General features: G+C 41.9%; 1 long non-coding RNA gene across 1 annotated transcript; it reads left to right on the forward strand.

Moving 5' to 3' along the window:
* Positions 1–15,571: 15,571 nt before the first annotated feature.
* LOC130850250 (uncharacterized) lies at positions 15,572–47,147 on the forward strand. The gene is made up of 3 exons (XR_009052857.1): positions 15,572–15,701; positions 44,895–45,048; positions 46,744–47,147. It is a non-coding gene; the product is annotated as an uncharacterized LOC130850250 (long non-coding RNA).
* The last annotated feature ends 24,942 nt before the right edge of the window (positions 47,148–72,089 follow it).

Here is a 72,089-nt window from a genome sequence, read left to right on the forward strand (position 1 = left end):
ACAATTTTATTTCATCTCTAAATTCTTAGTATGTATCTTAAAGAACATATTCTCCTATAACTACAATGCTATTTTAATCTAACAAAATTAATAACTATTTCCCAATATTAGCAAATACTTAGTCTATATTCATATTTCCCAATGGTTTTCAAATGTCTTTCACATCTGGTTTATTCAAACAAGACCCAAATAGAAACTTCTCATTAGAGAACCCTATTTTTTCACTGCTGCGCACTTCAGGGGCTGGCCTGGTTCTGCTATTTGCCAGTCAGCAGATTTGAAATTCTTTCAGTAAGTGAGGATAGGAATGTATTTTAAGCTAACTCAATACAAAAACTTAAACAGATAAATTATTCACAACAGTTAATGACACATTTTTTTCTGGGATCCGCTGAAGACTATTCAGTTGTAGTCTTCCTTTCCGTGCATTCACAGATGGTAAGATGATTAGAGATAATGGGTCTCAGGTGATGCAAAGAAGATGCAAACTAGAGTATTGGAAGACCTGCCAAACGAAATGTACATAGGAGAAAAAATAGCTCTGGGAAACACAATGTTAATCAATGAGAAAAGTGGATTTAGTGCACAGAGTGCAATTTGTACCCAACCTCTCCAGGATATGCAGCTGTTCCAACAATATTCACAATAGCCTGAGAACATCTATTGCATAAGCCAGGGCAAGCAAGCATGCTGCACTGCACTGAGCCATAACACCACAGCAACCATGCGGGACAGTCTCCTGCTTTCAGCTTTTCATGGGGCTGGGTCACCAGGTTTCACTCTTAGACCAGCAAGTGAAGCAAATCAGTTAGGGATGGCCTGGAGTGTCCTGTAAGTAAAGTGGATTTGATCTAAAAACAGTAATGATCTATCAGAGATCCTTGAGCAGAAGGCTGAAATGATGATGAGGAAGAATTTGGGAAAAGATGAATTTTGCAAAGATAAGCAAGATGGGCTGGGATAGAACAGATATGCATTGAGGACTAAGATGAGTAACCAGCTAAGATGTTACTGAGTTGATTCAAGATGAAGTACATTTGGGAGTAGAGATGTTATAGAGAAACTAATGGAAATAATATTTTAAGGCTCTTTACTGGAGTATAATTGCTTTACATTATTGTGACAGTTGCTGCTGTACAACAAAGTGAATCAGCTGTATTTATACATATATCCCCATATCCCCTCCCTCCCGCGACTCCTTCCCACCCTCCCTATCCCAGCCCTCTAAGTCATCACCCATCATCAAGTTGATCTCCCTGTGTTATGCAGCAGCTTCCCACTAGCTATCTATTTTACATTTGATAGTGTATATATGTCAATGCTATTCTCTCACTTCGTCCCAGCTGGAAATATTAATTTTACTCTTCGTAATTCTTTTTACTTTCCATTTGATTTGTGCTACTTATGTCTATGTCTTACTGATACCCTCCCTGGCTTGTACACTCTTTGAGGGCAGAGCCCATGTCTTTAACATCCTTGTATAGTACTTTGCCCATGGTAAGTGCCTAATACATAATGTTTACTTTTATTTAAGAAACATCCAATGCTTGTTTAAAAAGTATGTGAAAAGAAAAGAAATAGAATTCTGGCTTGATTTGGGCAGAGCATAAAGTTAGAGAAAGATCTAAAGTGGGAGTAGGATGGTAAACTAGAATTGAGGGAGCCCGTTAGAAGAGACTTTGGATGAGTATGGAATGGAATTAGTAGTTAACTTGCATAAATTTAATTTACCACCTAAAGTCGTGACTCAGTGAAAGGGCACATATCCGGGCTCAGATCCAGCCCCACTACTCTAGCTGCATGACCTTGGGCAAATTACCAAATCTTTTAGACCTCTTTTCTGTGTGGTGCTAATAATTCCATCTGCTTCCTTCATGATGTGGATTATAGTCAGAAGGCAGGGTTCCATGTAGTAACCACACCATAAAGAGTAATATCTATTATTATTATAATAGTCCACTTCCTAGGGTGGACCATGCTCCCGCCTCTGTTGATGAGAGCATCCCAGACACAGATGTCCTCAGAAATGTGATTACCTAAAGCGAAATAAGTATAGGGGCAGGGATTGGATTTTCTGTACTGTCTTAAGCAAAGCCATTCTCCCTTGACCTCAGTCTATCTCCTAACCCTCTTAGTTTATATAGATGTCTTCTGCTGCCCAGGGTCATGAGGCCATCCATGACTGAAGCCTCTCCCTAACTCCTGGTTGCCAAAACCTTGCAAGGCTCTGTTTCCTTCAGGCCCTGCTTTCTAAGGTCAGTTCTGGATCTAGCCCACTGGCCAGAGGCTTTTACAAGGAACAGTACTCTCCACTCAGCTCCCAAGCAAGAATGACTTCCCCTAACCTCCTTGGTGCCCAAATTATCTTTATCTAAAGCAAACTGTTCCTAAAAAATTTAGAAAGCAAGACATCCTTGTTTACTCAGGAGGGACGGTTTCACTGCAGCATTTGACAGGTGCTTGTCATTACTTGGGGATTGCCAAGAGACAAGTGAAGGCTAGCTCAATGTCTTTGCAAATCATGGCCGTCTACTCTCTATAACAACAGTCCTGCTCTCAAATTTTAGCTTGCATGAGAATCAACTGGGATATTTAAAATCTGAATTCCTGGACCCCAACATTAGTAGGACTGGGATGGCCTGTGCTTTCAATTAGCATTGCAAGTGGTGATAATGCAGGTGACACAGGCATCATACTTGGAGAAGTATTAAAGCAAGCCCATTTGCCCAAATTTTGTTCTATGGAATTGGCTCTCTGGGAATTGGTTTTTAGCAAATTGACCAGGAGCTAGGAGACACTGTCCTAAAGAAAAGACCCTGTCTTTTCAGCATGATTTCAGGATTGTAAATCTCTACAGTCATTTCTTGGTTTTGGGGCTATGGTTTTTACTACTCAACCTTCTGTGGTCACCTCATAGCTTGTTTGGCATTTCACAAGAAGCTTTCAGATATATACGTACACATATATATGTATTTTTTCTCATCCCTCACTTTGATTACTTTAGCTTCTTAATTATGAAAAGATTTTGATAAATATAAATAATCTGCTGCAGATAATCAAGTTGGTCTGAGAGTGACAGCATGCTGCAGAATCACTCCAAGCGTGCTCATAATAACTTTGGAACTTCTTTTGTTTATTCATTCTTTAAATAGATATTTGTATGGCAAGTGGTTGTGTGACAGAAACTACGTAGTTGCTAATCTGACAGTGGTGCACAAAGGTAGATTACTTTCCAGGAGCTTACGATATTAGTAGAGGCATTTATTCATCTATGAACCACACCAACAAATGTAAAGTTGCAACAGTGACAAAGTCTCTGGAGGTCCAGTAGTAATAAGGGAATTTGACCTCAACAAAGATGTCAGCACAGCTTCCCTGAGGAAGTGATCGTTGACCTGAGATCCAGATAACCAGGAGAAGGAAGATCTTTCTAGGCAGTGGAATAGCACGTGAAAGGTCTTAAACAGGAAGACATTTGGAAAGTTGAGGGGTCTGAGATATTAACAGGTAAATTGATAAGATTTGGTGATGAGTTGGCTATGGGAAGTAGCAGGGGCAGATGTCAAGAATGACTTCTAAATTGATGGTTGAAGGATGGTACTATTCAGGAAGTCAGGAAACACTAGCAATAGAGAGTCTTGTCTTTTTTGTGTGGGTCCTTGTCTGGGAGATTGGGACATGGGAAAGATAATGAGTGGGATTTGTTCGTGGTTAATGGGAGGTGCCTTGACGGGTGTGGGGCTGAGGAGGGACCTGGACTCACCATAGGAAACTGTGAATCATGTGAGAATCAGTGGTAATAGAAGCAGCGGGTATGGGTGAGGTTTTCCAGAGACAGAGTAGAAGGAGAATCATGGAAGCCTTAGGACTGAGCCTTGATGAATCCTAACATTAAAAAAATTATTATTTTTTAATTGAAGTATAGTTGATGTACAATATTACATGAGTTACAAGTGTACAATGTGACTCATAATTTTTAAAGGTTATACTCCATTTATAGTTATTGTAAAATATTGGCTATATTCCCTGCGTAGTACAATATACCCTTATAGCTTATTTCATACCTAATAGTTTGTACCTCTTACTCCCTTATGCCTATGTTGCCCCTTCCCACTTCCTTCTCCCCACTGGTAACCACTAGTTTGTTCTCTATATCTGTGAGTCTGCTTCTTTTTTGTTATATTCACGAGTTTGTGGTATAAAGTGATACCACATATAAGTGATATCACACAGTATTTTTCTTTCTCTGACTTATTTCATTTAGCAGAATACCCTTCAAGTACATCCATGTTGCTGCAAATGGCAAAATTTCATTCTTTTTTATGGCCGAGTAGTATTTCATTGTTTATATGTACCACATCTTCTTTATCCACTCATCTGTTGATGGACACTTAGGTTGCTTCCATATCTAGGCAATTGTAATAATGCTGCTATGAACATAGGGGTGTATGTATCTTTTTGAGTTAGTGTTTTTGTTTTTTTCAGATGTGTACCCTGGAGTAGAGTTGCTGGGTCATGTGGTAGTTCTATTTTTAGGTTTTTGAGAAACTTCCATACAGTTTTCCAAAGTGTCTGCACCAATTTACAGGAAATCCAAACTGAAAGGGCAGGGAGATGGGGAGGAGCCAGCAAAGGGAATGTTGAGCAAAGTTGATTTTTCTCATGTGAAAAGTTTAGATGTTAAAAGTCAACTGGAAAAAACCAGTTGTTGGAAGGAGGTTGAATGTATAAGACCAAGAAGGTTCAATGATGAAAAGAGCCTAGGAAGGCAGGAAGGGATGGGATCCAGTCTTGTGTCTCAAAGAGGTCATGGTGACCTTGTCACCAATTATTTTGCTGAATTTATGGCAGGAAACAGATATTATCAGGGGTTTTACGGGGCTGGTGCATTTTGGTTTTAGCTTCCAGCTTGCCATTTCTTGCCTGGGAAGAGATGCCTAAGTGAACGTGCAGGAGCTGTGCACTTTTTGTAAACTCTTCCAGAACCCATAAGAATTTCTACCTTAGAAAGTTCACCTCCAACATTCCCATCATCCAAACTGATCATCCAGTGTCCACGATGCTCTGTGCCCTGACTTGGCCTCAAAAGGAAGGACTTGAGGAAGGCAATATTTTTTTTTTCCTTTTCTATTTTCCTCAACAGAATTACTCAGCCATACAGAAATCCTATTTTAAATTCCATGAATCAGCTCTCCCTAGTGAAAGATTTTAACATTTTGGGGCTGTTTTGTGGAAACATTTTGCAGGATGTGAAGTGACAGCTGCCTCTTTTCAGACACCCTGATACCAGCTGCATCAGTGATTTGGGTTCCAGAAAGTTAGCAGACTGGAAGGAATCATGCCATAGACAGAAAATGACGAACACATTTACTGCCACTGACATTGTACTTAGACCCTATAATAGTGTTGGAGAAAATGTATAATTCTGGAATGGTTGTTGGAAAAGACCGCTAATGCTGACCCTGGAAGGAGACCAGATTTGACAATCAAATAGGAAGGAATGTCAGGACTTGCGATGGAGATGGGAAGATCTAGAAAGAGGCACTGCGGTGAGGGCTGGTCCATGTAAGATTGTTATTATTTTTAGAAGGTATAATCATTAAAAAAACAGTCTATGAGCAAGAGGCATCCAGGGACTGGATTTGGGGACTGGGAGGCCAGGAGAAAGGATGTCAAAAGGACAAGTAAGGCCCAGACTGACCAGCTGATTGCAGTGAATGAGGTTTTTTTCTGAAGACTGTTTATGAGCCTGAGGCCTGGAAAACAAGCACAATGTTTTGTTCACTTATTTCTAATTTTTTAAATGCTTAGAAATGTTGTACAAGAGAGCTGTGATTTAAACTAGGGAATTGGAACTAGTTTCAGAAACCTCATCGATGTGTGACCAAAAGGGTGCTGAGAAATGTGCAATTATGTGCCTTTTGCTTAATCTGCATGTAATCATGTCCTAAGAGTCTTTCACACAGTAGGAGGTTTATTTATGGTGGGTTGAGTGGGTAGTTGGGGAGCAGGTTCTGATTCTAAAAACAAGGCTTTTGAAAGAGAAATGTTCACTGCCCTAGATCACAACACTGGAAAGTTATCAAAGTGCTGGCAAACCAGTAGGCATGCTTCATCTTGTTTTGCTTGATTGGGGCATATTGTCACCATCTTTATTAATTCACTTATCTTGTATATAGCATCTATGTCTTATTGATACCACTCATATACAATTATATATCCATATATATTTAAAATTTACCATTATACATCCCTAACGCCTGTAATACTGCTCGGCACAAAATAAACTCACTTCTTCTTTGTAACCATCTATGTCCCATTTTTCTTAGAAACATTCTCTCAGCAAATGCTTATTCTGGGGCTCTCAGGCCTGGCCTAGGCATCTCTCCCCAGGATATTAACCCTTCGGGGCACACTACCCAGAGGAGCTCATTTCCAACCATATCTTACCCAGCAAAGAGAGGATTATGTTCCCAGGCAGCCCTGCAATTGCAAATAAAAAAGCTCTAGTCTGGAATTATTTTTGGAAAGCAAGAGTGACAAAATACATTGCTGTACTGTATTAGGAGAATGCAGAACAGAGAGGGAAGGACACATATGGAAAAGGCAGTGAACATTAAAGTGAATTGCAAGGAACCAAATCAGCAAACAAATGGTGAGAGAGAGCCCCACAGGCATCCTTCATCCTCATCCCGACAGGTCCTGGGGCACAGCCCGCACCTTCCCGAGGAGTCATTTCTGCCTCCTGGGGAGGAGCTGGCAGCTGCAATCTGCCGAAGACAAATGCTTGTCTACAGGCAGGAGTGAGGGCACTGCAGCAAAGTGTCCCTCACCAGGGGACTTTGCTGAGGGGAGGGGAGGGCAGGAGGTGGCACTGGAGGACTCCTGCTTGGAACAGGCACTTCTGTACATCTCCCCGCGGGTCTCTGGGCATCCCCCAGGGGCTCAGTGGACAGAAGAGAACTGAATTCTCTGGTTTTTTCATCCTTGATCTACAGAAGATGCTCAGAAAATGTTAGTCTTCTTCCCCTAGGACCAAGTTTCAGGCCTGGCACCCACAGAATCTGTCTGTGTGATTTTGGGCTGCTGTCCCAAGTAAGGTGGCAAGGGCAATACGCCCAGGGGTTTTTGCTAGGTGAATGTCACTGGGACCAAGTGAGGCCTGCCCAGGGGGACTGTTCACAGCCTTTCTCAGAGTCCTGGGAAAATCCTCACGTGGCCATCCCTGTCCTGACAATACTAGCTATTTATAGAATGCCCACCTTATGTCCAGCACTGTGGACAAGGACTGTGAATTAAGTCTGCAGAGCTGTTTAGAACATGGTCTCTGCCCTGAAGTGTTTGTAACATGGATGGGAAGAAGGTAACATCGACACTTGATAGATTATAAGTGCTCAGCTCAGAAACAGACACACTCCAGACACGGTCTGTATTGCAGAGCACCAGAAGGGCTCTGTCATCCTGTCATGGAAATGCTATACTTGCATCAATGCAACAAAAGATGACAGTGTCTCTAAGGCAGCAGCTTCTCAGTCTGAATTAAACAGATTTAGAAAAACTAATAAATAAAAGCTCTTAAGTTTTCTAGCACTCCTCTGTGCCAAGCACTGTACCAGGCACTGTACCTCATTAATCTTTATTATAACCTGATAAGGATGAGTATTACATTATAAGCCACAGTTTACAGGTGAAGAGACTGATGCTCTGAGAGATAACCCAAGGTCACACAGGCAGGGTCAGGATCCAAACCTGCGGCTTTTGGAAAATAAAAGCCAACATTCCTTTTGGCTGTGCTACGCTGCCTCTCACAGAATGCTCCAAGCATGGAGCATTTTCCCTAATAACTTTCTGACATGACCTTGGAATAGGGATCTAGAGCCTTGGTAGAAAGAGTAAGTGGCAAACTACAGCATCACAGAATAGACTGGAGAGTTAACGAGCATCTCTGCCAGTTTGCTGCTCTCTGAGGTCTAGTGAGGCAGCTCTTCCCATATTTGAAACAACTGACAAACAAACACTGCCCCACCCTCCCTAGCTCAGGGTCACTTCTTTGTATCTTAGGGGGTGGAGGGCTGCCTGGAAGCTTCTGTGACCTCTTAGCTACTGAGGTCCCCAGACTGATGTGCTTCCTTCAAGGAAGGACTATTGCAACCAGATGAGACAGGGGGTGAGCGGAAAAGGGAAGGCACTCAGGATTATAGGTCCTGGGTCCAAGTTCCATTTCTTCCCCTTCCTGCGTAGTCACTGAACCATTCAGGCTGGAACGTTGGGTAATTGCACCACCAATTTCCCAGGGCCCTTGAAAGAGTGAAATAAAGTTCCAGAGTGTGGGAGCTTTGGAAAATGTTGCACCCATGCCAGGTACTATTTGATGTGCAGTACTGCTGTAGGTGATGGGTAGCTTACTTTTTAAGGTATAGTTTTTAAAACTTCCCACTGAAAATAGACCCAAAATGACATTGTTGGCAGAGTAGGAGACAAAGAGCTGACTATTGTCTCTAGAGGCCTTGAAACTACACTCAGAAAGCCACTGGCTGCAAGGAGAGCCGCAGACTGAGTGGAGTAGCTGAGAGAATGGCCTCATTAGGCCCCACAGATGGAGGGAGACCGGTGGTCAGAGAAAGCGGTTGCTCAGAGCAGTGTGGGTGGCTCAGAGAGGGCTCAGGCAGCACCATCCTCTGCTCGTGGCATGTCCTCCCTTCACCTGGCGGGCATCAGCAGGGCTATGTGGAAGCCCAAAGACTGAACCAACTGGGGTAGCAGAGAAGAGCAGTAAGAAAAGAAAAAAGGAAAAAACCCCAGCAAAATGCTATCCTATCACGGATCAGCAGATTCTTTTCCTGGAACCTCAGTTCCTGCTTTCACCATTCCGGAGCAAAATAATGGGATGATTCTGTAGCTGGGACAGACTCCTGGTCTGTCAACCTGGAAATGGCATCTGTTTTCCAACCCAGCCCTGCGTAGATGGAGGGTGGGAATTTGGAATTTATTCATTCATTCATGTGACGGATATTTATTGAGCTTTTACTTTATGCCAAGCAATGTAATAGCCACCAGGATACAATGCTGGAAAAATCAGAAAGTATTCTTGCTCTTCAGAGTTTAACGTTCAGTGGGAGAGCTAGATGTTATGCAAATAGTCATGTCAACAAATGCAAAACTGCAATGGTGACCAGTGTATCGAAGGAGAAATCTCCAGTGCTTATAAGCAAAAGATCACACCTGGCCAGAGAAGTCAGGGAAGTGATGGCTGAGCTGAGTCCTGAAGGATGGTCAGGGGTAAACCAGGTTGAGGGTAGGCAGTGCAAGAAGGCTTCAGGCAGAAGGAAGGGCTTGTGCACAGCCTGCAATGTGAGTGAGCACAGTGAGTGTGATGGTGTGGAGGGGACTGAGTGTGAGAAGAACCCAGCGAGGCAGACGGGATGTGGGGCCTGTTGGGTTTCCTTAGCCAAGTTAATGGGGTTTTATGTTTATTCTGAGAGCAATGAGAGGTAACCAAGGAGTTTTCTGTCCATACAATGTGTGCTTTGAAAAGATCACTCTGGATAGGGTGTGAAGAATGATTTGAGGAACTCACTGGGAATGTGGGTAGACCAGTGTCACGGATCATGATGTTACTGGCATTTTGTACTGTGGGTTGCAGTAAAAAAATATTCTGGAAGTCACTACTCTAGAGGCTTCTAAGGAAACTGGTCTGTTCTGGGGTTCTGAGTCCATGGGAAAAATCTCGGTACTGAATGGGGAGGAGCTTTCAGGAGATCCTTAAATAATTCACCCCAATCTTGGGACCTTGGCCAGGGTGGTAGAGGGTTTTCTAGGGTGGTTCCACATCTCTGGACCCAGAGGCAAAGAAGCAACTCCAGCATCTAAGCCAATGCTAGGACCAGGATATAAACCCATTCCTCCCCAGTTCCATACTTGCTACTTGCTGAAAGGAAAGAGACAAAAGAAAGCAAATTTGCTATTGAGGGCTCATGACTGCCACCAGTGCATCCACAGAACACGTACATCTGCTAAGGCTTTGTGGGTTGGCAAGGACTACATCAGGTCTAAGGCCTCCTTTTGTCTCACAAAGTCCTTCTCCCAAGTCTTCTTAAACCAGTGAAGAGCTTTCCCATTTCTCATGGTTTTTAGAATTGAAAGCTCCCTCATCCACTTTCCCCTACATTTTCTATGTTGGGCAAAGATTTTAACAGAAGCTTCTATATTACGTCCTTATACCTGTGGATCAAGCTCAGAATCGAGGGCTTCTGAGAACATCAGAGCTCAGACATGTGGGATGTTGAGTATGTTGTAGGCATCCTGCATTTAGAAATCTGACATATGAGCCATGGAGAGCTGGTTCTCTCCGTTGCCACAGAAACCAAACTGAGCTGGATTTAGCATTAAATTACAGGGTACACACAGAGATGGAGTTAAACATTTGTCTACCACTGCTTGTTTCTTTTCTTTTCAAATTGAACCTTCCCAGCAAGTGGTAGCAACACCTGCGAAGCTAAATGGGGGCAGCAGAACATGTTGTGCCAAAGGAGTGAGGGTTCTGGAAGCTTTGTAAATGGTAAGGACATAGATTTCCACCAAAGGCAGGGTTACTGCCCAAGCATCTCTCTCCAAGGCTTAAGATCCTGCCAATTCAGAAGTCATATCTCAGGGAGGATGGGAAAGAGAATTGGATAGAGTCTAGAGCTGTGGCTTCTGATACAGTTGCCCCGTGTCGCTTTTGAGTGCTTGGAATGTGGCTAGTTCAAATTGAGATGTGTTATAAATGTGAAACACATGCCAGATTTCAAAGGCTTAGTATGATGAAAAGAATGTAAAATGTCTCATTAATTTTTCATAGTTATTACATGCTGAAATCATATTCCGGAGCTCTTGGTTCAAATGCAATATATTACTAAAATTAATTCCACCTGTATCTTTTAACAATTTTTAATGTTGCTACTAGAAAATTTAAAATGACATACATGGTTCCCATTACATCTCTATCGGACTGCTGCTTTAGGGAGCGTTGTTCTGATGATGAGTTGATTTGCCATCCACCACAGCTGTTTAATCTTGAGATAGTTCAGGTTCTTTATCTGCAAGAGGGAGGTACTAACACCCTCTCCAGCTTCTTTACACGTTTGCTATGAAGATTTAATGTGATGCTAGGGTGGATTCTGCAGTGCACTGTTCAGATTTCCCCTCCAGGTACTTACGCCCCTAGCTGCCAGCGGGTTGGCTGCTGCTCACTCATTGCCGAGTCCCTCTTCAGGAGCTGCTTGCAGCTGTTCTTTCAGATGGGTCTGTAAAATGCAAGTGGTGCGTCCGGTATCAGGCACAGGCAGGGCCAGAGATCACAAGGAAGCTACGTGAGCAAATGGCTCAGACCCCACGTCACCACTAGGATTGCCTCTCCTTCGGCTGACACCCGTGTCTGTGGCCGCGATGGAGCCTCCATTATCCACAGCCTATGGAGCAGAAAAGCGTCCTGTTTGGGTCACAGATGGGCTGGCTTTATTTGTGGGTGAAGGCTGAAAGTGGACTGCTGTGAACCACAGTCTCACTTGCTAGGGGTCCGTAAAAAGAGATGAGAGGAAATCCTCTCAATAGGCAGAACTCGGGGTGGTAGTCCTGGTCAGAGAAGTGGACCAAAATAATAACAGACATAGACTCATGAGGAACAGTGAGTGGTTTGGCTGTTGGGCAGGAGTCTGGAGAGAAAAAGACTGAAGGATTGAGGGCATGGGTGGCTGGGGAAGAGGCATGGACTTCTGGGAGTGGACATAAAGAGTTAGGATCTTTGCATTGCATGTTAGTACCACCGGAGAGTAGCCAGGGTGGGAGAGGCACTAAATAGCTAAGCAGATGAACTGACTCAGCCAGTTGACATCAGCCAGCCTCTGTCTTCAGGCATCTCAGTATCTGAACTGTGGGTGGTGGTCCCATGGTGTCAGGGATCAAGGAAACCCACCTGGTATACACTTTACATGAACAACCGCTGTAAGACACTGGGACCCCAAAAGATAGACTATAGGGAACCAGGAAACAAAGGGTGAAGCAGGAGTGGTTCTGCTTACTCTCCCCCCAGTGCCCCACTTGTGGAGTTTGTGCTCCCCAGCCCCACAGCTGCAGACTCTGTGGGTCTCAGGGTGCGGGTTCTCAGGAGGGAACAGGGTATTGTAGCATCAGGATACAATAAGGGCCCATTATACTTGGAGCTGTCATTGCCATCTGGTCTCTTCTGGCTCCTTGTACCAAGAGATCAGCAGGCAGGGAGAGGAGTCACCATACTGGCAGGAGCCATTGACCCTGGTAATTAAGGAGGACGTAGCCTGGTGCGTATGAAGGGGCAGGGAGGAGAATGTTTGGCATTCAGTTGCTCCACTGGGGCGTCTCTTGGTACTCCCCCGCCCAGTATTAGGTAAGTGGAGAAGTGCAACAGTCATGGCAGAGAAGGGTGTGGTAATCAGGGGCTTGGTCTCTTCCGGGATGAGGGTCTGAGTCACCCTGCCAGGTAAGTTACCTAGGACCACAAAGGTACTGGCCAAGCGTGAGACAAATCCATAACAGATAGTAGAGGAAGGAGATGGGAGAATCAGTTGCAGCTTCAAGATCAGACGTGGTAGTGGTGGTTTGTCCCACTCATCTTCCTGTGGTAGCTTCCCCTGGTGAATACAACATTCAGAATAGCACAGAAGTTGCTCCCAGAAGGGGCAGCCTTACAATAATGGAGCAAGTGATCTGGGTGGTACAACAGATGCATTATATGGGATGCTGTGGTGTGCTGCCCAGAATTCCTACAAGGGACCGAAGTACTTACTCTCCCAAGTGCCAGGAGTATTGGCTACTAATGACTCACATTAGAGTCACTCTCTAAAAATTACCCTCATCTGAAGGTGGCCAAAGATCACAACTCCTCCGCGCAGGAAGCCTACATCCAGCGACTGGTTGGTGTGGAACATAGAATAGTCCTTTGTCTTGATTCAGGATAACTTTGTCGGGCAGTCCAGCTCCTGAGCGTCCTGTAAGTTTCAACTTTTTCCTCTGCCTAATCTTGCTTCTCTTATGCTCTTAAAGGGAGAGCACCCCCAGTAAATTTCCAGCAGGCAAATATCTGTCTCAGAGTGTGTTTCCCACACCACCCAACATAGGAGTGATGCCCCCGGTCTCTGTATGTTACAAACCACACTTTATATGGCCCCGGAAGTTCCGGGTTCTAGTCAGATCTCTGTTCCTTCATGGGTTGGGATAGCAACTGAACTTGCCCGGCTGACCCAGTTTCTCCATGTGTAAAATGGTGACAGCAAGGAAGGAATCTGGACCAGGTGGTCTAAAGTCCCCTTAAACTGTGACTTTCTATATGTGTGAAATGGTTGAAGAGAAATAAGGGTTACATGAACATCTGGGAGGACTTTCGCAATACTTGAGATGTCTTTTACTTTACAGATAAGAGAACTAAGAATCAGAGAGGTTAAGTGATTTTCCTATAACTGCCCTGCTAGAAGTAGCAGAACTGGAATTTGGACCCAGGCTTCAGTCTGATGCCATGTCTGGAGTTTATCTCCTTCACCATCTCTGGATGTCTGATGTCAGTGATTACAGCAAAGGTGCAGGAGTGGGTAGGAAAGTCACCCTTGTAGATTCAGCTTTAGTAGGTGTGGGGTTAATAGGTGGGCAGCTCTAATTTTAACAGGTGCTCTTGGTAATTCAGGTAACTGCCAATGTTTGAGAATCCATACCTGTGACCTTCACAGATGCAATCAACATATCAACATTTGGGTTCATGACGAAGCTGAACAGGCAGCATATGAAGAAGAAAGAGGCACAGCCATAGCCTGGGCATCTCTGGGGACACAGCTACTAGAGATGCACCGAGTGTTCAACGTGGACTGGGCACAAATAAACACAGAAAGAACCCCTGGGGCTTTAAAAAATTGGCCTTAGAAGGTTATCATTTTATTAAAACAATCAAGAGGTTGAAATAAAAGATGTGGTTATTTACAAAATGTATTTTCAAAGCAGTTCTAAATGTTATAATAATGAAAGAGCTTTATCTCTATCTCAAGGTGATGGAGACCGACGGGATACTTGTGAGCTGGGCATGAGGCCATTTTGTTATAACTCTGGTGAAACTGAGATTGTAGACTTGGACTGTGGGAGCAGAGGGTCCTGCTTGAGAATGCATTGTTTTGTTCTCTAAGCTTCATTCCAGAGTTTGTCCAAGATGCCAGTCTCGTGGGCATCCACATTCTGTTAAATGTCTTTCTTAGACTATTTAGCATGTGAACGCCCAAGTGGGTTCTTCAGTGATGTTGTGTGGGCAAAACAGACCCACCTCCAGATGCTTCACCTGCCAGCCAGTCTGCTTCTCAGAGACACCCTCTGTCTCCCCCAGTGTTCACTACCTGCTGCTTGGCTAATGGATGTCCTCCATGCCTGACAAAGGAGAAGGTTCTACTGCCTCGGCACAGGGTGGGCTGGGCATGGAGAGTGAGTAGTGGCATGTCCTTGAGAAATCCACCCTCCCTGCCAAATGTGCATGCCAACTTACACCTATGCAGGACAACAAGGCTGGCTGGCTACAGTCTTCCTGCAGTACCTCTTAGCACCAGGGGCTGGAGGCCCCTCACACAGCTGACCTAGGACCTGCCACAGAAAACCTTGGCCCCTCGGCTGGCTTCACAAACCCTGATAATAGTGCAGGTCGAAATAGTGCGGGAGAGGAAGAGTCCATCAGCATGTGGAGCCTGCAAAGAGAATGGGAGGCAAGAGGGTAGAATAATGGAGCTGGAATTTGGCCAGGACAGCGATGCTGGCACCATTCTATAGTGAGGGAAGTTTGGCCCAGATGCCTGTGGATGAAGCTTCATGGATGGGGCCAAAGACCTGGATTTTCCTTATATCCACCTTAAAAAAATTTATTTTATTTTTATTTTTTCATTTGTATTTTTTCCAGCTTCATTTATGTGTAACTGATAAATAATAATGTGCAAATTTAAGGTAGATAGAGTTTCAGGTCTTACATTTAAGTCTTTAATCCATTTCGAGTTAATTTTTGTGAGTGGTGTAATATAGGGGTCTGGTTTCACTCTTTTGCATGTGGATATTCAGTTTTCCCAACACCATTTAAGGACATGATTATTCTTTCCCCATTGAGTATGCCTGACTTATGACTACCTTTTAAAAACATCTTCCCTCCTGGTATTCTTGGGCACTTCCCCAAATGATTACTCTTTATGCTTCAGTCTGGACCCTTGTCACCTTCCTGAAAGATTTTTGTCCTTTATGTACATTTGCCATCAATAGTTTACTTATGAAATAAACTGCCTACTTAATTAAACAGCTGTGGACTGTGAACCTAATTTTTGCCACATATCACATGGGGAACTAAGTGAGGAACAAGATCAACCTGATGACCAAGTAGAGTTTTTTGTATGAATGAATGAATGTAGTGATAATTGCTAACCTCCTTTGAGTGCTTACTGGGGGTGAGGTCTAAGTACCTTATTATCTTAGTTAATCCTTACAGTTTTCCTAGCAGGAAACCCTTCTATTGTGCCCAGTTTACAGATAAGTAAAGTGAGATACACAGTGGTTGTGTGAGGCTGTAGAGCTTCCTTTGGTGGAAAATTGTGCCCCTTGGCATTTTTCCATCTCTAGGCTGTGAAGCTGCAGTTCTGTTTCCAAGGTCCTTTACTGGGGATGGGATGAGAGGAAAGGTAAGTGGAGTTCACAACAGAATGTTTTTTCTTTGATTTCAAGGATGAAAAATTCAGAAAAATTGGGGGTAAACTTTGTCAAATGGAAAATCACTGTGTTTCTTATCTATCTGTTTATTGGAGTGATTGGAAATAAAATCCTTAAAATAATGACTGTTGTGATTTTGGGGAGGTAGTGAATAGGAAAGAAGAGACTAAGAAAAGGACCTGGGGATCATGTGTTCTTTTCAGTCAGTCTTTGGGGGGATAGGACCCCCAGGAGACCAGTGGTGGTAACAGTTTAAAATTTTTAAAAATTGAGATATAATGGATGTGTAACATTGTATAAGTTTAAAGTGTACAACGTGTTGATTTGATATTTTTATATATTGCAATATGATTTCTGCTCAAACTTTCAAGAGGCCAGGAGAGTGGATTTGATTTCAGAGGCCCTAGAGAAATCAATGTGGGTAGCTGGTTCCCAGATGTTTAACTTGCAGGAAGCCCTCCTGGATGCAAAGACTTGGATATTGAACCTCCTTTCATGGGACTTGGGCTCTAATAGGGGAGACACCATTTGAACGCAAGAAGTGCACTACAAAGTATAATGCAGAAGGGAGAGAGGCCTGTAGCAAAGCGGGGTGAAGAAAATGCTGCTGCAAAATTTCTACTTCAATCAAAGAGAAAGAATCTGAACTGCATCAATTTCATTCAGGCTTTACTTGGTGTGAGTAAAGCCTGTGTTGGAATAAAATGGGGCCCCTGTGAGACCTTGGGCAGCCTCTTTACCATTGGGATCCTCAGCTGAACTAGGAGTCTAGAGACTAAAGCTTCTTTCTGTTCTGAGTTAGAGAGGAGAAACCAACAGCAAGGAAGGAGAAAGACATGTGCTACAAGGGCTCTGCCAAGGTTTTCTAGGAGAGGTCACTGGCTCACAGTCTGACATGGGGAATTGGCACCAATTTTACAGGTGGCCTATTTTCCCCTCACTGTGGGGGATCTGACCCCTTCAGGCACTGAGCTGCTTGGAAATACCAGCACTGTGGTTTTCAAGAAACAGCATTCCTGGCAGGCAGAGAGAGTTCAGTGCCAGCAGGTGGCGCTCTTTCCCCCTGAAACAAATGGTGTCCGCAGCTTGGCTTGTAGACAGCGCTGGGGGTGCAAGCAGAATGAGGTCTCTGCAGCCTGCAGGCATCCAAGGCGCCAGGGCAAAAAGGCTTGTCAGGACTGGCCCCCCTTCCCCCTCCCCCCCCGGCTTAACTATCCCCTCACCTGGATGTTCCTTGCAGGCTCCTGTGGGCTTGGGCTGCAGCCCTGAGCAAAGTGAATACGTGTAGCCTCCTTTCCTGACCTTAGCACTGACTGCTGCATTTGCAGGGAAATCTTCAGTGTCACAAGTGACTGCACATTTAGATAGTGACAGGGAGGAGTCACACCATGTCTGGGAGGGACAAGCATACTTATCACTTATCAAACGGGCAGGTGAGAGGTCCGGGTTGTCCTGCTATGTTGGGTGAGACAGTGTCCCGTGGGAAACTTTAAAAACTGAATGAAACCTTACCCCCCACAATAAAACGCTTAGGTATAATCTAAGGGAGGCAGGATTCTGGGAAAAACCCTTGGGAGGAGGACCTGGGCTCTACCTGGGAAATGTTACAATTTTTCAGAGAAGGAGAATCTGAAATTGGGTCTCCTTTCAAGACATACTAAGCAGAAGCAAGCAAACAAACATAAAACAAAATAATCTCATAAAAATGTGAAAAGGTCATGGACTGGAATTCAGGTATCTGGTGAGGACTCTAACTAGCTGTGTGACTTTAGGCAAATTCTTTTCTTGTCCTGTTTCACTTTGATCATCGGTAGTAATTAATTGCTAAAGTCTCTTCTAGCCCCACATTTAATAGCATATCTGTGTGTGTGTGTGTGTGAGAGAGAGAGAGAGACAGAGACAGAGACAGAGACAGAGAGAGAAAAGAGAGAGGCAAGCTCTCAAATAAGGCATGATATACGCCTGCATTCTCGGGGACTGAGAAAACCCCTTCTTGTTGATTTCTATTTTACTCACTAAAACCCATAGTGACCGCACCCAGTAGAAAAAGCCACACTACCTTCACCCTTCTGGGAACTGAGGTCCTTCCTTCAGAAGCATCATAACCAACATTCACGTGCTTATACTCTTCATTTAGTTGCTAGATCAACCATGTGTCTCCTATCAAGACCCACATCTTCTGGCTTCTGGGGGAAACCTTTAAAAAACCAAGTTCCCATGGGGAGAGAGAGTGGGGCCCTGGAAACATTTGGTAGAGGTGGAGAGAGGAGAGACATGGCGGAGGACAGGTCGGTGGGGGTGGGGGGTGTAACGTCACACCACTACTTAATAGGCTTGGCAGTTCATTAACCATCACCCACCATCAAATATTGATGGATTACCTCCTGTGCATGGGCTCGGCACTGGGGATGCAGCCGGAACCAGCACAGCCTTTGCTCTCAGGGAGCTCACTGACTTGCCAAGAGGAAATAGAGCCTATATTTTCCCTTCAGCTCAAACAGGAAAATGTAGGCCCTAAGGGGTTCACAGAGTTGCCTTGGTCAAGGGGCTCCCCCTCCCGCTGCTTACGGTTTGGCCGGTCACAGTCAGTAGTGAAAAGTATACTTTTCAGGCTGAGGGATGCAAGCTTTGCATTTGCTTTGCCCCCGGTGTTCAGATGGTCACCAGGCTGCCCTGTTGAAGATTTTGTTTGGCAGAAACGTGCTCTGATTGCTTAATGCTAAGCTTTGGGGACCAGGGGGCTGAAATGAAGCCATTCTTCTCCACACTCAGCAGTGTCAGGCTATGGATGTTCCAAGCTGCCATGAGGCGTGTACCCCAGACAGAAGCAGGGCCTCAGGGGGGATGCTGCAGGCTGTGCTGGGGAGTGGCTGCAGCGGCTGCAGGATGCACTGAGCACAGCCAGCCAAGGCCAAGCCTGAGCGGCCCAGCTGCAGAGTGAGGTGCTGACTCATTGCTACAACCATGTTGCCTGGAACAGCTCTGGGGAATTTGTTCTTATTTTAAAGGAAAATGTGATGCAACTTTAGAGACAGCAGAAGAGGGCAACAGAGGATGGTCCAAAACCTGATTCTAAACAGCAGCTGTAACAAAGCTATTTTCATCAGAATTCTTGGGCAGAAATGTTTTTATCAGCCCTGGTTGGATTAGGGCAGCTATTCAACCAGTCAATATGTGTATATCAAACATCTTACGCGTGCTCAGCAGCTCTTGTGTGCTTAGGTAACAAGGGGGAAAGCGGGAGGTAAAAAATGGCCCTTGCCCACTTGGGGATTGTTATACGGCTGACAGAGAGCCTTCCTGAGACGGGCACCTCATTCTATTTTTTAAAAAACCTTATTTATTTTAAATATTTTCTTTATTTTTATTTTTGGCTGTGTTGGGTCTTTGTTGCTGCGCGCCAGCTTTCTCTAGCTTCCGTGAGTAGGGGCTACTCTTTGTTGTGGTGTGCGGGCTTCTCATTGTGGTGGCTTCTCTTGTGGAGCATGGTCTCTAGGTCCGCAGGCTTCAGTAGTTGCGGCACGTGGGCTCAGTAGTTGTGGCTCGAGGGCTCTAGAGTGCAGGCTCAGTAGTTGTAATGCACAGGCTTAGTTGCTCCGTTGGTCCTGCTTCTTGGACCAGGGATCAAACCTGTGTCCCCTGCATTGGCAGGTGGATTCTTAACCACTGTGCCACCAGGGAAGTCCCAAGCAGCACATTCTAGATGCATTACCTTATGCAATCTCATGGCAATCCTGTAAAATAGCTATATTATTTTACCTATTCTACTGTGAATTGGGGAGCCAGGATTTGAATGTCATCAGTTCAGAGTCAGAGCTCTTTACCATCATGCTATGACCACAAAAGCACACGACTACTGGAGAATAATACAGGATGATACATGGTTGAGTGATAAATTATATTTATAATGTAAGCATTTATGACACGTCCAGAATAAATTCCTATCAATCTACAGTCCTGGGCCAGCGGAAGTGTGCAGATATGCTTATGTTTAAGCAAATATTGAGCCTGTGGAGGAACTCTTTTGAGAAGGCTGAAGGTCAAGATGAGAAATGGTCAGGTCAGGAAGTGGGAGCTGTCAGTAATATAATAGGAGTAGCATTGGGTGACCTGTGGGTCTCAGGCCATGATGTGCCTAGAATGGCCTCAGTTGTAGGGATAACACAGAAAGATACCTATGCATATTTTTGCCCTTTGGGAATTTGTCCAGTTGGAGTTACAGGACCAATGAATCAATTTAGGAACTATCAGCAAAATAGGAGGGGACAGAGAGGAATTATAAGAGGGAACGAGGGCCCACAACTGTCCTGTTCGGTCCTTAGTGGGTCTACATTTGCATTAAGGAGCAGTCCATGGACCACTTTGTCAGATGATATTGACAAAGACTGAAAAGTGCTTTTATTTTCACTTAGTGATGCTGGCCACATGTTTGCAGCGGGGCTGCTCAGAATGACTTGAGTCCCTTTGGTTTCCAAGTTGGCAGATCCTCTCGGGCAGCTGTCAGAGTAACTTCTCATACGAAACTCATAAAACACCTCTGTCTCTCAGCTGGTAGGTAAATGCTTCCAAAGCAAAAATATGCCAGGTCTCTGACCCAATTCCCAATGCTCTGTATACTTTTTAGGTGCTCACTTGGACTGCATAGATTTAGATTCCAGTATCTCTTTTCTCCCTTCCCTAGTATTTAGCTATGCAGAGATTGATCCAATCTACCTGTTTTTACTTCTGTTTCACTCATAGTTATTAGCTTTTTGTGATCCACGTCATAGCATTTCTATACCTGGCTGAGATACGATAGAGGTTTTAGGAGCCTGAAAATTGTGAGGAAGACAAGAGGCGAAGAAGATCAGGTTAAGATGTCTGTCTTGGACACGATTCCTTTGCTGGAATGCTAGAAAGGTAACAAATGGGTTCAGGGAGACTTCTGAGTTGGAGTCAAATAATGTTCCTGTGATCATGGAGAAAGCAGTGTGAACTACAACCAACTAGAAAGAAACATATCTCCTTATACTTGAAAGAAATAGCTTTGGCCCTATTCCATTGGAAGAGAATAATTTAAGAGGTGGAATGGGATGGGTATAGGTGAGGAAGAAGGGATCAGGATTAATCTGAGCTGAGGTGAGGATAGCCAGAGATGACTGATGAGCCTGTAAACCATCCCCAGCTAAAAGGAATACTGGGGTCTCACTACAATTCTCAAGTAATTTATTTCTTATATTCGAAGTTCTCAATTCAGAGAAATAACGTTGCTTTTAACTTCTAAATACCTGGCTGTTCCTGTCCAGTGCTGAAAGAGACCATGTGAAGCAGGGCACTGCAGGATAGTAAAGGGGAACCAAGGGCCCAGTGCCCTGCTATTCCAGACCAGAACTACCTTCTATTGGCCTCAGAGTCTCTCCATGTGGTTAGGTTAGCTGGGCAGCTTTCTCTTCGGGGCTCTCTTTGGCCTATTTTCTGGTGCAATGGGTGTCAGGTGAGATCCACATTCTTTGAGAGCTACCACATTCCTTGGCTCTGGGAATGGGCTAGAAATAGAAATATTTACAAAATTGTTTATTTCTCCAAAGCTGGATTGTGTCTCTTTTATCTCTTCATCATTAGCACCTAAAACAGTGCCTGACACATCATAGTAAGTCAATAAATGTTTATTGGGCTCTTTTGAACAATCTGTGCTTTGCGGCTGGTCATGTGGAAGATACAAGATTTAAGAAAATGGCACCCTCTCTCCTTTGCCTCTGAATTATTTCTCAGATGATTAAATGTTGGCAGATTCCTGATGATCTTCAAGGAATCTGAGAAATAAGGCTGCAAAATACAGATGATAAGTTATCCCAGAAATAGAAGGAAAAAGTCCCTTCAAGAGAACTTGTTGAGGTTTTGGTTTCTGCAAGGACGGCATGGTATAAAGAGATGAATTGTTCAAATGCTTGCAGGAAATGTTTTCTCAAAAGATGACGTGTATGTCAGGGAGACGAGGACAGTGTGTGCAGAAGAGGTGTGGTTCAGCTGGGGAACTCTGGAGGTGGGGATGGGGAGGTGGGTGTGGTGTAGCTGGAGCACAGGGGAAAGGAGGAAAGAAGAGGTTGGAAGGGTTGTAACAGTGGGGTAGTAATGATTGCGTTTTCACTGTAGAAAGATAACCTGGAAGTTGTGTAGCAGGAGAGGGAGAAGGAAGGAGGAAGGCAGCAGGACCAGCCAGGAATCCACGGCAATAGCCTAAGTGAGCTGTGATAGGCACCTGAGAAAGGGCAGTGTCAGTGAGCACGAAGTCGATTGAGGCTGGGCAGTAATGAGGAGTTACACTTGACTGAGCTTATAAACTGAGCAGGGAGAAGGAGGAGTCCAGGAAGGTGAACATCCAGGGGTTTGAGGGCCTGCTGCGAGTGATGAACTTTTTGAAGTGTTTTTATCTTAAAAACTCATGCAAATTTGCATAAAGATATACTGATATTTACATTGCTATGAAAAAAATACATAAAACCGCTTAGACATAACCTTCCTTTCCAAAACGTCAGGGGAAACTGACGCTTTGGAAAAATTTGCCGTGATTATGTGTGGTTTCTGATGCTCCCAGCACTTCCTCTGAAAAGTGTGAGCATCCTTCGTGATCTGGCTGCATCCTTCCTTCTACCCTTCTCTTGGCCAACTGGTCTACTCACTTTCAGTCTCCAAACCTCATCATGAATATTCTGGTTCTCTGGTTTTGCACACAATTAAAATTTACTTCCCATCTCTGGCCTGTCTTCAAGGCCCAATTCAGATGTTGACTCCTCCATACAGGCTCCACAATCCTGTCTTACCTCCTTCCATTTTCCTCCTTTGAGATTTTGCAGACTTGTTTGCTAGACTGCTTCTTCTTTTTTTTTTTTTTTTTAATTTAGCCATAGATGAGACCATAAATGAAAATTGCTAAGAAAAATTATAGTGGCTGTTACTACCGTGGTATCTGAAGTTGTATGCTTTGTTTTTGCAAGCTGATTGCAAGTCCTATGAGGTCAGGGACCATATTATTGATATTTTATTTGTCACAACAATCAGCTAAATAACTAATTTTTGAATAGATGCAATCATTCTGTATGTATATACCAAACATATATTAAAATAGACATTACATTTATTGTCTATTTCCATTAAATGAAAGCTTTCACTTCCTTAGCAAAACACATTTAAATATCAGAAATCCAATAGCTTCCCCCACCCCCTTATGTCTTTTCTACTTTCCTTTCCTTTGATGGGACAAGTAAAAGTTATGACCAGGGTCGTCTCAGGTGGCTGTGATTCTGATGTTTCAAAGTGTAAGCACTTTTTCAGTCCAGCCTGCCTGAGCCAGTTAATAGCTGTTTAGTCAGACATGTCTCTGCTTGCAAGATCAAAAGGCGAAAAAGCTGAGAGGTGTGATGGGAAATTGCTTTTTAAAGACATAAATACAGACATGTGTCTTTTCCTGAAGCCCTCGTCCCTCCTCTGCTCCCTCACTAACTAGGCTAAGGGTCCCCACCGGGTCACACTTTATTGCGAATGCTTGTTTTTCCCCGAGAATGCAGCTCCCCCAGGGAATGTCTGTGTCTACACAGCTCATTATCATATTCTTAATGAGGTAAAATCTCACCAAAGAGTGTATTGGGTCCATTTCTTGAGAGAACACAGGAAAAGAGAACTGAAAAATGTGCCCAAGGAAGGATCATGATGCTTTTTTGTCCACTAAAGCTCTGAGTCTGGTAAACATGGAATGAAAAAATGGTGTAGGAAAAAACGTGGAGAATTCCTGGCAAGGCTGTTGACACAAGTAGAAAGATGAATGAGGGAAGTCTGAAAAAATCCAGAAAGTAAACATGGAATAAATGGTTGGGGCTATGCTTTGGAGGAATGAAAACATGGTCTATCAGCTTCATGGCTTTAGAGTCAGATAATAAATGGAGACTCCTGGAATTCATTTTATCTTTTGCTTCATCTTGGAACCAATCAAGTTCTAACTATCAGGACACTAGTTACCTACTGGATCTCTAAATCCTGCGAATTTAACTCAATTAGTTTCCTATTGCGCCTGTAACAATTTAACACACACCTAGAAGCTTAAAACAATAAAAATGTGTTATCTTATAGTTCTGTAGGTTAGAAGCTCAGACACCTCACTGGGCTAAAACCAAGGTCTTGGCAGGGCTGTATTTCTTTCCGGAGGCTCTAGAAGAGAATTTGTTTCCTTGCCTTTTCCAACTTCTGAAGGCCACTCTGGGCTCTTGGCCCCCTTCTTCCAAGCCAGCAACGTTACAGTGTCTCATGCTGCTTCCACCATCACATTTCTGTCTCTGATTCTCTTATTCTGCCTCTTTCTTCCACCTTTAAGGACTCTTGTGATTACTGTGGACCCACCCAGATAGTCCAGGATGATCTCTTCATTTTAAGGTGAATTAAAAGGTTCCACCAGCAGTCTTTATACCCCTTTGCCACCTGTAACTTAAGGCAGTCACAGGTTCTGGGGATTAGGATATGGGCATCATGGGGGTGGGGTGGGTATTATTCTGCCTGCCACGACCCCTGGTGCCATTACCCAAATCCAAGTCACCGTTACTCTTACCTGGATTACTGCAAAAGAATGGATTTTGGAGTCAGACTCCCTGCATTCAAATTCTGACTCTGTCGTGTACCAGCCGTGTGATGGATGTTAGGAAGACTCTCTCAGCCTCAGTCTCCTATCTGCAAACAGGGGACGCTAATAGTACCTACCTCATAGGATTGTTGTGAGGCTTAAACACACGCTTGGCGTGTAGCAAACACTCAGCGTTAGCTGTTATTATCATTAGCTGGTCTCACTGCCCCTAGTCTCAGCCTTATTTACTTATATCCTCCATAACGAAAGTCATTTTTCTTAAACACAAGCTGATCGTGTTCTTTTTTACCATGCCATAATTGTTATTCATATTACGGTTTTGCCCTCCAGCCTCTCTCCACAGTAGATGATCTGAAGTCCCCTGAATGCAACAGATATTTCATGTCCCTGTGCCTTTGTATACGGTGCTCCTTTTGCCTAGACTTTATTCTATCCCTCGACTATGTGTCCAACTTCACCCAACCTTCAGAGCCAATTCTCTGACATCGTGGGCATCCTGATCACCCACTCACCTCTTCTGTAGCTGGTGCATGTCCCTGAGAGCACCACTCAGCCTGGCTGCTTCTCACAGGCAGGGACTACCCTTCACCTTGGCCTGCAACCTGGCACATACCAGATACTCAAGAAAAGAGTGTTGAAATCCTGTGAGATGGGAATTTCCTATTTTTTTGTTATTGTTTCATTGTTGACTGCTCCTTTTCCATGGGAGTTTATTCTTTTTTTTTTTTAAAGAACTTTTATTGAGATATAATTGACATACAACAAACTGCATATATTTAAGGTGTACAATTGGATTTTTTTTCTTGTTAGTAATGTATATATGGCAATCACAATGTCCCAATTCATCCCATGGGAATTTACTATTTCTTAAAATTGATGAATGTGTTTTCCTTCATGCATTCCTTTATACGACTCCCCTCCCATGCTGTCTGAGGCATCAATTTGCTTCAGGGAGTGTTAGGTTTTTCATAACAGGAATGCAAGAAGAGAAAATATTAAATATCCAGCTTTTGACACCAGAGTAAAACTTATTTTAAAAAATATTTTAGATTGTTTCTTTTTTAGCTTTTCACCAAAGGAGCTTTGCTGCCTAGATGGGGTTACCATGGGTGATTGTACAACCTAATTTTGGGAGTGACTCGCGATGTTGCTCTTCTCTCCACTCAGATAAAGAGGGCTTTAGAGTACTTTTTTTTTTTTTTTAAGCTCTTTATTGGAATATAATTGCTTTACACTCTTGTACCAGCTTATGAGGTACACCAAAGTGAAGAGTACTGGTGTTTGTATCATCTCTTTCACACCCCAATAATTAGTAGGAGTTCCCCTGGATAACATTAAAAGTGGTTCAGTTTATACAGCTTGTGTAACGTCCATATGGCCACTGCCCTCCCACCCTTTGGCTGGGAGAATGTGGTGGCAGCTGCCTCCAAGGCTGCAGGGGAATTACCAGCTGTGAGAGTAAAGAGCTTGCCGGTGAGACTTTTAAGCTGTTCCTTCTCTCCTAAGTTTAGCTGCTTTTTTGGACTGTGAGCACCTTGAAGGCAGGGCTGGGTCTTGTCCATCTTTGTAGCCCTGCAAACCAAGTTTAAGTCCACCCCTCCCTCCCCCCCTCCCCTCAGGAGGTATGGCTGGACTACACTGAATGGTAAACTTGGCTGGTATTGTCCTGGTGATAACTTTTAGTTTTAACAGGGAGTGTCAGATTTTAGCAGCAGGCTGTGCCTTACATAGCCCCCTGCCCGTGAGCAACTTCCTTGTGCCCCTTGATTTGCTCCGTTCTCTTTGTGTCTTGTGTAATGCACTGTGCTCGAGGAGTGTGAAGTCAGAGCAGGTGGGTGGATCTCTATGGAGTATTTTTTATTTCATGCTTATTGAGAACTGGTAGGGAGAGTGCTGCTTAAAAGGGCATGTCTTTTTTATTTCAGCATCTACAGCTTACAGAAGGAGGTTAGATCACAGTTAAATGCAGATTCCCTCTTTTCCTTTTCTCATCTAAACAGGCTTTTTCATCTACCTTCTCTTTTCTATGAACAGACAGACCTGCAAGTGACATGGATGAGTAGTGGTGACAGAGTCGACTCCTTATGTGCTGAGGGTAACAATGCCTGTCCTGTCACCCTGTGATGATTTAAACACTGCTCCCCAGTTTGGGATGTCATCCTTGCTCCCTCATGCAACTTGACTATTTCACTGCTCATTAGCTTTTCTGTAAAGAGATAATCCTACGGAAGGAGGTGGAAAGCAAATAAGTCAATTTTGCTGTAACTTCGTTGTTCAAAAAGCATGCAATAAAAGGGAGGGGGAGATTGAAATTAATGACTGGGATAACAACACGAGATTATTTGTGGCGCAGCACTTCCCACTGAGTTAGACTAAAGAATTCATTTTTTATTACCTTAGAGAACCTTGTACATGTATCTGTCAGAGAAAGATTCTGCTGAGATGGGAGAGAAATATTACTATCACTGCAAAGATGATCATGGCCTCACACATATGTCTCCTATCATTTTATATCATAGCCTCCAGCGTGGGGTATAAGATCCATTCTGCAGGACAATCAAAAGTAATAAGGAGTAAAACATTAGAATTTCTATTTCTATTTATTTGTATCTAAAATCAGAAAGGAATTGAGCTCTAATAATATTTACTATATGGATTGACAATGATTTATGCATAAAATTTGTGAGTATAGACATATTTTGAGGGCACATGTTCAAAATTTTTTAGTTATAGGGGTGGATGATCAAAAAATTTTGGAGACGATGTAAATGATTGCTAGGAGCAAATTCCCTTAGCATGTTGGTAGTCTCTCTGAACTGTATAGTATTCAGAACAAGAAAGATATATTCATTTAGGTAATTATTTTATCACCAACACTTAAAATCACAGCTCAAGGCTTCTAGTCTCAGAAATATCACTGCATATTACCTTGAAGCTCATGTCAAGACAAGGTGTCAAGACAGAAATTTCAACATGTCATGAAAGGGGTAAATAAAATTGCATTAAGTTGTGATTTGAATATGGGAAGTGATGGAAGAGTTCCTGAGAAACTCTAGGGAAAGCGTAGCAAAATGGTGCATGAGGGCGGGGTCTCAGTCTGATGTGCAGGTGCTAGGGTGGTCTTGTGCGAGAGACCCTCGGGTAATGGGGCATCACGTGTGGCACCAGCAGTGATGCCAGTGATAGCCAGGCAGGAGGCAGGAGTCGTCACACAAGAGCTGTGAGGCCACCTTTATCCCTGCCCTTTCTCTGGTTAACCCTTTCTCCTTCTTTCACTCCAACTATTGGAAGGCATATCCTGGCTCCACTTGTTGGGGGTATCTCTGGAGAGGAGATGTGTGCCTAAGGGATTAGGACAAATATAGCATGGGCCTTCTTAGAAGACAGAGAGCTGAATAGGAATATTAAGAAACAAGGTTGGTGTGAATGCTAGTTTTTCTCTTACTGCCTCATTCCAACACCCTTCCTTTCAGTCAGACTGCAAGTCAGTGAAATGCAAAGCTTACCCCTTGGTTGGAAAAGGGTTGCAGTTTTATCTGTTGGACAACATTTGGAGAAAATTGCCTCTTTGTTTCAAACTTGATGTCTCCTATGTAAGGCAGGTGAGTTCTGGTTGTGAATCTTGAGGCTGGAAGGCTCCTTCCCTTGGCCTGGTCTAGACTCCCTCCAGCAGGGTGTAGCCAGTGTTGGGTCAGCTGACTCAAAGGTTCGTATACTCTCTGGTTCTAGGTCACTCTCTTTTCTGCCTTATGGAGGATGCTCAAGTAGGGAGGAATTGGAGTGGGAAACTGCTGACTGGGGTTCCAACACAGCAACTATGGAAATGGTCAGGCCAAAAGACGGGCCGCTCAAGACAAGGAGGGCATTGGGCCAGTGTGGGGAGGACCCAGTAGGCTCAGGGCCAGGGCCAAGGCCAAGGCCATGGGCACCTGGTCGTGGGTACCTCATAGATGTCATCCTATGAAAGGACATTGTGAGAATAAGCCAAGCAGTGTTAGGATCCAGGGAACTGTGCCCACTTTTCTGTGTTCTAGTAATTTGCTAGCCCTTCATCTTTTTATTTTTGACACTTTTCTCTTTAATTACTGAAAAGACTTTTAAGCAATTCTTTTTTTCAGATTCCATCTCTTGCTCATCAACATGAGGCCTGTTTGCTGCATACAGATAGTTTGTAGGACATGTGGCATTTATCGGTGACTTCCTTGTCCCTGCAAGGTCACAGGGACATCATTGTCTGAAAAGGTTTGGGAAACAGAGCCCTGGTTTAAGGCCTGTTCATTTCTCTTTTTCTCTCCTATCTGTTTGGGAGTGTTCAGTGTCTTGTCAGTGTAGAATGCAAATATATTAAGATTTATCTAAGTTGTCTTTGTTTAGCAACTGGCTGTTTCATTGTTTCATTAAATTTAGCCTCTTACTAATGACTATGTGCGTTTGGGAGGAGAGGCTGGCTTTGCAGATAATAAAGCAGCTGTGAGTCCACGCCCTCATCACATCACCCTCTACACCCAAACTTCTTTCTCATTAGTCACAGGAATCTTTCAATATCTTCCATATCCAGGGCACTATTGAATGCTACAGAGGATTCAAAGAAGTAGAAAACCATCTCTGCCTTCAATGTGCTCACAGTTGGGGAAATAAGCCATTTTGGAGCATGAGAAAGACTGCGGGCTTTACAGTTTGACAAACTTCAGTCTCAGTTTTATAATCTGTCAAGTGGAGATAATTATCTCTACCTCGAAGAGTGATTGTGAGATGTAGAAATATGACATGTAAAGGTTTGACCACTAGGAGACATTATTATCATTTATTTTAAAAGGTGATATTGCTAGGGTGTTTGCAGAATGCAGACCAACAGCACGAAGGAAAATCAGAGGCGGAGCAGGACTGAAGGCTCTCAAGAAGGACTCCACAGATGAAGAGGATTGTTGTTGCTGTTTTTGTTGCTAAGAGGAAGGAGACCACGTGCGTCTTCATCTCTTTCTCTGTCTCGCACATGGCCGACCTGCCTCCTTTCTGAAGTCTTAGCTGTTATTGCTAATGGAGAGCCCGGAGCCCGCTGCCTCTGAGAAATGGACTGTGGCCAAGGTTCTACATGTGGCCCCCTCGGGGCTCATGAGAACTAGCCCACTAGCTCTGTGCAAGAGCAGAAGGGGAGCTGACTGCATCTTCGAAGGCATCAGTAGGGAACAGAAGAGGGTCAGAACAGGAGGCAGAAGGTGGTGTGGACACAGGCCACTGAGGCAGCCGGACAAGGGCAGGGAGCAAGCAGGAGGGGAACAGGGGGGAGGGAAAGTGGGGAGAGGGCGTGTGTTCCTGAGACAGAGCTGGCCTTGGCCCAACCAGCTCCACCTTCACAGTGTTTTGGAATCAAATGTCTTGCCTCTACCTTCCTTTCTCATCCGCAGTCCAGGAAGGCGGGAGAAAATTCTAGTTGAGAAAGTCCTGAGAATGATCTGAGCTCAGCACTCCTCACAGCTCACCCTTCTTTTTCTCTATTTCCATCCCTGCATCCTTTCCTTTACCCCCTTCTACCCAGTTTCCTTCCTCTTCTCTCCCAAGGGTCAAGAGGAGAGGCGAGGGAAGAGAAGAGGCAAATGGAGGGAAGGCAGCTTATGTGTGGTTATGTCTAGTTCCCCTCTGGGATCTGGGCTGCCGGGAACACTGCCCTTTTCCAGTGAATTTCTTCAAGGTTACAGAGACCAAATATCACATTTTACTGAGGCTGTCTTTATACAAAGCCTTTTTGGTCCTCTTGTTGAGGTCTATAGTGTTTGTTTCCTTGGTGCACAAATCTGATGCGAGAAGGCAGATCAAATGAAGTTGGAGGGGATAGAAAAGCCAAGAATGAGAGATGGAAGATTCTTGGTGGTGACACAATAAAGTCCTGGCTGCCTTCGGTATTGATTCTACCCCTTCTCCTCCCTCCTCTGCCAGCCAGCCGAGGTATACACATGGCCATGGACCCCTCAGTTCTGCCTCTGCCTTCTTTACGGAAGCCTTCTGTCAAGTCCACAACTTGGAGGTAATTCCTTCTCCTGCGTTACTTTATTCCATGCCTGGTTTCTCCCATGGTTGCAATGATCACCCTATGTTATAATCACATTTTGGTTGCCATTCCCTCTCAGCGCACTGTGGTCTCCCTGGGGAGAGGGACTGTGTCTTTTCTTGTATTCTTTGGCATATAGTGGATATTCCATTGATGTAGGTTGAGTGTTTACTGAATGGATGAATCCTGCCATATAGAACCTGCCACCCATTTAGCCTCTTCCCCATCTCCTGAAGCTCACCTGGCTTAGTCCCATTTCCCCAGGATACTCTTCTCTGGTGTCCAATGTGAGAGTTGGTGTAGAGTTCAGCCAGCACCTGCAGAGCTGTCCCCAGACACCACTCTCAGAACAAATACAGGAGGGAGAGTCAAAAATTATCCGCACTCTGGCTGTAGACTTTATCGAAGCTTTAATTTATCTGGAGTGCAGATAATTTTTGACTCACCCTCATATGATCAAGCCATGACGAGACAGTACCTTATCTTTGCGACCCCAAAGAAGTCTGACCTCGTGTCTGACCCCAAGAATAGAAATGAAGCCTTTTTGAGGAAAAGGATGGACCTGAAAGCAGCTGGTATGAAATCTAATTCTCTAGTCACTGACAGGGGCTACAAAGTCTCAGATCACAGAACAGGGCAGGGCAGAAAGGGTCATACCACCCACCATCAGGTCACAGGTGGGTTGTCATCCTTCAGTCTCTCCAAAATCTCATGGAAACAAGCTGAAATAAGATGGTCTTCATTTTAAATTGAGCCAAGGGTAGTAATTTCTTGGAAAGTGCAAAGGGAGGCAAAACCTAATTGGACAGAGAAGGAAGAACAAGTCAACATGAATTGGACGGAGGGAAATTGCTTTTTGCTGTGGTTTCTGAGCAGGTGATGGTCAGAGCTGGCAGCAAGCCCAGGACATGTCAGCAGCGCGAGAAAGGAGATGTTCTTGCTGTAAATCTTGTGTTGATTCTCCCCCCTCCTTTCCCACTCCCCTCCTCTCAGCGTTATGTTCTCCACTGAGGAAGCCTCTTACACAGGCTCACATTTCCTGGTAAGCAAATCCAAGCACTTCGTACTTCTGTCAGGGCAGGGATCACATTCTGACTTAGAGGAGTTGTGGGTGTAGCTGTTTTCTTCTCTCAAAGCAAGCATATTGGAATGTCTCACTCATCTACACTGTTGCATCAGTGCTTGCAGACAACTTTCCCCATTGTAAGGACTCTCTAAATATTTTCACTTCCTTGAATTAAATTTCCCTTTTGGCCAAAGTGTCAGATAGGCAGGGATATTCACCAAGTTCAAGAGTAGTTTTGGCTTCCCAGTGGAAAAGAGTTGTCTTGTAACAGGTATCCTACATGGGCCTTCCTACCACTCATTCCCAAGACAACTTCTCAGGGGCATCTTTGCTCGTCCAACTGCCCATATCTTTCTGCCATTGTGAAGGCCCTGTGGTCTCAGCTGGTTTTTCTCTTTTAAGCCATTCCCTCGGTATTCTTTATACCTGAAAGTCCCCTAAGACTGGGCCCAGAGCAAGTAACAGTCCCCCCAGATGCCCTTTCTTTGCTACATTTTGCAGAGACGAGACAACCCCTCTTTCTGCTTTTTCTTGGGGAGAAAGATTGGAGCAAAAACAAGTCATAGGATCATACAAAGCTGGCCTTAATTCCTTGTAAGTCAGAGACTGGGAACCCTATAGTGGAATCTATGCTCTGTTCTTATTCATGAGGGTGAGACCTTCTCAACTCTCCCTTCCTATCCCCCTTCTGAAGTGTAGGCTGGAGGATAACACTAAGGTAGAATGGTGAGTAAGAGCTGACATTTATTGAGAACTTACTGAATAACAAACATTAAATCAAGTCCTTTACATACTATTTTGTTTATTCTTTCCACTAATCCTATGTGGTAAGTATTACTGTAGTCCCATTTTAACAATGCAGTAACTGAGCCTCCGAGAGGTTACGTTGCATGTTCAAGACACTCCAGCTATAAAGCATTAGGCCAGGCTTTATATCTTGCTCCCCCAAAATAGTATTAACTAATAGTCACCTCCTAATAGATGTCTTCTAAACTCCAGTGATGAGTTTGCATCTTTGAGGATGTCAGACTGAATAAACATCCATTTTACTTCTTTTGAAAGGAATAAACTATTATCTATTTCTTTATTGCTGGTCTAATAGGAAACAGTTTGGTTCATTACTTATAAACCAGTTCTTAGAACTAAGACCACACACACCTTCACTTGGTACAGGAAATTGTGTGTTTTGCATGCTCAGGAAGCAGTGACCAGAATAAAATATTGGCAAGTTTCATACCCTGATTGAGAATTGGGGAGCTGGGGGAAATAGCTGAACATCTTTCCATTCTGCTAAATATTTCTCCACTGTGTGATTTTAGATGGCTGCATAGTATTCTATTGTATGATGTACCACAATTTAGTTGCATGAAATGTGGGCATTGGGGGAGTTATTTAAAGAAGGAGTAATTTTAAAAAAGAGAATTTGAGGATTAGGTGTACAATAGCCAGATTTTTAAGCTTTATAAGTTTGCTTGGGACTAGCTCTGTCCAGAGAAGGTAACATACATGCTATGTGATTTTCCAGGTAGTGAGGGGAGGGGTGACTCTTTGTAGTCTAGTTTCACCCAAGCCACCTCTGTAAAGATCATCCAATTCAATCTCGTAGTCTTAGAGTAGGTCAAAGATTCAAGTTCCAGTTCTCCTGAACCATCTACAGAAAACGTAATTCAATCTTCTTAATCCAATGTGTCAGACCAATTTGTAGTTCAGATCCATGGAAACATCTATTAAGTGAAAGAAGATAGAAGCTTAACAGCATTCTTAAGTGTGTGCCTGTCATGGGAGTATATCCACAATGTGATTCTCTGTCTTGTCTATGTTTGAAAGAATGGTATGTTCTGAAAAGAAAAACAAGGGGAATTAATCTGATCTTACCTATTGGCTAAGGATCAAAATGTTAAGAGAAGCATAAGAGATCATCTTTCCACAGGAAGAGGGGTCTACAAATATCAGATATGCTGAATTAAGTCATCAATCAGAGTCATGTCCTAGAACTGCACCCATGTACCTGGCCAAACCATTTCCTGTTTTGTTTCAGGTCCAAGATAGCAGATTCTTACAGTGGAGCGGGACCTCTAGAGACATTTAATCTGGGCTCCTCTTTCAGATTGGACAATAAGGGTGGCATCTTTCAGGCAAAAGGGGGTGGGATACTAAGATGGGAAAGGGGATAAAGTACCTTTTGACTTAATGAGGTCAGGGATCAAGTCTTCTCACCAGCAACTCCTTAGCACCTAGCATAGCACCTGCCATAGAGTAGTAGATACTTAATATATATTTTGAGAATTAATAAAGGAATTAGAGGTTGAAGAAGTGTGGATTGTCCACTGCCAAATCTGGTACTTCAGTGGAAGTGTAGAACATATAGCAAAGGGTATAGAGTCACCCTTTTCTCTGGAATTGAGTCTGGCCCTCCTCAGCTTCTTAGCTTTACATGTCAGGAGTTTCCTAAGAGATCATTTTACTTAAGTCTTCTCAGGAATAGAAGTGACTAAGAAGGGATGATGTGTAACTAGAAATTTATGAGAAGAGGTGGGTTGGAGGGAAGAGTGCTGACCTGACTTTGTAGAGGCAGGGACTCCTACCCATCAGTAATGCTTTAAGCTGTGGGGAGAAGCTGGGGGGCTATATTGGTGGTTATAGAGTAAGAGATGACCTGGTTGACTTTGATGATTGACCGACCTATCAAAACGAAACAGTTGGGGACAACAAATTTAGACGTAAAGAAGTCCATTTGTGATAAGTGAACTTAATCCTTACATATTTGTCTTCTTTCTGGGGGAGACGGAAAGCTCTTTGTCAGAACGAGGATATCCTGGTAGTGTCACATGCCGAATAGAATTCATGAATTTTGATTCCTGTTTTTTGTTGGACTAGCCTTGATAAGTCAAATGGGCTAGAGAAAAGAGGGTCTCCATTTCCTGTCTGTAAAGCCAAGTTGGCCCGTATTTATATTCTTCCTCTTATAAAATTAATGTGAGCGTTCAGAGTCAGGAGATCTCTTCTGTAACAAGTTGTCACCAGAAGGCCTTACTATGTTGAGAAAAAAGAGAAAACCCCCTGCAAATAATCGCACTTGGAAAGAGAACAAACTTTCTGGGCAACTCAATGGTAGGAGACAGCACTTAAAAAAATCATTTCTTTTTTTTTTCCCTTTTTTTTTTTAAGCTCTTTATTGGAATATAATTGCTTTACATTGTTGTGTCAGCTTTTGCTGTAGAACAAAGTGAATCAGCTGTATTTATACATATATCTCCATATCCCCTCCCTCCTGTGACTCCTTCTCACCTTCCCTATCCCAGTCCTCTAAGTCATCACCCATCATCAAGTTGATCTCCCTGTGTTATGTAGCAGCTTCCCACTAGCCATCTATTTTACATTTGGTAGTGTATATATGTCAATGCTACTCTCTCACTTCGTCCCAGCTTCCCTTCGCCACCAGCCACCCCAGCCCCTGCCCTGTGTCCTCAAGTCCGTTCTCTACATCTGCATCTTTATTCTTGCCCTGTCACTGGTTTCATCTGTACCATGTTTTTTAAGATTCCACATATATGCGTTAGCATATGGTATTTGTTTTTCTTTTTCTGGCTTACTTTGCTCTATATGACAATCTCTAGGTCTATCCACCTCATTACATATAGCTCCATTTCATTCCTTTTTATGGCTGAGTAATATTCCATTGTATATGTGTGCCACATCTTCTTTATCCATTCATCTGTTGATGGGCATTTAGGTTGCTTCCATATCCTGGCTAGTGTAAATAGTGCTGAAATGAACATTGTGGTACATGTTTGGATTATGGTATTCTCTGGGTATATGTCCAGGAGTGGGATTGCTGGGTCATATGGTAGTTCTATTTTTAGTTTTTTAAGGAACTCCATACTGTTTTCTATAGTGACTGTACCAATTTACATTCCCACCAACAGTGCAGGAGAGTTCCCTTTTCTCCGCACCCTCTCCAGCATTTATTGTTACTAGATTTTTTGATGATGGCCATTCTGACCAATATGAGGTGATACCTCACTGTGGCTTTGACTTGCATTTCTCTAATGATTAGTGATGTTGAGCATCTTTTCATGTGTTTGTTAACCATCTGCATGTCTTCTTTGGAGAAATGTCTATTTAGGTCTTCCACCCATTTTTGGATGGGGTAATTTTTTTTTTGGTATTAAGCTGCATGAGCTGCTTGTATATTTTGGAGATTAATCCTTTGTCTGTTGTTTTGTTGGCAAATATTTTCTCCCATTAAGAAATTATTTCTGATCTAGTCTATCATTTAGCTGTGGCACTTCCTCCTCAACCTATTGATAACTCAAGTAATACATATTAATTCAAAAGGGGCTTAGAGGATGCCCAGGCACACAAGCATCAAGAGTGCCTCCAGATACAGCCAGAAGCCACCTCTCAGATGTTACTCTTGGTTGGGAAGGATGAGGAGGAAGTGGTGGCCTTGCCTCAACGTGGTCTTCAGTGGCAAGTGGAGTGAGCATGAGTCACTCCAAACCCTATCTGCACCTCATCTGGCACCTTGCTGTGTAGACGTGTGCTGTGTAATGGTTCAGAGCACAGCTTTGGAGCCAGACAGCCTGCACAAGCTACTTGACTGTTCTGTCTCTCAGTTCCCTCATCTGTAAAATAAATCAGGGGAGGGAGGGATAATAGCACTTATCTCATTGGGTTGTTGTGACAATTACCTAAACTAATACTTGTTAAATACTTACCACAATGCCTGGCACATCTGATGAGTAATCAGTAAGTGTTTAATATTATTATTATTATTATTATAATATATGGGCTTATACCTTTAGTTCAGGCTTCTGAATTTCTGATCTGAGAAACCTAGTATGACAACTATTTCCCAGAGTGACAGGCAATTTATAATGATCTGTGATAATAGAAGCCAAGGATAATAGTAGATGAACACCCACAAGTAAACGTCAACCTTATCCCAGCCAGACAATCCAATATCCTTCCCTGGCATACTTTTCTTCTGAGAAGGAAATCAAAGTAAATAGAGATTTACTTTCTTCTCTTGACCTTACATGCTTTCTAGGTAGGTATCAACTTCATTTAATGAAAAGTTTTGTTGCAAGAGGGAAAACAGGCAGAGCAAACAGCCCTAATAATCCATGTATTTTTTTTTAAAGATTTTTTTTTGATGTGGACCATTTTTAAAGTCTGTGTTGAATTTGTTATAATATTGCTTCTGTTTTATGTTTTTGTTTTTTGGCTGTGAGGCATGTAGGATCCCTGATCAGGGACCAAACCCGTACCCCGGGCACTGAAAGACGAAAGACGAAGTCTTAACCACTGGACTGCCAGGGAAGTCCCAACTCACGTATTTTTGATTCACACATCCTAATAGTAGTGGACAACATAAAGTAATAATGAATTCCTATTATTTACCGCTTGTACTGTGATTAAAATGTTGTTTCCAACACTGATGCTTCATTATTTCCCATTTCTCCCTGCTGTAAGAATTTTTATCTATATTTAAGAACATTTCAATAAACTTTTATAGAATAATTTTCCATGTGCCAGGCACTGTGCTAGACTGGAATAGGACAATGTCCTTTCCTTGAAAAAGAAGGGGAAGGAAACATGTATCTCCAAAACCAATACTAGGTTATAATATTGTATATGTGAAGATTTGGGGGCCCAGAGCTTTGGAATAATTGGTGATTTCCTATAGCAGTGTGTGTTGATAAAATCTTCATTTGTTTTAGCCAGAGAAAGATCCCAAGATCATTCATGCTGAAATGACCCAAGAACAAAACCTCATTTCAAGGCTTCAATTAGCTGTCGCATAGAATAAATCAATAAGAAATGTGGGACAACCCTGAGAGCCTTGGAACAATAAGGACATCATATGAGTGAGAATAAAGCTTCTGCTTTGCATGGCTGACTCAAGGTTTCCCAATTGATTTGCCAACAGAATTGAGTTTAGATTCTATATTGTGCACTGCTTCAGAGTAAATGATGCAACCCATTTCATCATTTAGTAATCTCCTATGAACAAATTTCCTTCCCAATATAGGAAGGATGCCTTCTTGGTCAAGTTTAGGTTTTCTCTCTAACAGTATTGATTTCCATTTTTTCCTGGTTTCGCGGAGTTCCAGGCTCCTGACCATTAAGACAGAGCAAAACTGGAACTAGTTGGAAAATGCTTCCAGTGAGTCAGAGCCCAATGAGTTAGTACATGCTGAAGACCTGCCCTAATGATCTTTTTTGGCAGCTTCAATTGATGCTCCATTCTCAAGAGAGCACTGGCATGTCCAAATCTCAAGTTGAGATTTTCTTCCAAATTTGACTGGATGCCTATTGGAGAATTAACCCACAACCCCTCAAGCTCGGTTCATTATGTTTACTCCCCAAATCCATTTCCCATCCGATGTGATTCAAAATGACAAATATTCATCTAGTTGCCAAGGCTAGAAATCGGAGAACCATCCTTTTCTCACTCACTACCACTATCCAATAAGTCACTAAGTCATTTGCATTTCTAAGTATCTCTTGAATCTGTCCTGGCTTCTTCATGCCAAGTGACTTTCAATATCACAGCCTGGGTCAGGAGTAGGGGAGCATTGGCAGAAATTATGTTGGGGGTTGGGGGGGGGATAATTTCTTATCCTGGAGCTGCCACTCTTAACCTCATTACTCATCTAAATTGATGTAATAGTCTCAATCTTGCCTTCCTCCAATCCATCTCCAAATTGCAGCCCAAGCAATGTTTCTAAAATGCATCTCTTATGTAAGAATTGTTAGGAATCTTTTGAAAAAAGTGTAATGAAGGACATAGGGCACTTAGTCACAGCAGATAATAAAACAGATTTAGCACTGGTACAAGAATTTGAAGATAAATAGGTGGAGCAACTAAGAAAGTCTAGAAATAAATCCAAGAATATATGGGTATTCCTAATATACATAAAGATGGCACTTCAGATCAGTGGGGAAAAATAAAGGTAGTTAATAGTTGTGCTTGTCTCCTAGCTTCCACTGCAGGGACGTTTATCCTTGTCTATATATTCGCGTGGTCCTACCTGAAATGGTGTATGAGGATATGTGCTCCTTGGGGCCTACATGGCTTTCCTAGTCTGTTTCTTGGGATCAGGGTACAACTACTGCTCACTGTCCATTAGGAAGAATGTGACCACATCTAGCTGCAAAGGAAGCTGTAAATGTAGTTGCTAACTGAGTGGCCGTGTGCCCAGAAAGAAGGAAGGAATGGATCTAGGGGGACAATAGCATTCTGCCCCCTTCAATCAGTCCATAAATATCATTTCAACACCTACTACTTGACAACAACACCTAATTTTAGGCATTAGGGATATGGTGAACACAACAGGCAAAAGATCCATGCCCTCATGTTTACCTTCAAGGGTAGAGCAGGAGTGGGATGGGGAGAGGGCATACCAAAAATAGTATAAAAATATATATATCTCAGGTGATAATAAGGTAAGCAGCCAAAAGTAAAGCAGAGAAGCCATATGGGGAGTTCAGGGAAACAGGGGTGGCTTGTTGCAATTTTAAGTACGCTAGTAAGGAAAGGCTCCTCTGAGCAGCTGACACTGGAGCAAAGCCCCGAAGGTGAGGGAGTGATCTGTGCAGATCTACGTGGGAGAAGCGCCATTAAGGAGTGGTATGAGGATGTACAAACACCCCAGGCAGAATGATGCTTAGAGTATTTGAAGAAGAACTAGGAGGTCTGGAGCATGACAAGCAAGGTGGGGAGTAGTAGGAAATGACGTCAGAAGGATATCAGTGGGGAAGGTTCGGGAGAGGGTAGCAGTATATGTGGAGCCTTGAAGGCCATTGTCACAACTTTGGGTTTTACTCTAAGTGAGGAAGAGCCTGCCAGAGAGTCTTGAGCCAAGGACTGTCATGCTCTCACTTACACTTCAAAGGCTGTTTTGCAACAAGCTTATGAGGGGTCAAGGATAGAAATTAGCAGTGATTACAATAATACAGGAGAGAGATGATGGTGGCCAAGACCATAGTTATGGTGAGCGTGGTGGGAAGGGATTAGGGTCTGTGCATCCAACCAACTATATTTTCGAGTCAATTAATATACAAGGTCCCTCCCACGTCCCACCTATGTGCAGGTATTCTATATGAAGACATGGTATGTATGTACAATGGAATAGTACTCAGCCTCAGAAAAGAATGACATAATGCCATTTGCAACAACATGGATGGACCTAGAGATTATCATACTAAGTGAAGTAAGTCAGAAAGATAAATACTGTATGATATCACCTATATGTGTAATGTAAAAAATACCACAAATTAGTGAGTACATAAAAAAGAAGCAGACTTACAGATACTAGAGAGCAAACTCGTGGTTACCAGCAGGGAGAGAGAGAAGTGGGGAGCGGTAATATAGCAGTGGGGTGTAAGAGGTACAAACTATTAGATATAAAATAAGCTACAAGAATGTATACAATGCTGGGCATATAACCCATATTTTATAATAAGTATAAATGGAGTATAACCTTTAAAAATTGTGAATCACTATATTGTACACTGGTAACTTATACAATATGGTATTGTACATCAACTATACTTCAACAAAAATAAATAAATGATGAAAAAATGAATGAATGAATGAGTGAATAAATAAACAACACATTAAAAAATTTATATCTGAACGTGTTGCTCCCCTGTTTAAAATTCTCCATCATCTACTGGGCTTGACGTATAAGACCTCCAAGGTCTAGTCTCGCCTATGTTGCCAGCCTCGTTTTCTTCACTCACCTGCCCCTCACTTGGATGCAAAACTGCTCCCTCTCCCTCTACTAACCTCTTCCTTTCTCCACCACAAACCTCCCTGTGTTATTCGATTCTATCACTTTCGCAGGCAGAAACCATCTTCTCATCATTATTTGCTCAGCATAACCCTCAGTTCCTGGCGCAAAGAAGGTACTGAGTGAAATTTGCTGGACTGAACTAATTTCCTAGCTCTCAGCATGCCCACTTATTTCCTTACTCCCTTATCTCCTTCCTGTACTGTATTTTTATTCTCTTTGTTATTTTCTCCTTCTCTCAAGAATGAATGCTAATACAAATACAGATGAGCTCATTCAGGCCAGACACAAAAATTATCAACTGTTGGGAAGATAAAATATACCCACTTGTATTTCTCTCCTTTTCCCCTTTTAACAAATTTGCATCAAGGAGGTGCAATTCTTACTTGCTATGTTTGTGATATTGGACAAATTACTTCACTTTCAGGTCTCCATCCTTTTATTTGCAAAATAGGGACAATGATGCTTATCTATTAGGTTTGTTTGGAGATTGAATAAGTTTTTTATATATATGTATATATATGTATGTGTGTGTGTATATATATATGTATATGTATATATATGAAGCAGGGTGCTTTCCTTTGAGTGTCAGAAAAAGCTCTATAGAAATAGGAGGTATTATTAATTTCCTTCCGTTATAAATGAGGCTCAAATTCACATGTCCATAAGTGAGAGAACCAGATTAGACTTCAGACTTTTGCTTCTTAATCTGTTGCTTTTTCTGTTTCACCATCACCCCCACTTTGCCTCCAGGCTTATCAAAAATCATTGTCTAGTAGCAAAATGCTCAGTATTGATGATGCCCTGGACTGCCGGGGTTTGGAATTTACCTAAGTAGAATTCTAAAATAACCACAAATTAATAAAAATAATTCATGAGCTCCTTGTTATTTGCCCAGCACTGCTATAGTTGCTTTAAGGACCACAGGTCAATGTGAAATCATGTTCCATGCCCTCAACGAGAAGATTGCACTGACAACACCAACATCTGTAAAGTGACAGTGAATATGACAAGCCTGAATACACTAGGTGATGAGAGTCATGTACATGCGGTTCCAAAGAGCTGAATGAATGGGGGACAGTGAGGCTGGGTTTCCCGAAGGGGAGGGCATGAAAACAGCATCCAGGGGAATGTATAGGATCTGGCTAGGCAGGGAGAAAAGAGGGGGCAGCCAGGCAGGAGATGGAAAGGAGAAGTGGAGAAGCAGCAGCTCTGCCAAACCTCTGTTTTTCATGCCCTTGTTGTAACGGCAGTTATCACGATTTAAAAATAACTGGAGGATACAGGTGTCAGCAGCGGTGGATTGTGCTAGACAGCCAGGTTAAGAGATTAGAGCCTGTAGTCCTGCTCAGAGTTTGCCACCAAAGACTGCCTTGTCTGGATCCCGCATCAATAGGGCTCTGCATATCCTCTGCTGTTCTGCTTGGGGGGTGGGGGGGCTGCTGTAGGCTGAGAATAGAGAGAGGAAGGGCATGTGCTTTGAGAGGGAGCTTGGGGAAGCCAGGGGACAGAAAAAGAGAGAGGCTGGCCCAGCTGCAGAAAGGAGCAGTCACTCACAGATGGCAGTTTGTCAGGCTGGGAGCTGAGCTGGGTCAGCCACCTCCTGCTGAGAGGGAGAGGGAGGAAGTGAGGTGGGGGGCTTGTGTAAGGAGTGGCTGGGGCCAGCCTCTGCAGGCAGCCCTCTCCTCTTGCTGTCGCTGGGGCCCTGGGATTGCTAAGCTTTTTTAGGGAAGCAGTGAGCAGGACTTCAGTGATAGTCTGAACTTGAATCGGTGTTCCAGCAAAGCCCAAGGAGAAAGAGATCATCCCTGACTGAGGAGGAGGGATACATTCTGCTCACACTCCAACACTATCATGGAATTCAAACAGTTTTTTTTTTTTTCCTTAAAAACAAACCCTTAAAATAGGCAAGAACTGCTGAAGAACTCTCTTATATGTTGCTGATAGGATTGTATGTAGGTATGGTAGTTTCAGAGGATATTTTGGCATAATGGATATACTCTTTGATCTAACAATTCCAGTTTTAGGGATTTATTCTAAGGAGGTAATCATGGATGTGGACAAGACTTATTGAAACATTATTCACAAGATTTATTGAAGCATTATTTTGGAAATAATGAAAAATTGCAGACAAACTAAATGTTTACGAATAGGAACTTGATAAGTTACAGAAAGTTCCTATGCGGAAGTACACTGCAAACATCAAAAATGATGCTTCCAGGACCTAGAGGCTGTCATAGAGAGTGAGGTGAGTCAGAAAGAGAAAAACAAATATCGTATAGTAACACATATATGTGGAATCTAGAAACATGGTACACATCAACCGGTTTGCAAGACAGAAATAGAGACACAGATGTAGAGAAGAAATATATGAACACCAAGTGGGGAAAATGGGGGTGTGGGTGTGGAGGTTGGGGGGGTAATGAATTGGGAGATTGGGATTGCCATATATACATTACTAATAAGAAAAAAATATCAAATTGTACACTTTAAATATATGCCGTTTATTGTAAAAAAAAAAAAAAAAATTGTGCTTCCAGAGCAGGGATCCACAAATTGCTGCTCATAGGCCAAATCTGGTGAGCTGTCTAATTTTTTATGGCCCTTGACCTAGGAATGGTTTTACATTTTTAACTAGTTATATAAGCACTAATGTAATAGCCTCAGTTTTGCCTCTTGGCCTGCAAAGCTTAAAATAGTATGTAAACGCTTAAGAAAATGTTTGCTGACCACTGCCATAGAAGAATTTTTAATGAGATACAAAATTTTCATTTTTTATACATAGTTAGATGAGCGTATAGTGTTAGTTTGTGTCTAAGCTATCTATTGCTGTGTAACAAGCTATTTCAGAATATAGCTGCTTAAGGCCACAGCCATTTTACCTATGGGTCAGGAATTTGGACAGAGCAGAGCAAGGATGTCTGGAGCCCAAGGGATTGTCTGAATGACTGGGGGCTGGCTTGGGATGATTCCTCAGGGAACACGTGTCTTAGTTCTCTGTTCATGTCTGTGACTGGGCCCAATGGTTCTTCTCCATGTGTGCTCTCACTGCATGGTGGGCTGAGAGTAGTTGGGTTTCTTATACAGCAACTTGTTCCCCAAAAGCAAAAGCAGAAGTTGCCAGAGCTGCTAAGGCTAGGCAGATTTTCATTCTGCTGCATCCCATGAATCAAAGATGGTCACAAGAGCAGCCCAGATTTAAGGAGTTGGAAGAATGTGTTCTACTTTTCGATGGGAGGAGCAACATACATACACAGGGTGGACAGCAATGGTGGCAACTGTCTTTAGAGACTATCACCGTGTGAAAAACAGTAAATATGCATAGATACATATGTACATTCATGGGCTTTTAGTGGTGACCATGAGAACGACTTTCAGGGGATACTAACGTAAAAAGAACAACCTTGCATTTTAGACATCGGCAGTAGATGTCTGACATAGTCATCTTTTGAACAACATTTTTAGATTTGGGTAAATGAGCTAATGTATAAGACATAAATCAAATTTCCCACCTTGCAGCTAGGATGCAAGCATGTAAGTATAACACAAAAACAAAACAAAACAAAACAAAAAAGACAGATTAAGAAATCTTGGGCTGTGGAGTCAGACTATCTGAGTTCAAATCTCAACTCCTCCACATACGGTCTGTGACTTTAGACTGGTTATATAATCTTTATATGCCTCAGTTCCCTCATTTATAAAAACAAATAATCATAGAGCCAAACTTTGAGGGTTGTCATGAGGCTTAAGTGAGTTAATTCTTGTAAAGAGCTTAGAACAGTGCCTGGCACATAGTGAGTGATTAATGACTATTAGGATAGGGCCTGGGCTCTGCCAATCAGGCATGGACATAAAACTTCAGTGCAGATGTGAACAACATGAGACAGCAGTCAACTCAGAGTGAAGCTCAGAGTTGTTGGCACAGGTGGCAGCAAAGGTGTCTAGCTTTTCCCCTAGTCACAAGAAAAACATGGCATTGGTGTCAGTAGCAGTCATCAAGTTCCAAGAATTTATACTCAGCAGGTAGTTTCTCCATTGGATCAGTTCTGTGTAGTTTTGGGCATTATTCCTGGTACCTTCAACTCTAATCTGTTTTTCTGGCTAGTTCAATGACCCTGTGAGCTAAAACATCTTTCAATAAATTCTTTTTGCCCCCTTACATTGTGCCAAGTGGTTTCTGTTGTTTGCAATCAAGAACTGTGGCTGATGTAACTATGACATGGTTTCTGGAGCATCAAGGAAGACCTCCTGGGCTATTTTTCATGTCTGATATTCTAGTATCAGGGGATATTCCTTAAAAGGATTTTCTTATACCTTGCATGTCAATATATGCCAATCCTGGAAGGGAGCTATCACGTAAAGGTTTTGGTTATTATTATTGTGTAATGTGCTTTGTATGGGACTAGGGGGAGCTAACCTGAATTCCAGCCTAAGCGTCTTGAGCCTGGAATCAGATCTGTTCTGGTTCAATTTACTCCTTCCCAGTTCTCCAGGACTTGGCAACATGACATGGCTTTGTCTTATCACATTTTCAGAGTAGCCTGACAATGACCAGAATTGCTTTTTATCTTAGAATGTTTTGCATCCTTTCCCTTGAGTGACACACAAAATTTATATATGTTTTGTATGTGATCCATTTAGACTAAACAAGTGAGCGGAGCCAAGAGATGCCTTTGATGTTATGATTTGGAACATACCCACATCCATCTGGAAAATTTTCAGTAGTCATTGGCTGGCCTTGTCAAAAGATGTCAAGAATGTGGAAGAAGAAATTGCAAACATTTGTACGCTAGAGGTGAAGCTGAGTCTACTGTTGATTACGTGTATAATAATTGTGGTGAGGGGAACGGGCTGAAATTGGGAGACGATGGTAAAACATTTAAAAGGGAGAGGAACTTTTTTCTTGGAGAGATGGGGGAATTGTATAAATTGAATGTACACCTTTGAGCTAAGCAGGTATACATTGCCAATGCACATGATGCTGCAAGAATCATGACATCAGTATAATTTCTTAAGATGCCATGAAGCAAAATACTGTCATCTCTATAGTATTCCAGGAATACTCAGAGGTGTTCATGGTGTCAGTAATGATGACTAATAACTCATCTCAGAGAGATGAACCTGTCAGGACCTCTTAAGATGTTTGCTGGCTGCGAGATGGTGTTGGCCCTGTGGATGGGGCACTGAGGCAGCCAGCATACCAGAGGCAGAATTTTTTTTTTTTTTTCTGCATTGGGTCTTTGCTGCTGTGCAAGGGCTTTCTCTAGTTGTGGCGAGCCGGGGCTACTCTTTGTAGTGCACAGGCTTCTCATTGTGGTGGCTTCTCGTTGCAGAGCACGGGCTGTAGGTGCACGAGCTTCAGTAGTTGCAGCATGTGTACTCAGTAGCTGCGGCACGTGGGCCCTAGAGCATGGGGGCTGCCATAAGTTGTGGTGCATGGGCTCAGTAGTTGTGGCTCACAGGCTTAGCGGCTTTGAGGCATGTGGGATCTTCCCAGACCAGGGATCAAACCTGTGTCCCCTGCATTGGCAGGCAGATTCTTAACCACTGTGCCAACAGGGAAGTCCTCAAAGTTAGTATTGAGTGGGGTTTGAGTTAGGGACAATGAAGTGTCAGTTGAAGGAGGGCAAACACAGCACTACGGGGAATGAGAAGGGCCACTAAAAATAACATGAGATGGTTGGAGATAAATCTCACATATTCATTTTACTTTTTACTAAGATCACTCTTGCTTAAATATTACACAGAGGTCTGTATGGCTCTTCTGTCTTCTTCCAATTGAGAATATTTTTATGAAACTTTGCTTCAAAAGGAGAAGAACTGAAACCAAGAAATCAGAAGTTCTAAACCTGAGTTCTCAGATTCACTTTTTATTATTTATGCGTCCTTGAGTCTGTTGGCTCATTCTGTTGAGTCAAAAAATCACATCTGCAAAATGAGAAAATAATACTCATCTTACACCTGGGGCTATTTGATTATTAATAGAATATGAAATTATACTGGAGAATTATTAATTTTGCTACATATGAGAAGGTTAAATCCCATGTTGCTTATAATTTACTAAAATACTTCAGCTAAAAGAAAAGATGTAGATGTACAGCAGCATGTTTATACTGTGAGATCCAGGAGATGGATATTCAAATTACTAACAGTATTATATCTACTTATATGTATGTTTTTAATTTTTCACAATTAAAATTTGGAAAAAAATATCCATCTTACTTATCTCAAAAGATTATTGTGAGGATCAAATGAGAAAATGGATAGAACGTGTTTTATAAGTGATGAAGTACTAAACAAGTGTATGATGTAGTTCTTTCCACTGTTCTTAGGAATAATAAAAACTTAATCCAGCCTTGCCCACGTTTAGATGAGTGCTCTTGGTTTCTCTTTCCTACTTTCCTCGCCTGGGTAATAAGACCAAAAAGTCCACCTATTCCAAAGGGCTCAAGGGAACGTTCTCTGATTAATATTTTCTTTTGTTGTGCAGAAAGGAGGCAATGAAGTCTACAGAGAACTCTGGGGAAGAGAGAGGACTGGGTTCTATTCCTCTCTGTATGTGCGGAGATGATCGACTAATGACAGCATATTATAGCATCCATTTCTACGGACCAGCTCATTGGCATCTGGAGAGAGACCTACACGCTTGATTCTAATAATTAATGCTTTCAATCAAAGAGAAAGGAGAGAATGATGCAGGGTTAATTACTGATGTTTTGTGGGATCACCTTTCAGCCATTTATCTGGCATTTTCCTCAGAACCTTAAACCCTCTGGAGAGAGAGTATTTGGGGAAAGAGTATTGATACCATATGGCTATGGGGACATTTATTTTCTTCTTCTTTCTTCCCAAACTCTAAGGGTCATTCCTAAGAGTGTCATACAGCTACATCTTCCCCTTCATATTTTAATGAATATAAATTAATGAGTGACATGCTATCCTTTGCAGTTTTATTCTCTTTTCATATAGACATAAATTTTTCTGAGCTGCACGGAGCACTGTGCTTAGTAAGAAAAGATACTTTATATTCAGCTATTTGCATATTAATGTTGCTGTACCATCCTTCATATGGATGATGTATTGGTGACATTGATATTAAATTGCTTATTCTCTTGTACTTTGAATAAAGCTAAGTATCGGGGAGAACAAAGTCTCCAGGCTGGCTAGAAGCCAGGCCTCTCTTTCCAAACCACGTACATGGTGAGACCTTGGGTAACTCTGAAAAATCACTTTGCTTTTGCATCTTCTCTCTCTAACTTTGTGAAATTAGAGCAATGGTGTGTCCAACTTCCTTGGGGGATATGATTAATGGGAAGGTTGTGTACAAAATACTTTGGCTGCTTTAGAAGAGATATTCCACTCAAGGCAATAATAGACAATCTTATAAATTATTAGACCTCTGGGTAGCAGTATGATGTCTGGATACAAAATATTCATATTATTATTTTATATTTTGCAAGTTAGATCTCTCTAGCACAACTAGGTTAAATTGGATGGGCATTTTTTTTCATCCTCAGAAACCACACTGTTTTTTTGTTTTAAGGGGACGGGGAGGGTGGGGGGGAGTCAAGGGAGGGAGGGAATATGGGGATATGTGTATAAAAACAGATGATTGAACTTGGTGTACCCCCCCAAAAATAATAAATAAATAAATAAAATTAAAAAAAAGAATAGAAAAATAAATCCTCAATCAGTCATATAATAATGATAAATAAGATTGATAAAATTTAGGAAATAATTCAGTGGGAAAGAAAATTTTTATTGGAAAAAAATCAGAAAAGCTATTCAGTTGATCATTCCTAGCAGAAAATCACTGTGAATAACTAAATACTAAGCATCTTTCTCAATGAGTTCCACAGCCCACCTGTGAGGATGGAAACATTAAAATCATTATGGGAAAACCTCTAGACTTTGATTACTGAAATGAAATACAATTTTATAGCAAAAATTGATGGCTTAGCATGAAACAAACCATAACCCTTGGTAACCCAGAATACTTCTACACGGCCTCTGAGAAGAAGAGGCAAAAGAACAAGCCGATATCAATAATTCTTTGGAGGAGATATTTCTGAGTCAAGTTCTTTAGCTGTAGATGATTAATTCTAATTATCAACCTTTTCAATAGTCTCCTTGTGATTCTGTAGGATGATGCTATTCAGCGTGGTCATCCTGAGCCACTGAGAAGTCACAGAATCAAGATTAGGGCTGCAAGAACCTTTAGAGATTACAAGACAAACTTCTCTCTTCTACAGAGGAGGAAACTGAGGCTCTCAGAGGCCATCATTAAAATATATTTAACATACTGTACAAGTATTTGTTGAACACCTATTGTGTGTAAAGCAAAGATTTATTGATTACTTCCTTTTTGCCAAGTACTCCAAGAGGCACTGGGGATAGGCAACAGATCTCAAACAGAGTAAGGGTTAATAGGAAAGACTGTGGAAACAAAGTACAGTAAAACACGTTTAAAGAGCTATGGAAAATAGAGAAACTCATTATTCCTGGCACAAGAAATAGCCTAGAATTGCATTTCTTAAACTTCATTTCAAAAAATGTAATGGTCTATACTATTAGAGGTCATGAGAAAAACAGTATTCTTCATTTTATAAGGTAGGAAATGTTGCTTCTCAAATTTATTTGAGCGTGAAGGTATCCCTTGACTCAACTTTCTTTCCATCTTTCTTTTCCTCCTCCTCCCCTCCCTGTTCCACCCTTCTCTTCTTGTTATCCTCCTCTAATCTCTCTCCCTCCTGCTTTTCTTCTTCCTCCCAGTCTTCTTCCTTCCTCCTTCTTTTTCTGGCAGAACACTTATTACATCTCACAAAACTCTCAGTGTTCTTTAGGACATTCTGAAAAGTGTTTGGCCATTGCTCAGTTCATCAGAAAGATCCATTAGCTAAGAGATCATATTCTCAAAACAGTCAACTAATGGAGGTTTACTGTAGTTCCAAGCCATGGTTGGAATAGTGTCCTAATAGTAATAAGTTAATAACTTTTCCTCATCACATATGTAGAATGTTGGAAAAATAATTAATATAATTTGAGGGAATTTGCTTATTAATCAGAAATGAAGTAATTTGGAGACATTATGTAATGAACAATCACTTCCTGTTTTGCTCCAAATAATCTAATATGGCTGGCACAAGAAATAATATAGAAGGTATAAGATTTTAGAGCGAATTCATATTTGAGGAAATGCTCCTGGCTGCCAATAAATGCAGGCCGAAACTCTGTATATAAAAATAATCTGAAAAAAAAATAATCTGCTTTGGCGAAGATTAGAGTAATAGGGACTATTTTAGCACTCCTTTCTTGATGAGATTTCAGCAACATCAAAAATATAAATCGTGGGGCTTCCCTGGTGGTGCAGTGGTTGAGAATCCGCCTGCCAATGCATGGGACACGGGTTTGATCCTTGATTGAGGAAGATCCCACATGCCTCGGAGCAACTAAGCCTGTGTGCCACAACTGCTGAGCCTGAGATCTAGAGCCCACGAGCCACAGCTACTGAGCCCATGTGCTACAACTTCTAAACCCTGAGTGCCTAGAGCCTGTGCTTCATAACAAGAGAAGCCACCACAGTAAGAAGCCCGTGTATCTCAACGAAGGGTAGCCCCCTACTCTCTGCAACTAGAGAAAGCCCATGCAGCAACAAAGACCCAACACAGCCAATAAGTAATCAATCAACCAATCAACTGATTAACTAATTAATAAATAAATATAAATTGTTCCTTGGGGCAGTCAGTTTACATATTTGTCTTTTTTCTTGAAATTTCATTTAGTTCAGAATGATTGCAACGTAACACGTCTTTGCATATACTATTTTGAGTTTATTATCTGTATTACTTGTAAGTTGCTTTGTACATTCAATATACATGTGGCATATATCGTGTATCATACAATTCTTTTTTTGTGCAACCCCGATTAAAGTTCTGTATTGTGGCAGTGATGTCAGTGTAATCTGGAAGCGGAGTTTGTGGAGCAGTCATATGTGTCTTTATTATTTGTCAAGTCAGCCTCTATAGGAAGAGTAGACATAAAATTGGTCAGGTTTTGTTTCTTACATTCCCCCACACTACTGCATTTTATTTTCTAGTCTCCTGTAATTCCTGGAAACAACTGTAGGTAGCCAATAAAAATTAAATAACTAATAATGGGTGCTTCATCAAAGTACTCTGGCAACAAACTCAAGTTTGTCTAGATCTCAGCTCTTCTGTCACTTCCTCCAGGAAGCTTCTGTAAAAGACGGAGCCAACTGCTCCTCTTAGATGCCCCCATAGTACCCTCCCTCTACAGCTCTCTTTCTTCTGTTTTTCCATGTTTCTTTGTTTATTACAGTTAGTCTCTCTTTCTCTCATATTTTACAGTAAAAATCTTCCATATAAAGTTTTTCTGGTCCTGGCTTTTCCTCTTTCTGAGAGTACTTACCTGTCATACTGAAGTTGCCTGTTTGCCTGTGTCCCTCTCCAGATGGGTTATGAGGGAGGTGAGGACAGGAGCCATGCCTGTCTGGTTCATAATGGAGTTCCTAGCAGCTAGCAGAGCAGACAATCAATAAACGTGTTGAATATAACTGAGTGGATTGACCATTGCTCAGTTCAAACCCTGCTGCACCTCTTCATGTACCTCGCTGGGCTGGTGTTGACTTCTCCATCTATCAAAGGAAACTTTTTGGTTAAATGACTTGCCTGTGGAGCCACAGATAGTGTTTCTGGACTGGAACACTGTACTGTATGTCCACACAGAGCCTGAATCTCTTCCAAAGACACACAGCCTAAAATGCTTTCCCTCTCTCTAACGGAGAGGGTCATGGGTGTGAACTTCTTCCAAATCCAGGTCTACATTCCACTCCTTCATGCTACCTTCCTGAAATGTCCCACGTAAACTTTATAGCTGGCATCTTCTTAAGCTGCAGGGACCCAAGTCCCCAGGAAACAGACCCAGTTGTGTGCTAGACTACAGTTATTGTCTGGATCAGAGATATCCGGATTGTGGGCCAACTGTGGTGTCCTTCCTGATGACAAAGCCAGAATGAGTGTGGGTATGTGTCCAACAACCCTCTAGTTTCCTCAGTTTTCTCCCTGTGTTTCTGTCAGTTATGAGTTCTTTATATTTTTATCTCGTATCCAACACGCTTAACATCTTTCTGCAGTGAAATTTTCCATGTAAATTTTTATTTGTCCTCAATTTACCCCATTAATGCTTTAAGGACATTTTCTGGCTCTAGTCCTATTCTTACTATAAAGTATCTTATGAGCTTAAAGAAGTGTCTCAGCCTCTCTGGAGACTGGCTTAGGTAATTGGTTTATGTCTCAGTTCAAAAACACTATGACCATCCTGCCAGTATTTGATTAACTCGATTTCCTGTGTTCTCAGTTTGTGATCTGTATTTTAATCACCTCTTGCATTGAGAACCATAGTAATTACAGTACTGAAAATGTTACTACCATTGCATCTATTGACAAATAAAATATTTATTGAGTAACATGTGTGCCAAGCACTATGCAAAGAATTTTACATACACTATTTCATCTTATTATCTTTTTTTATTTTTAGCCTTTATTTCCTTATTTATTTATTTTTGGCCATGCCATGCAGTTTGCAGGATCTTAGTTCCCTGACCAGGGATGGAACCCTAACTTGGGCCTCTGGCAGCAGAAGCCTGGAGTCCTATTCACTGGACCACCAGGGAATTCCCTTATCTAATCTTCATAAGTAGTGTCCCCATTTCACAGACAAGGAAACTAAGATTCAGAGAGGTTAAGAAACTTGCATAAGGTTGCAAAGTTGATAAGGGTCAGACCCAGAATTTACATTCAGAAATGTCAGATATTATAGTTATTATATTTTTTATCTCAGCAGAGGCTGGTGCTGGTAACTTCATGGAACCAGTCATGGGGAGAATTTGGTTAGATTTCCCATCATCCACCCACCCAGGCCCACCTTTAAAGGATTACAAATCTCTTTCTGCCCAAGAGGAAGCAGCTCCCAGGGACTGTAAGACTTTTAGTGTCCACATTATGCCTATTACCACGCTCATCAAATGATCCTCATTGCTAATGCAGAGCTCTCTCCTTCTAGTGGCAGATCAAGAAACTTTAGGGTCACCTCTTTCTCTCACACTTCACATTCAATTCATTAAGAAATCCTGTGGACTCCATTTTTTTTTAATTAATTAATTAATTAATTAATTATTTTTTGGGGGGTACACCAAGTTCAATCATCTGTTTTTATACACATATCCCCGTATTCCCTCCCTCCCTCTACTCCCCCCACCACCCTCCCTCGAGTCCCCCCCACCCTCCCCATCTCAGTCCTCTAAGGCATCATCCATTCTCGAGTTGAACTCCCTTTGTTATACAACAACTTCCCACTGGCTATCTATTTTACAGTTGGTAGTATATATATGTCTGTGCCACTCTCTCGCTTCGTCTCAGCTTCCCCTTCACCCCCCGCCCCCTCCCAAACCTCGAGTTCTCCAGTCCATTCTCTGCATCTGCATCCTTGTTCTTATCACTGAGTTCATCAATACCATTTTTAGATTCCATATATATGAGTTAGCATACAATATTTGTCTTTCTCTTTCTGACTTACTTCACTCTGTATGACAGACTCTAGGTCTATCCACCTCATGACATATAGCTCCATCTCATCCCTTTTTATAGCTGAGTAATATTCCATTGTATATATATGCCACATCTTCTGTATCCATTCATTTGTTGATGGGCATTTAGGTTGCTTCCATGTCCTGGCTATTGTAAATAGTGCTGCAATAAACATTATGGTACATGTTTCTTTTGGGATTATGGTTTTCTTTGGATATATGCTGTGGGCTCCATTTTCAAGCTATGTCCAAAGTGATGAGAAGTGATGACCACCTCTCATCACTTCCACCTGCTGCTAATCTGGTCCAAGCCACCATTCTCTTTAACCTGGATTATTGAGATGGCCTCGTGGTTTCCTCACTTGTTCCCATTCAGCCTTTTATAAACTCAGCAGTAATCTTTAAAATCATATGCTAGAATACATTGCTTCTGTACCCCCAACCCTTCTTTTTCTGACTAAAAGCCAAAGTCTTTACAATTGCTTACAGTCACTTCATAACCTCCCCATACCTCCCCTTCCCTGAGTTGCACCCACCCCCACATCACTTCTCTGAACTTTTTTTGCTCTTCCCCCTCCTTACCCCAGGTTATGCTCCTCAAGTACGAGGAGAGGCATCTGCCCCTAGGCGTTTGCACTGACTCTTTGCCTAAAATTCTCTCTCTAGATGCCTCCATGGCTATACTCCCTCATCTCCTTCAAGTTTTTGCCCAAATATCACCTTCTCAATTTTAATTGTAACTTTCCTGAACTTTCAACTCTCTTATTCAGCTCCATTCGTCTCCTGTATCTTTATCAACTTACGCATGCTACACGATTTTCTTAGACATCATGTTTATTTCCTATTGTCTGTATCTCCTCGTTGGAATGTAGGTTCTGGGAGGGCAGGGATTTTGTGTCTTTATTTACTAGCACATTCCTTGTGTACCAAGATCAGTGCCCTGCTCACTGTATGGGCTCAACTAAAGGCTGTTGAATAAATGAAGTAATGACTGCTTAATTTTTACATTTTTATCAGTCATCTCTGCAGCACAGCACCAACGGGATTTGCAAAAGAGAATTCAGGGAAGTTTGGATAATGTTTTTGCAGACTTGAGGGTCTTACTGTCTTCACAATTTTAAAGATTTTTGAGATAGCTTTTTCTCTAGTTTTCCATTTTCTGGTCTGGAGAGTTATTATCTTGCCAAGACTTTCTCTGATTTCAACTCTGTGCCTATTGTCATTTAGATTATAGCTTTCTGGGTCTCGCTTGTTTTCCATGGGAATGAAGTTTCCAGATACTGCTGCCTGGTCATTTATAAAGCTCATACATATACTGTTGACTCTTGAATAACATGGGGGTTAGGGGCGAAGGCCCTCTGTGGAGTGGAAAATCTGAGTATAATTTATAGTCAGACCTCCATATATGTGGTTCCTCTGTATCTGCAATTCCTCTGTATCTGAGATTCTGCATCTGCAGCTTCAACCAACTGTGACTCATTTAGTACTGTAGTATTTACTCTTGAAAAAAATCCATGTATAAGTGGATCCACGTGGTTCAAATGCATATTGTTCAAGGATCAACTGCACTAATCTCTCCAACAATGCCCAGAACTCTGATGGAATGTTGGTCTCAGCTATGTGGGCTTATATGTCCAGGATTCATTTCCTCAAGCCCTAGATGCATCTCTTGGATGTAATTGGTGGTTGGACCCATTAACGTGTAAGTGTAGGTTGATTTATGTTTCTGCCATCTGCTTTTTTGCTTCTTCACACAGCTAGAAAAGAAATTTTGCAGTCTCCACCAATTTGGCATTTTCCTATGAGAAATACCTAGTATCATTGGCAATTAGAAAATTGCAATGTGTACTCCAGCTCCCATAGCATTTCTAAAAATGTTAACTAGTGCTTTCCTCGGCCCTCGTTCCCAAAAGACAGCACTTTACAGTTCTGCATCAACAGAAATATTTGCATATCTTTATTTTTTGCTTCCCATTTCTAAGCTGGTTCCTTACACATGGACTTTCATCCTGTAACAATTCAATTAAAAATATCTTTTGAGGTGTAATTTTGAGTGTCTTTGAGAGTCTAAATCAAGTGGTTCTCTAGGCTCTATCTTATTCTTATAACTATTTATCTTTTTAAATAGCTCTAGTACAATTTAAGCATGAAATAATAATGATGGATAATTAATACATTTGCATAGCACTTTATAGTTTATAATGCTTAGTGGAAAGATCATGGATTTTGGAGCCAGACAGATCTAAATTTGAAACTCAACTTCAATGTTTACTAGCTTTGTAACTCTGAGCACCTTATCTCACCTCTCTGAATCTACTTTCCTTCATCTTGACAAGGTAAAACCACCTTGCTGGTTTATTATACTGTGAAGATGGAGGGACGGTGCTTGTAGAGGGCTGAAGAGTACCTGACGCAGAGCATGGGGATAAGTGTTCTTAATGTGGAGTTTTCCTTCCCTGTTAGCATACAGACTCTCTTGTTATGATCTCCACTGCCTCTTCACACAGGACTCTGTGTGGAAAAGAAAATTCTTACCCTCATGGAGCTTACATTTTAGAGGTGGTGACAGAAAATAAAAGCAAAGAAACACACAGGCAAGTGAACATATAGTACTAGATACTGATAAGTGCTAAGAAGAAAAGTAGAGAAAGATGGTAGAGTAAGGACTAAGGTGAGGATGAGATGGGGGTGAGGAAGGGAGGCTATTTCTTTTTTACTTTGACAATATTATTTTATTTTAGCCTAAACTAGTAACAAAAAGGAAAGGTTTTCAAGAGATAGACAAATAAATTACCAGATCAATAATACATGAATGTAGCAAAAATTATCTAGGCAGTACTAATAAATACTGTAGATGCAATAAATTAACAAAAGGGCCATGGAAAGCCAAGAGCCCAAATTCCCACCAGAGATGTTCATAGATGAGCTTGTAAGCCCCATACTAGGACTCCAAGAATAGATCAATTTCCAATTATTACACCATATTATGTGTACACCATATTACTTAAGACTACTGTTCTGATCCCTTGCAGTCAATATGGACTCTCCTTTTTCTGAAATCCATAGTAGTAAGCATTTCTCCTTACATTCTATCTGATTTTATAGCACTGTTTCCTCAAATTATTTGATGAGAAACCTGTTTGGGCTTTTTTTTTTTTTATGTTTTGCTTTTTTCAAGTTATCACCTTAAAGAAGATGTTCGCTGGCATTTGGGAAGTGCTTGTTTGTAACCATTCATCTAGAAACTACTTCAAGAACATACTAAAAGATGTGCCATGCCTTCTTCATAGGTGTGTGCAGTGCTGTACCTAATGTAGTGTCATGCACACAACAGAAAATATGTATTGAAAAGCATCCATTGGTAGATTCCACTTGGGAGACTATTTTAGACAGGGGACCAGAGAAGGTCATAGAGTGAGTAGGAGGCAAAAGTGAGATTTGAATCCTTGTATCTCGACTCTCATCAACTGTTCACATTTAAGTGTTGAGTAAAGCTGCCCTTCCATTTTCCCCAGCTTGTCGGGTAGGAGGGGAGAAAGGCGGGACTTGTATTTCCAGGTTCTGCTTAGAGTCCTTCTTAGTTGTGGAAGATGCCTTGGCTGTCAGTTAGTTCTCAGCCACAGGGGCCATTTGTGAGGACAGCAATTTTAGGCTTTCATGATTGAAATGACCCTGTAATTTTTTTTTTTTTTTTAAAGTGGGAGATTTTTTTATTATTTTATTTTATTTTATTTTTTTATTTTATTTTATTTTATTTTATTTTTTTATTTATTATTTTTTTGGGGGTACACCAAGTTCAATCATCTGTTTTTTATACACATATCCCCGTATTCCCTCCCTTCCTTGACTCCCCCCGGCTTCGAGTCCTCCCCACCCTCCCCACCCCAGTCCTCTAAGGCATCTTCCATCCTCGAGTTGGACTCCCTTTTTTGTTGTATGACCCTGTAATTTTTACCTCCAAAGCTTCACTAGAACTTGTCCCATTTTTGGTCCCTTTAGAACTTCTCTACCACCAACACTAAGGTGACGTCACCTGTCCTATAGACCACTGTAGACTCCTCCTACCTGGTCTGTGCATATCAATTCTTGGTCCTTCCAATACAGTTTTTTTTCTGCAGAACTATTTCAGTGCGCATCTCCCTTGGAGAGGCTGCTGAGGTAGAAGCAGCAGCAGGACTCTGCTTCTGAGGCCTGGACTCCAGCTTTGAGGGTGTGAATCCCAGATTCACCCTCCAAACACATCTTTTATTATCATCCTCACTCATCTTTCAAATTCTCAATTATCTCCATTATGTGTTTACCAATAAAGAATTTTATGAAAATGAGAGATGAAGTGACTTTTTAGAGATGAAGTTTTATTTTCCTTAATATTCCTCCATTCCCTTGATAACCAAATTATCTTGAAAATTAATTATCTTTATGATACTAATGGAAGTAGAAAAGTCTAAAAGAACACTCAAGATGGTCATTTGGAAGAATACTCCTGGTAAGCTGTGCTAAAATAGTTCTAAAAATATAGGTCAGGTCAGCTACATAAATACCTAAGATATACTCAGGCACTAAATGCTACTCATAAAAAATTAAGAGGAATTTAGAGTGGTTTTAAAGTCTGGTACAAATGACAAATTGAAAAAGAGCCATATGGTAATATAAATTTCATTTCTATATTTAGTGCTGAAAAGTCACAGAAATCCCTTGGCCAATGATTGTGGGAAATTTAGGTTTGGGCCATAAATGTTGAAATTCCAGTTATTCAAAAGAGGTCAAGCATGTCTTTAAAAAAATTATGGTTAGATTATTCAAATGAGATCGAGAATATTCTAAAAAATTGGGAAAAACTATTATTACCTGGTTTTATTGCAGTACTAGAGTACATAATTTTGTATATTTTATACTCTATTTTCTTTCCTTGACCTAATTTAATGGGTTGGAAAGTTCTCCATTTGACCACCTGTCTTGATGGAATGAAGTCAACTAAATTGGATACTCCTGTGCTTTATCTGCTCAGTGTATGTGTAAGTATCAGGAAGACAAGATTTTAAAAGGTGGCGGTTATAAATTTGACTCTTTTTGGGCAAGAATTATATATATATATATATATATAAATTTACTTATTGCATAATTTAAGTAAATTAGTAGAGAAAAGATTTGGGACAATGGTGATTTTAAGAGAAAAATATATTTTCAAGCTCTTTGTATGCTAATAATGATTTGCTAATTGCAAATCATCTTTGTTCATTAAAGCACTTTCTCTAAGGACTACTAGCAGATTATACTTTATCAACCTCATATATTCTTTTATATGTATGTGAAGAAATGAAACTGTATTTCTTTAAAATATATTTTGTTGTTCAGACTTTTTACTAACCAGGTGGATCCTCTCCTGGTTTATTTTTGAGATTAGATTCTGGTGAATATCCTTGTTCATAAAAGCCAAACTTTCAACTCATTTCATTTTTCTGTGGTTTCCAGGAAAAAACTAAACATTCACAGGAAAAAGTCAACATCCTTGAAGGCGCCAATGTACTTTTAACATTTCTGTTGGCTTAGGGAAGAAAAATATAATTTATCTCCCTCCCTAGCATCTGCTTAATTTTACACCAAATACCTTATGTTTGGTGACAACTTTCTCCACTCACTGTGTCTTTTAACTCCAATTCCCAACTTTTAATGATTTTCTTGAGAAAGATAAAAAAGAACACACAACTCACTTTTAAAAGTCTACATTTATTCTTTTTTTCTTTAATAAATTTATTTATTTATTTATTTTATTGGCTGTGTTGGGTCTTTTTTGCTGTGCACGGGCTTTCTTTTTAGTTGTGGTGAGTGGGGGCTACTCTTCGTTGTGGTGCTGGGCTCCTCATTGCCGTGGCTTCTCTTGTTGCAGAGCATGGGCTCTAGGCACATGGGCCTCAGTAGTTGCAGCACATGGGCTCAATAGTTGTGGCACATGGGCTTAGTTGCTCCAAGGCATGTGGGATCTTCCTGGAGCAGGGATCGAACCCGTGTCCCCTGCATTGGCAGGCAGATCCTCAACCACGGTGCCACCTAGGAAGCCCTACATTTATTCTTTATGGCAAGTCTTTTTCAAAAACAGAACCCGTATTTAGTGTGTGTCTGAGGCAAATTTGTTTAATTCCAACCTTTCAGTTCTGTAAGTTTCTGAGAAAAGTAGTTTCAGGGACATCAGAGAAATAACAAATACAGATGGGCCATTTATTTAACATTTCCAGTAGATATATTTTCAATTATAATTTTACTGGCCATGTATTGAATATAAATACTTCTCTTTCTATTAAAATCCCTATCATAAAAGAATCTGATTTCACTGTGTTACATACTTTTGTATTCAATTAAGAAAATTTCTTAGCTTAACTTCCTACACTTTCTGATTAGTAGGGTCTGTCCAACAGAGAAATTATAACACTGCTCTGGCAAGAAGCGAGTGCCTCATGCCTGTAGACAGCAGTCCAGTTTTTGCTAGAGCACTCCATTGAGATGGGGTTAGGCACCTAGATGGTGTTCTCTTCATTCACTAAATAGCTACACACCTGTGAGCAAGATGCTTCTTTATCTATCTATCTATCTATCTATCTATCTATCTATCTATCTATCTATCTATCTACCTATCTATTAATTTTAGGTAAATTTTGATGGGGTAAAATAATGATTCCTGATATGGTCCCCTCCCTCCTCACACCCACTGGTTGTCCCAGAGTCTGCTCCCATGTGGTCTTCCACTAACCTTGCTTAGGTTTGCAGAAGTACAATTGACCCTTGAACAATATGTGTTTGAATTGTGTGGGTCTACATATACGTGGACTTTTTTCAATAGTAAATACTATAGAGCTACATGATTCATAGTTTGTTGGATCCACAGATGTGCATGCAGGGCCTATTGTAAATTATACGTGGATTTTCTTTTCTTTTTTAAAAAAATTTATTTATTTATTGGCTGCGTTGCGTCTTCATTGGTGCACGTGGGCTTCCTCTCGTTGCTGTGAGCAGGGGCTACTCTTTGTTGCAGTGTATGGGCTTATTGTGGTGGCTTCTCTTGTTGTAGAGCACGGGCTCTAGGCACGTGGGCTTCAGTGGTTGTGATTCGCAGGCTCTAGAGCACAGGCTCAGTAGTTGTGGTGCACGGGCTTAGTTGCTCTGTGGCATGTGGGATCTTCCTGGACCAGGGATCGAACCCATATCCCCTGCATTGGCAGGCAGATTCTTAACCACTGTGCCACCAGGGAAGTCCCTATAAGTGGATTTTCAACTGCAGGAAAGGTGGGTGCCCCTAACCCCCATGTCTTTCAAGAGTCAACTGTAATTAGACAAGAGCATCTCTGTATTTCACCTTTATTATGTCTAGCTGCTCCCTTTTCAGTGTTGAAGAAATCTGTATTATTAAGGTTTGGTGGCATAATATTAAGGGGTTGAATTAGCTGCTATAACGTGATATTTCAAACACAAAGTATTTATTGAGTAGTGATAATGTTCAGGCGACTAGAAACTCAGTACCTGTGCTAGAGTCATCATTTAAAAAGAAAACAGATTTGAGTCTCATTGCAAAATGTCTACAGTCTACTTGGAGACACAAGTCACATGGAGAGAAATATATCTAACCATGGGAGGGTTGCTCCCTCACTAGTATCATTTTGTTACTGCTCAAATGTCACCCCTTAGAGAGGCTATCTGACCATTCTAAATCAAGTATTACCAATGCATACTCTGTCCCTTTACCCTGTTTTATCTTTTTCTACATAGAATTTTACCACTACCTGACAATTTATATGTATGTTTGTGTTTTGCTATTTGTTTATTGCTTTTCCTTCCACTAGATTTACGTTCTACGAGGCTAAGGACTTGTCTGTTAATTGTCATCTCCCTGATGTCTAAAACGGTAGCTGGCACCATCAATATTTGTGAACATAGAAACTGTTGGTGTGCGTAGTATAGGTCCAGGAAACAACAGACTTTTTATTGGTTGAAATAAAAAAATAGAAAATTATGACATGAAACCCATGAGAAAATTAATTATTGTGGATACTTGCCTGTCTTTTAAAATGGATGAGAAATTTGGCAGTGGCCAAGCAGGTGTGAGGGAATATTCTTAATTTGCTCTCTGGGGTACTTAAAGCGGGGCTCCAGATGGGACAACAAAAAATACTTGGTCAGGCCTGCCAACTCAACACCCCGCTGTAACCTCAGCAGTATACACTGTTGTCTGTTCCTTCAGGTTTAGAGAGGCATCTGAAGAAGAAAACCTACAAAACAGGTAGCGGTTTCGAGGAAAAGTTGGGAGAGTTCACGTCGTCTGAGAGCAATAGGATGGAACCAATACCTTCACAATGGGACTCCCCAGTCCCACCAGGGTGAGGACTTCCCACACACACCACTATTCTTCCTAAACAAGGCGGGCAACTTGATGATTGTGTTCTGTGGCCACATCAATGCACTTTAAAGTGGGTTCTAGAACTGGATCATTTCCTTTATTTTCGTGCAGTTATGGATAAACACTACAACTCACTTTTATTCTCGGCACTTAAATAAACCATGTAAATTTGATAGTCAGTAAAACCCAGAAACCATCATATCAGCATCTCACTGAAACCAGAGAAGGCTTTTCCTTTTGTCTGGAGCATCTTATGTTGGTAAAGCAGGAGCCGGTGAAGCAGGAAGACTCTGGGGTCTTGATCCTCTGAATGTCCTTCACAGATGGAAATAAATCCGAGACTCAAGGAATTTTCCAGTGCTGTAGGACTGATGAATTTAGTTGTGTCATAGACTGAGAACATGTAGGAGAAAAGGCAGTACAGAGTTAGAGAATGCATATGTTCACTTGGGTTTCTCATAGCACACACTTCAAGCTCTCCCTCTCCTTGGCCACAAAAGAATGCAGTGTTAGATTTCACCTGTCACATGGCCCAGCTGTTTTAGGAAAACATCCTTTACGTTTTCCACTGAACAGTCCTATTGCTATTTCCAGCTGATATTGTGCAGGCACTGCATCTCCTTGCAGGCATCCTTCACTCTGCAGCTGGATGATGTTAATGAGGCCAATACTGTGGACTCAGGTCTGATTAGCTGGCTTTGCATGAAGAACTTGACTTTCCCCGACGCGCAATACCCTCAAGTCTGTTCAGGGTCTTTATGCTTTTGTGCTGTTGCTCCCTAAGGGAACAGTTGGAGTAAATGTCTCCAGAAGAGAAGCTAGGGATGTCCTCTGCAGTCTGAAGGGCAGACCAATAAATTATTATTGACCTGAATTTGAAATTGTTGCTTTAAGTAACAGATAATATATTTGTGAGAAGAGTGTTAGGATAGAGGCCTTCTTTCTAGTTTGAACATTTTGTTTTTGTGGACTTAGGTATATCACATAACCTCTAGATCCTTGTTTTCTCATCTCTAAAATGAGCAAGACAGATGGTAGTGCTTCTTAATCTTTTCAACCAAGTTACCTTTAATAGGAAAGAGTAAATATATAGATATGGTGGCTATATCTGATGATACCAAATTGTTCACAAGATCCTTTTTGCCTGCAGGATATTATAAACCCTTGTACTTGCCATTTCAGGCCATCTATAACCTGGTTTCTGTGTATCTTTCTACCCTGCTGTGACATCACTCGCTTTCATGAATGTATCTCTCCGTGAATGTCTATGGTTTTCTGCCTTTGTGCCTTTGCTTCATGGTCCCCTCAGCATGGAATGTCCCTTTTCTTTTCCCTACCTCTCTGCATCCTAGGCATCTCTTAAGGCCTGGTTCAAATGCCATTTCCTCTGCAAGTTTTCTTTGATTCCCTCAGAAAGAATTCTCTGTCTTTACCTTAGCCATGCCTCTCTTGGTGTGCATATTCTTTAACATTGTTGTGTTTTTTTTTAAATTTTATTTATTTTTTATTGGCTGTGTTGGGTCTTCATTGCTGCGGGTTTTCTCTAGTTGTGGAGAGCAGGGGCTACTTTGCATCGCAGTGTGCGGGCTTCTCATTGCAGTGGCTTCTCTTGCTGCTGAGCACAGGCTCTAGGCATGTGGGCTTCAGTAGTTGTGGCACTCAGCCTCAGTAATTGTGGTGCACAGGCTTAGCTGCTCCTTGGCATGTGGGATCTTCCCAGACCAGGGTTCCAACCTGTGTCCCCTGCATTGGCAGGCAAATCTTAACCACTGAGCCATCAGGGAAGGGCCCTTTACTTTGTTTATGTATTTATTATCTCCTCTGCTGGTTTGTGTTTTTCTTGGAGATAATTATGGCTTCTTTTCCATTTTGATATTGGTCTCAATCCCCCACTCCACCATCCCATGTCTATTGCAGAATCTTGTGCATATTATATTTCTATTAAATTTTGTTGAAGTAATGAATAAATAAATCAATTTAGCCATGAAGGGGTTAAGCAAGAGAGTATTGTTGGAACAACAGAAATTCATCTGAATTTTTGAAAAAAATAACAATAAAATTGCCCTGTTGATTTTTCATCAATACCATAGCCTTTAAAAAAATTGTGCGTCATGTTTACCTAACCCTTCACAATTCATAAGGTCTTTTTTCATATTTGATTATATTTCATTCCCAAAACAGCCTTTGTGGGTACATATACTGCAATATAATTCTGCCATTAACCATCTGGAATCAGCTCAGACTTCACAAGTGAAGATCACAGTCCCCACGAGACTCCCTTCACTTCAGATGCCAGCCACAAGTTTGGGGGTCCCCCAGGCCACCTACACTTCTGATTAAGTGGCTAGAAATTAGGGGTCCTTATGACCCCCTCAGGTTTGACATTCACTATAATAGCTCACAGAATTCAGGAAATTACAATTACAGCTTTATTATAAAGGATACAAATCAGGACCAGCCAAGTGAAGAGACCATTTGGGTGAGGTCTGATTGGGTTCCAAATGCAGAGCTTCCACTGTCCTCTCCCCCTGGAGTCGGGGCACATCCCCCTCAGTACACTGATGGGTATCACCGGCCAAGAGGCTCCTCTGAGCCTCTGTTCAGAGCTTTTATTGAGGTTTCATTGGGTAGACGTGATTGATTAAATCAGAAACCGGATGGTTACAGTCTCCAGCTCCCTTCCCTCTCCAGTGGCAGGGAGGCTGGGCTGATTACACATGGCTCAAAGCCCTAACTCTCTAGTCACATGGGTGGACTTTCTGGCATGATCAGCCTCCAGTGTGAGTCACCTCCTTGGCATAAACTCAGAGTTGGCCCAGGGGGCCCCCGTGAATAACCGACATTCCTGTCACTTGGCTTAGAACACTTAGTCCCAGCAACCTGGGACAATGATCAGACAGATTCTTTATTATACAACAGTGGGAGATAGAAAACTATCCTCAATTTACAGGTGGTACTGAGGAAGAAGAAATGACTTATTCAGTGTCACAACATCACAGAGCTCCAATCCTGGACCACCGACTTCAAGTCTTGGTTTCTTCGCATGCACCGTGATGGCTCCCCTACAGAAAGGGTAACATTGCGTTGTCATTGTCATTATATCCTTTGAACTCCTTTGAGTAGCTGGATTTGACCTAAATGTTCCCCTGGGAACCATGATCACTGTTCCCAGTGGTTATTAAAGAGCTCCTTCTCCTTTGGTCTGTGACCCATTGATGCAGAGAGTATGGGGTTGGCAGCCCATTGACCAGGAGACCCATTGTGTGACAGGTACACAAGACTTTGCAGACTTTGAAGGTGTGGCTGCCCTCTCTGTTGAGCCCTGGGAAGCAGGGGAGCAGAGGAATTAGAAACGTTCAATTTTAGTGTATTTTTCCCATACGGAAATCACTCAATATCAGAGCATTTGTCATTGGAAGGATATCTGTATGGTTGGCCCTTGAACAACAGGAGGGGTGGGACACTGACCTCCCCGTGCAGTTGAAAATCCATGTAAAACTTTGACTGCCCCCCAAATTGACTACTTATATCCGACTGTTGACTGGAAGCTTTACCGATAACAATTAACATGTATTTTTTATGTTATATACATTATATACAGTATTCTTACAATAAAGTAAGGGGAAAGAAAATGTTATTAAGAATATCGTAAGGAAGAGAAGATATAGCTACAGTAGTGTACTGTATTTATTGATAGCTTATGTTTACATCGTCTGTTTACAAGAAGAACTGTCTGTTAGTACCTACATCAATATTGTCTTTTTTTAAAAAATTTTTATTGGAGTATAATTGATTTACAGTGTTGTGTTAGTTTCAGGTGTACAGCAAAGTGAATCAGTTATACATATACAGTTATACATATACATATATCCACTCTTTTTTAAAGATTCTTTTCCCATATAGGCCATTACAGAGACTTGAGTAGAGTTTCCTGTGCTATACAATAAGTCCTTGTTAGTTATCTAGTTTATATATAGTAGTGTGTATATGTCAATCCCAATCTCCCAATTTATCCCTCCCTTGCTTACCCCCGGTAACCATAAATTTGTTTTCTACATCTGTGGCTCTACTTCTGTTTTGTAAATAAGTTCATTTGTACCCTTTTTTTTTCTTAGATTCCACATATAAGCAATATCATTTATTTGTCTTTCTCTGTCTGACTTACTTCGCTCAGTATGACAATCTCTAGGTCCATCCATGTTGTTGCAAATGGTATTATTTTGTTCTTTTTTATGGCTGAATAATATCCATTGTGTGTATGTACCACATCTTCTTTATTCATTCCTCTGTTGATGGACATTTAGGTTGCTTCCATGTCCTGGCTATTGTAAATAGTGCTGCAATGAATATTGGGGTGCATGTATCTTTTTGAATTATGATTTTCTATGGGTATATGCCCAGGAGTGGGATTGCAGGATCATGTGGTAGCTTTATTTTTAGTTTTTTAAGGAACCTCCATACTGTTCTCCATAGTGGCTGCACCAATTTACATTTCCACCAACAGTGTAGGAGGGTTCCCTTTTCTCCACACCCTCTCCAGCATTTATTGTTTGTAGATTTTTTGTAAAACACTGTAGATGTTATATGTATTACTAACACTAGACATGAAAAAAGAAAAAAATAATATGAAAAAGAAATTCATATTTATTTACAGGTATTCATGCATTAATAACAAAGAGGCAGCAATATTATTTATTTATGATAACCTACTGTAATGGATGATGCCATGTACAGTATGCAACTGTTTGTGTTTGTAAGTTTTGATAAATTTTACCTTTTCATAATAGATTTGTGTATATTTTTATGGTAGTAAATGATAAAATAGACTAGTATCTATATATATATTATGCATTCAGGACATATCTAATTTTTTCCTTTTTTTTTTTTTGGATACTTTCAGGCTACATGGTTTATCTGCAAGTTTTTTTCAAAGTGTCACAAATCTCTAAAAACTTTTCCAATGTATTTATTATCCAATATATTGTGGGTCTATCCATGTAATCTCTCTCCTCTCTCTCCCTTTCTCTCTCTCTCTCATTCTCTCCCCAAATCATCTATCGACAAGTTTCCAGAAGCCCTGCAGACTGAGTGTGGCTGAGGTCTGTTTCTGATAATGAGGAAGGAAGTACAGGTACAGTTGAATACCCCAGGCATGGTGGGAAGACAAATAGATGAATTTTTGGATATTGCTTCTTTCTCCCTCCCCCATTTCCATAATTTCCCCCCAGTCATTCCTATTCCTTTCTTCTTTCCTAGTTTTCAGGGTGCCTTTTTACTTATTTTCCTACATGAAGACATCACCCTAGTTACGTAACACTTTCTATGTGTCAGGCACAATTCTATGTGCAATATATCTAATAACACCCATAATTCTCACTACTTTTATCCCCACTTTACATATGGTGAAACAGATGCAGAGAGCTATTTAGTGAACTTTCCAGGGTCTTTCAGCTAGTTAGTAGCAGATCTGGGCTTCGGACTTTGGCATCCAGATGCCCAAGTCTGTACTCTTAACCACCTCACTGAACTGCCTTGATTAAGGAAAAAGAACTTCACTTTTGAAAGTTGTGTATATTTGGGCTAAATTGCTGTCTTTCTTCCTTTGGGCTGTGTGGCCTCAGTCAAGCTGTGTAAACCACTGGAACCTCAGTTTATCATCTTCTAAACAGAGTAAATAAGCTTTTCCTCCATCTGATACCACCAGGACAGAATAAGGAAAAAGTGCCTAGAGTGTGGATAGTATGCTCTCCTCTCTTCTTCGTTCAGGACAGCAAAGCAAAAGGACTTTGAATAGGGATTGGCAGTTCCTCTCTGAGACGCACACTCAGCTTGGGAGTGCAGCTGGGTTGCCATCTTCTAGACTAGCAACCCCTCCCCCGCCCCGAAAATGACCTCCTGAAACTTCACCCAGCGAGGATCTGGCTCTGGCTCCCTATCACACCATGCAGCTGCGCTCAAGTCACTTTAGAGGAGGAGTTGGCTTGTGTCTTTGAACTACGACTTTCAAGAAAGTGAGCTGCAGTGCCCGGAAACCCAGTTATGTCAAGTCTCAGTACAGAAATCTGTTTTGCCCACCCAAGGCAATTTCTCTTTCTCTCTGTTTTGTGACACTTTCGGTCTCTGCAGCAGAGAGATTGTGGGCAGGAGCCTGTGACATAGGCTTTTTCACCTGGAAAGTCCAGCAGACACCAAGGCGGGCCATAGTCATTTCTATCCTGGCTTCAACTGCACTGCTCGGCACAATGACCGGTAGTTACAGCCCTTTGGCTGGAAGTTTATCTCTTTGGGTTTTGCCACTTCTTAACGAACTGCCCTGTGCAGAGACATTTCTTAACTTCAAGGCCAAGCTCAAGTTCTAGCCTGACTCTGTGGAGTTTCCTTGTCCCACCCAACATAAACAATTACCAGTCTCTTCAATTAACTCCCCTTTGTTCTACTTGATCTTTGGTTTCACTTGACAGTCTCTGAATACTAACAGTGAGCTCCTTGAGGGCAGGGATATTGCTTTATTCCTTTCCTTGTTGAGTGCCTAGATCCTTACTTGGTACTTAGCTGATGTCTAGTAGATGGCTGTTAAATTTGAATAGTTGTGACTGCTCCCCTGGCTTTGTATCTTTGCATATAAGAGTATTGTTCCAGAACTTTCATTGTTCCAGAACTTTCTATCATCTATCTCAGAGGTTCCTCGTTAGGCACTTACACTGAGGTCATTCCTTGACCTCATTTTTTTCCTCTGAACATTAAGGCAGGCTAGCAGAGTGGAGCAAAAGTGAGGTTGGGAGCAGACCGACCTGGTTTGGAACACTGATTCTGCAATGCTTTTGCTGTGATGCTGGGCAAATGGTTTATGATCTCTAAGTCTCATGATCTCTGAGCTGTAGGATGGGGCTAGGCCATCCAGAGGTACTAATAACCCATATAGTATCTTTGTGTGAACTAGAAAAGGGAATCTCTTGAGGCCTGTGGGCCCTTGACATGGCAAGTTGAGTATATTTGGTTTTCAGCCTCCGTTTGCTCTCTTGACTGGTACACCCTGCAAACCTTTCAAGGCAGCTCTTAAAGGACCTCTCCCATAGGGTTGGCATGAGGGCTAAATGAGATTATGTATGTAAAGAGTGTACAGAAAGCAGGGAGTGAAAGTGCTTTATTTTCAGTGACCTGAATGAAAATAACTATACTGTACATCTTCTTTCCATCCCACCACCCCCAGCCCTGACAGCCCCAGCTTCTGTCAGTCCCATACCACAGGAAAACCCAGGGCAGCTCTGAATTGTCAGTAATTTGTCACTGGAGTTCTGACTCCTCCCTGGGTATTGTGTCCCCGTCCCCACTGCAGGAGCCCTGTGCCCTCATTCTTTCTCCTTCCTCTTCTCCCTCTCCCAAAGAAATGCTGTTTTTGGAAAGAAGCTGATCTCAGTAGTTTGAGCCTTTTCTTTCTTCTAATTGTGGACCGACAGGCTTTCTCTGCTACTGGAGATAGCTCTGGCATTTCTAAATATATGCAGGAGTTTTTTTGGGAAATGTGGACATATTCCCAAGTCACAAAGTAGTTGCTTCTTCTGAGACACAAGGCAGATCTGAAGATGGACCCTAGAAGGGATAGTATTGTACTGGCTGCAACAGATTCCCACAGATACCCCTACAGACACATGACATTTTGATAATCATATTTTCACCAAACCCTATAATAAGCCAATAAACTTTAAAGCAAGCAGTGTACATACCAGCATTCCTTCATTTCACTCCCATCACCCAGCCTCACACAGGCTTGGTTTGTGTTTCTCTTCTCCTTCTTTTCTGATCCTTCCTGATTATTCTGAGAGAATACAGCCAGGATTGCTCACATCTTTGTCCTTGAAGCCCTTGTTTGCAGAACCTAGGAGACAGCAAGGGAGGAGAGCTGATGCTAATTTCATCCCTCCTCCTTGAGGTGCCCTGAATCCCAAACAGGAGCCAAACTGAAGCATGCTGGAACTCTCTCAAACTTCACCGGAATCTTGGGCTAGAGGCTCAAGGGGATGGCTAATCGTGTATGAGATTGTAGAACTTCCTCCTATGGGGACTCTAACACAGGTAGGGGGCTGGCATTTTAGATGTTAAGTGTCCCCTGGGATAAAGCAGATCATGAATAAAGACATATCCTTTAGCTAGCCATTTTCATGCATCTCAGCTAAATTTACGCTACTTTTTTAAAATTAGCCTACGTCACTATAGCAGAGTGACTGAGCGTTGGGTCATGAAGGTAAATAATCTGGATTTAAATCTTGTCTCCTCCATCTAGGTAGCTGTGTGAATGTGGGAAAATTACTTTATATTTTGATGTCTCAGGTGTCTTTTCAGCAAAATGTGGGTGGTAATGGTACCTGCTTTATCAGACTATTTTGAGGGTTAAATAATGCATGCCAAATGTCCAGCACAATACCTGGCACGTTGTAAAAGTGCTCGTAATTTTAGCTGCCTGTTAGTACGGGAGATAATAGCCACAATAAAAACAATTCTTTTTTGGCCTGGGTTCATCTGAAACACAATTTTATGTTAAACATATGATTTGGAGTTTGGGAGAAGCTTTCCCTATTTTGCTGTAGCACAGTATTGTGGAATGATTGTCACTGGACTTGAATCCAAAGATGATTTAAAAAAATTTTTTTAAGGGAGTCTAGTCAATTTATAATGTTATGTTAGTTTCAGGTGTACAGCAAAGTGAATCAGTTATCATATACATATACTACTCTTTTTTAGATTCTTTCCCATATATAGGCCGTTACTGCATATTGAGTAGAGTTCCCTGTGCTATAAAGTAGGTCCTTATTAGTTATCTATTTTATATACAGTAGTGTGTATATGTCAATCCCAATCTCCCAACGTTTTTGAACCAATATTTTGAACAATGGATGCTCATTCTGATTCTAACTTTATTAGACTAGAATCTTGGATGCTATACCTAACAGATTTTGGCCTCAGTTCCCTAATGTGCAAGACAAAAAGATTAACTCTGTGGGTCCTTTCCAACTACAAAGCTGTGTGGTTCTTTGTTTTCACTCAGCACCTCTGGCTCAAGGAAGAGTCTGAGTCTGGATTTAATCCAAATGTATGCTTGGCATGTGGGTCAGTAGCTGGAAGGCCTGGGTGGCTACTGTTTTCACCTTTGATGACTCACCTTTGTTTCAGCAAATTGGGCTGGTGAAATAAGGATTCTGTCAGCTTGGATGTCTACACCCTTGCCTGTGCAGGTGGCTTTACAGTAGCAACAGGTTTCCCAGGTAGATGGTTTGATGTGGACCACTTACTCCAGACAAAGAAGCCAGAGGCCGGGCTGGGTCCCTTTACTGCTTCCTACTACCTCTTGTTCCCCAGCTCTTGGGGAGTCTGAAGTGTTAGAAAGTGAATTCCAGACATCTAGTCTTACTCCAGAGCTGTGCTCTTGGGCAATATGCTCTGCCGTGGTAGTACAATAAAACCGAATCACCATCCTAAAGGTTTTGACGGTCTGTGGAGAAAAAGTAGTCTATAGGCAATGGTCTATGTGAAAATTAGTTTATGTGCAATAACCTCCCATAAAACAGAATTAAGACATCACATGAATGTGTGGAGTGAAATAGACATATAGCCCATTGGGCCTGAGAGTCATTTATGGTAGAAATTCCTTCACTCCAGGGTCAAATGGCCCCCAAAGAAGTTATGGCCACACTTTGACATGAGGTGAAGGGACCAGTGGTTTTTGGTCTTGTTTTAGGGCACAGAGGTTTACTGGTGAGGAAGGCTACACACATGGCACTGATTTGTGTCGCCCTGGTCTTCCTCCCCAGGACAATTCTATGAGGCATCACCTCAGTTTCCTCCAAAAAACAACTGTGACAATTAGGCAGCCACGGCACTGCCACAGATGGGCAGCCCCAGAATGGACAGAGTGGACTGTGACTGGTATTGGGGACCATATAACTAGAAGCTTTCAGGGGCTCTTACACTCACCCCCATACAGCAGGGTCAGACAACACTCTACACATTGGCTTTGGGGAAGGTGTGGTCCGAGAGTCTAAGCATATGCAGTTTTCTTGTCAGTCTGGCTGAGAAAACACTCCCCAGGATGATATCATAGTTCATGTTTCCTTTTTATTTATTTATTTAGAACTTATGAGGGGTTCATTTACATTTTTTTTTTCTTAAACCACATTAAAATTTATTTATTTACTTTTGGCTGCGTTGGGTTTTTGTTGCTGCACATAGGCTTTCTCTAGTTGCAGCAAGCAGGAACTACTCTTTGTTGCGGTGCACTGGCTTCTCATTGTGGTGGCTTCTCTTGTTGGGGAGCACGGGCTCTAGGCACGTGGGCTTCAGTAGCTGCAGCACACAGGCTCAGTAGTTGTGGCACACAGGCTTAGTTGCTCCATGCCTTGTGGGGTCTTCCCAGACCGGGGCTCGAACCCATGTCCCCTGCATTGGCAGGTGGATACTTAACCACTGCGCCACCAAGGAAGTCCCCATGTTTGCTTTTTAAACCTTGAAAGATACAAAGGTGTTTTCAGGTGACTGTCCTAAAAAATGAAAAGTTTTGGGGCAGTGGCTGTTCTCCAAATACATGGATGCCGAGACCAGCTCGGCGACTCGAGGTGAGTGACGGGTGCCGCAAGCTTGAAGAAGACACAGACACAGACTGAAGAGAACAGTGGGACCGGGGGGCTCAAGACCTCTCGGATCAAGAGCCCCGCTGACTCATCCCAGGTTGCTTTTATTGAGTTCCTGGGCTAACATTCTCAGGTTACACCCATAAACAATCAAAGGCCTCACATGACTGAGGCAATTATCTTTGTTTACTTCCTGGGTCCGAGTTGAGCAGGTGTGGATTTGA

Source organism: Hippopotamus amphibius, chromosome 3 (genome assembly GCF_030028045.1).
Source record: "Hippopotamus amphibius kiboko isolate mHipAmp2 chromosome 3, mHipAmp2.hap2, whole genome shotgun sequence".
In the NCBI taxonomy this organism is placed as follows: domain Eukaryota; kingdom Metazoa; phylum Chordata; class Mammalia; order Artiodactyla; family Hippopotamidae; genus Hippopotamus; species Hippopotamus amphibius.